Source organism: Zophobas morio, unplaced genomic scaffold (genome assembly GCF_036711695.1).
Source record: "Zophobas morio isolate AGI-343-1 ecotype UQ-CSIRO unplaced genomic scaffold, CSIRO_AGI_Zmor_V1 ptg000841l, whole genome shotgun sequence".
Lineage (NCBI taxonomy): Eukaryota > Metazoa > Arthropoda > Insecta > Coleoptera > Tenebrionidae > Zophobas > Zophobas morio.
The window spans coordinates 89,104-161,192 of NW_026972943.1; the positions used below are offsets into that span (position 1 = coordinate 89,104).

Sequence of the window (72,089 nt, forward strand, 5' to 3'; positions counted from 1 at the left end):
ATATAGTTCAAATTCAATAAAAATCGACAAAAATACAGTTTCTAGCTAAAATTTGATGGTTTCGTTGCACTTTCCGAGCCCGTAGGGTATCTGAGTGGCTTAAAAGTACAAGAAAACACTTCAAAAGTGACGTTTCTGAAGAATTTTAACAGTTTTCTTGTATCTACGAACGCCAGAATGCATAAAATTGACCTAAACGTCTCCTTTTCCTATTCTGAGTCGATTCTGCATGCTTTAAGTGTGTTTGGTGGCTCAGAACCATCAAAAAACGTTGAAATATAGTTCAAATTCAATAAAAATCGACAAAAATACAGTTTCTAGCTAAAATTTGATGGTTTCGTTGCACTTTCCGAGCCCGTCGGGTATCTGAGTGGCTTAAAAGTACAAGAAAACACTTCAAAAGTGACGTTTCTGAAGAATTTTAACAGTTTTCTTGTATCTACGAACGGCAGAATGCATAAAATTGACCTAAACGTCTCCTTTTCCTATTCTGAGTCGATTCTGCATGCTTTAAGTGTGTTTGGTGGCTCAGAACCATCAAAAAACGTTGAAATATAGTTCAAATTCAATAAAAATCGACAAAAATACAGTTTCTAGCTAAAATTTGATGGTTTCGTTGCACTTTCCGAGCCCGTAGGGTATCTGAGTGGCTTAAAAGTACAAGAAAACACTTCAAAAGTGACGTTTCTGAAGAATTTTAACAGTTTTCTTGTATCTACGAACGCCAGAATGCATAAAATTGACCTAAACGTCTCCTTTTCCTATTCTGAGTCGATTCTGCATGCTTTAAGTGTGTTTGGTGGCTCAGAACCATCAAAAAACGTTAAAATATAGTTCAAATTCAATAAAAATCGACAAAAATACAGTTTCTAGCTAAAATTTGATGGTTTCGTTGCACTTTCCGAGCCCGTAGGATATCTGAGTGGCTTAAAAGTACAAGAAAACACTTCAAAAGTGACGTTTCTGAAGAATTTTAACAGTTTTCTTGTATCTACGAACGCCAGAATGCATAAAATTGACCTAAACGTCTCCTTTTCCTATTCTGAGTCGATTCTGCATGCTTTAAGTGTGTTTGGTGGCTCAGAACCATCAAAAAACGTTGAAATATAGTTCAAATTCAATAAAAATCGACAAAAATACAGTTTCTAGGTAAAATTTGATGGTTTCGTTGCACTTTCCGAGCCCGTAGGTTATCTGAGTGGCTTAAAAGTACAAGAAAACACTTCAAAAGTGACGTTTCTGAAGAATTTTAACAGTTTTCTTGTATCTACGAACGCCAGAATGCATAAAATTGACCTAAACGTCTCCTTTTCCTATTCTGAGTCGATTCTGCATGCTTCAAGTGTGTTTGGTGGCTCAGAACCATCAAAACACGTTGAAATATAGTTCAAATTCAATAAAAATCGACAAAAATACAGTTTCTAGCTAAAATTTGATGGTTTCGTTGCACTTTCCGAGCCCGTAGGGTATCTGAGTGGCTTAAAAGTACAAGAAAACACTTCAAAAGTGACGTTTCTGAAGAGTTTTAACGGTTTTCTTGTATCTACGAACGCCAGAATGCATAAAATTGACCTAAACGTCTCCTTTTCCTATTCTGAGTCGATTCTGCATGCTTTAAGTGTGTTTGGTGGCTCAGAACCATCAAAAAACGTTGAAATATAGTTCAAATTCAATAAAAATCGACAAAAATACAGTTTCTAGCTAAAATTTGATGGTTTCGTTGCACTTTCCGAGCCCGTAGGGTATCTAACTGGCTTAAAAGTACAAGAAAACACTTCAAAAGTGACGTTTCTGAAGAATTTTAACAGTTTTCTTGTATCTACGAACGCCAGAATGCATAAAATTGACCTAAACGTCTCCTTTTCCTATTCTGAGTCGATTCTGCATGCTTTAAGTGTGTTTGGTGGCTCAGAACCATCAAAAAACGTTGAAATATAGTTCAAATTCAATAAAAATCGACAAAAATACAGTTTCTAGCTAAAATTTGATGGTTTCGTTGCACTTTCCGAGCCCGTCGGGTATCTGAGTGGCTTAAAAGTACAAGAAAACACTTCAAAAGTGACGTTTCTGAAGAATTTTAACAGTTTTCTTGTATCTACGAACGGCAGAATGCATAAAATTGACCTAAACGTCTCCTTTTCCTATTCTGAGTCGATTCTGCATGCTTTAAGTGTGTTTGGTGGCTCAGAACCATCAAAAAACGTTGAAATATAGTTCAAATTCAATAAAAATCGACAAAAATACAGTTTCTAGCTAAAATTTGATGGTTTCGTTGCACTTTCCGAGCCCGTAGGGTATCTGAGTGGCTTAAAAGTACAAGAAAACACTTCAAAAGTGACGTTTCTGAAGAATTTTAACAGTTTTCTTGTATCTACGAACGCCAGAATGCATAAAATTGACCTAAACGTCTCCTTTTCCTATTCTGAGTCGATTCTGCATGCTTTAAGTGTGTTTGGTGGCTCAGAACCATCAAAAAACGTTAAAATATAGTTCAAATTCAATAAAAATCGACAAAAATACAGTTTCTAGCTAAAATTTGATGGTTTCGTTGCACTTTCCGAGCCCGTAGGATATCTGAGTGGCTTAAAAGTACAAGAAAACACTTCAAAAGTGACGTTTCTGAAGAATTTTAACAGTTTTCTTGTGTCTACGAACGCCAGAATTCATAAAATTGACCTAAACGTCTCCTTTTCCTATTCTGAGTCGATTCTGCATGCTTTAAGTGTGTTTGGTGGCTCAGAACCATCAAAAAACGTTGAAATATAGTTCAAATTCAATAAAAATCGACAAAAATACAGTTTCTAGCTAAAATTTGATGGTTTCGTTGCACTTTCCGAGCCCGTCGGGTATCTGAGTGGCTTAAAAGTACAAGAAAACACTTCAAAAGTGACGTTTCTGAAGAATTTTAACAGTTTTCTTGTATCTACGAACGGCAGAATGCATAAAATTGACCTAAACGTCTCCTTTTCCTATTCTGAGTCGATTCTGCATGCTTTAAGTGTGTTTGGTGGCTCAGAACCATCAAAAAACGTTGAAATATAGTTCAAATTCAATAAAAATCGACAAAAATACAGTTTCTAGCTAAAATTTGATGGTTTCGTTGCACTTTCCGAGCCCGTAGGGTATCTGAGTGGCTTAAAAGTACAAGAAAACACTTCAAAAGTGACGTTTCTGAAGAATTTTAACAGTTTTCTTGTATCTACGAACGCCAGAATGCATAAAATTGACCTAAACGTCTCCTTTTCCTATTCTGAGTCGATTCTGCATGCTTTAAGTGTGTTTGGTGGCTCAGAACCATCAAAAAACGTTAAAATATAGTTCAAATTCAATAAAAATCGACAAAAATACAGTTTCTAGCTAAAATTTGATGGTTTCGTTGCACTTTCCGAGCCCGTAGGATATCTGAGTGGCTTAAAAGTACAAGAAAACACTTCAAAAGTGACGTTTCTGAAGAATTTTAACAGTTTTCTTGTGTCTACGAACGCCAGAATGCATAAAATTGACCTAAACGTCTCCTTTTCCTATTCTGAGTCGATTCTGCATGCTTTAAGTGTGTTTGGTGGCTCAGAACCATCAAAAAACGTTGAAATATAGTTCAAATTCAATAAAAATCGACAAAAATACAGTTTCTAGCTAAAATTTGATGGTTTCGTTGCACTTTCCGAGCCCGTAGGTTATCTGAGTGGCTTAAAAGTACAAGAAAACACTTCAAAAGTGACGTTTCTGAAGAATTTTAACAGTTTTCTTGTATCTACGAACGCCAGAATGCATAAAATTGACCTAAACGTCTCCTTTTCCTATTCTGAGTCGATTCTGCATGCTTCAAGTGTGTTTGGTGGCTCAGAACCATCAAAACACGTTGAAATATAGTTCAAATTCAATAAAAATCGACAAAAATACAGTTTCTAGCTAAAATTTGATGGTTTCGTTGCACTTTCCGAGCCCGTAGGGTATCTGAGTGGCTTAAAAGTACAAGAAAACACTTCAAAAGTGACGTTTCTGAAGAATTTTAACGGTTTTCTTGTATCTACGAACGCCAGAATGCATAAAATTGACCTAAACGTCTCCTTTTCCTATTCTGAGTCGATTCTGCATGCTTTAAGTGTGTTTGGTGGCTCAGAACCATCAAAAAACGTTGAAATATAGTTCAAATTCAATAAAAATCGACAAAAATACAGTTTCTAGCTAAAATTTGATGGTTTCGTTGCACTTTCCGAGCCCGTAGGGTATCTGACTGGCTTAAAAGTACAAGAAAACACTTCAAAAGTGACGTTTCTGAAGAATTTTAACAGTTTTCTTGTATCTACGAACGCCAGAATGCATAAAATTGACCTAAACGTCTCCTTTTCCTATTCTGAGTCGATTCTGCATGCTTTAAGTGTGTTTGGTGGCTCAGAACCATCAAAAAACGTTGAAATATAGTTCAAATTCAATAAAAATCGACAAAAATACAGTTTCTAGCTAAAATTTGATGGTTTCGTTGCACTTTCCGAGCCCGTAGGGTATCTGAGTGGCTTAAAAGTACAAGAAAACACTTCAAAAGTGACGTTTCTGAAGAATTTTAACAGTTTTCTTGTATCTACGAACGCCAGAATGCATAAAATTGACCTAAACGTCTGCTTTTCCTATTCTGAGTCGATTCTGCATGCTTTAAGTGTGTTTGGTGGCTCAGAACCATCAAAAAACGTTGAAATATAGTTCAAATTCAATAAAAATCGACAAAAATACAGTTTCTAGCTAAAATTTGATGGTTTCGTTGCACTTTCCGAGCCCGTAGGGTATCTGAGTGGCTTAAAAGTACAAGAAAACACTTCAAAAGTGACGTTTCTGAAGAATTTTAACAGTTTTCTTGTATCTACGAACGCCAGAATGCATAAAATTGACCTAAACGTCTCCTTTTCCTATTCTGAGTCGATTCTGCATGCTTTAAGTGTGTTTGGTGGCTCAGAACCATCAAAAAACGTTGAAATATAGTTCAAATTCAATAAAAATCGACAAAAATACAGTTTCTAGCTAAAATTTGATGGTTTCGTTGCACTTTCCGAGCCCGTAGGGTATCTGAGTGGCTTAAAAGTACAAGAAAACACTTCAAAAGTGACGTTTCTGAAGAATTTTAACAGTTTTCTTGTATCTACGAACGCCAGAATGCATAAAATTGACCTAAACGTCTGCTTTTCCTATTCTGAGTCGATTCTGCATGCTTTAAGTGTGTTTGGTGGCTCAGAACCATCATAAAACGTTGAAATATAGTTCAAATTCAATAAAAATCGACAAAAATACAGTTTCTAGCTAAAATTTGATGGTTTCGTTGCACTTTCCGAGCCCGTAGGGTATCTGAGTGGCTTAAAAGTACAAGAAAACACTTCAAAAGTGACGTTTCTGAAGAATTTTAACAGTTTTCTTGTATCTACGAACGCCAGAATGCATAAAATTGACCTAAACGTCTCCTTTTCCTATTCTGAGTCGATTCTGCATGCTTTAAGTGTGTTTGGTGGCTCAGAACCATCAAAAAACGTTGAAATATAGTTCAAATTCAATAAAAATCGACAAAAATACAGTTTCTAGCTAAAATTTGATGGTTTCGTTGCACTTTCCGAGCCCGTAGGGTATCTGAGTGGCTTAAAAGTACAAGAAAACACTTCAAAAGTGACGTTTCTGAAGAATTTTAACAGTTTTCTTGTATCTACGAACGCCAGAATGCATAAAATTGACCTAAACGTCTGCTTTTCCTATTCTGAGTCGATTCTGCATGCTTTAAGTGTGTTTGGTGGCTCAGAACCATCATAAAACGTTGAAATATAGTTCAAATTCAATAAAAATCGACAAAAATACAGTTTCTAGCTAAAATTTGATGGTTTCGTAGCACTTTCCGAGCCCGTAGGGTATCTGAGTGGCTTAAAAGTACAAGAAAACACTTCAAAAGTGACGTTTCTGAAGAATTTTAACAGTTTTCTTGTATCTACGAACGCCAGAATGCATAAAATTGACCTAAACGTCTCCTTTTCCTATTCTGAGTCGATTCTGCATGCTTTAAGTGTGTTTGGTGGCTCAGAACCATCAAAAAACGTTGAAATATAGTTCAAATTCAATAAAAATCGACAAAAATACAGTTTCTAGCTAAAATTTGATGGTTTCGTTGCACTTTCCGAGCCCGTAGGGTATCTGAGTGGCTTAAAAGTACAAGAAAACACTTCAAAAGTGACGTTTCTGAAGAATTTTAACAGTTTTCTTGTATCTACGAACGCCAGAATGCATAAAATTGACCTAAACGTCTCCTTTTCCTATTCTGAGTCGATTCTGCATGCTTTAAGTGTGTTTGGTGGCTCAGAACCATCAAAAAACGTTGAAATATAGTTCAAATTCAATAAAAATCGACAAAAATACAGTTTCTAGCTAAAATTTGATGGTTTCGTTGCACTTTCCGAGCCCGTAGGGTATCTGAGTGGCTTAAAAGTACAAGAAAACACTTCAAAAGTGACGTTTCTGAAGAATTTTAACAGTTTTCTTGTATCTACGAACGCCAGAATGCATAAAATTGACCTAAACGTCTCCTTTTCCTATTCTGAGTCGATTCTGCATGCTTTAAGTTTGTTTGGTGGCTCAGAACCATCAAAAAACGTTGAAATATAGTTCAAATTCAATAAAAATCGACAAAAATACAGTTTCTAGCTAAAATTTGATGGATTCGTTGCACTTTCCGAGCCCGTAGGGTATCTGAGTGGCTTAAAAGTACAAGAAAACACTTCAAAAGTGACGTTTCTGAAGAATTTTAACAGTTTTCTTGTATCTACGAACGCCAGAATGCATAAAATTGACCTAAACGTCTCCTTTTCCTATTCTGAGTCGATTCTGCATGCTTTAAGTGTGTTTGGTGGCTCAAAACCATCAAAAAACGTTGAAATATAGTTCAAATTCAATAAAAATCGACAAAAATACAGTTTCTAGCTAAAATTTGATGGTTTCGTTGCATTTTCCGAGCCCGTAGGGTATCTGAGTGGCTTAAAAGTACCAGAAAACACTTCAAAAGTGACGTTTCTGAAGAATTTTAACAGTTTTCTTGTATCAACGAACGCCAGAATGCATAAAATTGACCTAAACGTCTCCTTTTCCTATTCTGAGTCGATTCTGCATGCTTTAAGTGTGTTTGTTGGCTCAGAACCATCAAAAAACGTTGAAATATAGTTCAAATTCAATAAAAATCGACAAAAATACAGTTTCTAGCTAAAATTTGATGGTTTCGTTGCACTTTCCGAGCCCGTAGGGTATCTGAGTGGCTTAAAATTACAAGAAAACACTTCAAAAGTGACGTTTCTGAAGAATTTTAACAGTTTTCTTGTATCTACGAACGCCAGAATGCATAAAATTGACCTAAACGTCTCCTTTTCCTATTCTGAGTCGATTCTGCATGCTTTAAGTGTGTTTGGTGGCTCAGAACCATCAAAAAACGTTGAAATATAGTTCAAATTCAATAAAAATCGACAAAAATACAGTTTCTAGCTAAAATTTGATGGTTTCGTTGCACTTTCCGAGCCCGTAGGGTATCTGAGTGGCTTAAAAGTACAAGAAAACACTTCAAAAGTGACGTTTCTGAAGAATTTTAACAGTTTTCTTGTATCTACGAACGCCAGAATGCATAAAATTGACCTAAACGTCTCCTTTTCCTATTCTGAGTCGATTCTGCATGCTTTAAGTGTGTTTGGTGGCTCAGAACCATCAAAAAACGTTGAAATATAGTTCAAATTCAATAAAAATCGACAAAAATACAGTTTCTAGCTAAAATTTGATGGTTTCGTTGCACTTTCCGAGCCCGTAGGGTATCTGAGTGGCTCAAAAGTACAAGAAAACACTTCAAAAGTGACGTTTCTGAAGAATTTTAACAGTTTTCTTGTATCTACGAACGCCAGAATGCATAAAATTGACCTAAACGTCTCCTTTTCCTATTCTGAGTCGATTCTGCATGCTTTAAGTGTGTTTGGTGGCTCAGAACCATCAAAAAACGTTGAAATATAGTTCAAATTCAATAAAAATCGACAAAAATACAGATTCTAGCTAAAATTTGATGGTTTCGTTGCACTTTCCGAGCCCGTAGGGTATCTGAGTGGCTTAAAAGTACAAGAAAACACTTCAAAAGAGACGTTTCTGAAGAATTTTAACAGTTTTCTTGTATCTACGAACGCCAGAATACATAAAATTGACCTAAACGTCTCCTTTTCCTATTCTGAGTCGATTCTGCATGCTTTAAGTGTGTTTGGTGGCTCAGAACCATCAAAAAACGTTGAAATATAGTTCAAATTCAATAAAAATCGACAAAAATACAGTTTCTAGCTAAAATTTGATGGTTTCGTTGCACTTTCCGAGCCCGTAGGGTATCTGAGTGGCTTAAAAGTACAAGAAAACACTTCAAAATTGACGTTTCTGAAGAATTTTAACAGTTTTCTTGTATCTACGAACGCCAGAATGCATAAAATTGACCTAAACGTCTCCTTTTCCTATTCTGAGTCGATTCTGCATGCTTTAAGTGTGTTTGGTGGCTCAGAACCATCAAAAAACGTTGAAATATAGTTCAAATTCAATAAAAATCGACAAAAATACAGTTTCTAGCAAAAATTTGATGGTTTCGTTGCACTTTCCGAGCCCGTAGGGTATCTGAGTGGCTTAAAAGTACAAGAAAACACTTCAAAAGTGACGTTTCTGAAGAATTTTAACAGTTTTCTTGTATCTACGAACGCCAGAATGCATAAAATTGACCTAAACGTCTCCTTTTCCTATTCTGAGTCGATTCTGCATGCTTTAAGTGTGTTTGGTGGCTCAGAACCATCAAAAAACGTTGAAATATAGTTCAAATTCAATAAAAATCGACAAAAATACAGTTTCTAGCTAAAATTTGATGGTTTCGTTGCACTTTCCGAGCCCGTAGGGTATCTGAGTGGCTTAAAAGTACAAGAAAACACTTCAAAAGTGACGTTTCTGAAGAATTTTAACAGTTTTCTTGTATCTACGAACGCCAGAATGCATAAAATTGACCTAAACGTCTCCTTTTCCTATTCTGAGTCGATTCTGCATGCTTTAAGTTTGTTTGGTGGCTCAGAACCATCAAAAAACATTGAAATATAGTTCAAATTCAATAAAAATCGACAAAAATACAGTTTCTAGCTAAAATTTGATGGTTTCGTTGCACTTTCCGAGCCCGTAGGGTATCTGAGTGGCTTAAAAGTACAAGAAAACACTTTAAAAGTGACGTTTCTGAAGAATTTTAACAGTTTTCTTGTATCTACGAACGCCAGAATGCATAAAATTGACCTAAACGTCTCCTTTTCCTATTCTGAGTCGATTCTGCATGCTTTAAGTGTGTTTGGTGGCTCAAAACCATCAAAAAACGTTGAAATATAGTTCAAATTCAATAAAAATCGACAAAAATACAGTTTCTAGCTAAAATTTGATGGTTTCGTTGCACTTTCCGAGCCCGTAGGATATCTGAGTGGCTTAAAAGTACAAGAAAACACTTCAAAAGTGACGTTTCTGAAGAATTTTAACAGTTTTCTTGTATCTACGAACGCCAGAATGCATAAAATTGACCTAAACGTTTCCTTTTCCTATTCTGAGTCGATTCTGCATGCTTTAAGTGTGTTTGTTGGCTCAGAACCATCAAAAAACGTTGAAATATAGTTCAAATTCAATAAAAATCGACAAAAATACAGTTTCTAGCTAAAATTTGATGGTTTCGTTGCACTTTCCGAGCCCGTAGGGTATCTGAGTGGCTTAAAATTACAAGAAAACACTTCAAAAGTGACGTTTCTGAAGAATTTTAACAGTTTTCTTGTATCTACGAACGCCAGAATGCATAAAATTGATCTAAACGTCTCCTTTTCCTATTCTGAGTCGATTCTGCATGCTTTAAGTGTGTTTGGTGGCTCAGAACCATCAAAAAACGTTGAAATATAGTTCAAATTCAATAAAAATCGACAAAAATACAGTTTCTAGCTAAAATTTGATGGTTTCGTTGCACTTTCCGAGCCCGTAGGGTATCTGAGTGGCTTAAAAGTACAAGAAAACACTTCAAAAGTGACGTTTCTGAAGAATTTTAACAGTTTTCTTGTATCTACGAACGCCAGAATGCATAAAATTGACCTAAACGTCTCCTTTTCCTATTCTGAGTCGATTCTGCATGCTTTAAGTGTGTTTGGTGGCTCAGAACCATCTAAAAACGTTGAAATATAGTTCAAATTCAATAAAAATCGACAAAAATACAGTTTCTAGCTAAAATTTGATGGTTTCGTTGCACTTTCCGAGCCCGTAGGGTATCTGAGTGGCTTAAAAGTACAAGAAAACACTTCAAAAGTGACGTTTCTGAAGAATTTTAACAGTTTTCTTGTATCTACGAACGCCAGAATGCATAAAATTGACCTAAACGTCTCCTTTTCCTATTCTGAGTCGATTCTGCATGCTTTAAGTGTGTTTGGTGGCTCAGAACCATCAAAAAACGTTGAAATATAGTTCAAATTCAATATAAATCGACAAAAATACAGTTTCTAGCTAAAATTTGATGGTTTCGTTGCACTTTCCGAGCCCGTAGGGTATCTGAGTGGCTTAAAAGTACAAGAAAACACTTCAAAAGTGACGTTTCTGAAGAATTTTAACAGTTTTCTTGTATCTACGAACGCCAGAATGCATAAAATTGACCTAAACGTCTCCTTTTCCTATTCTGAGTCGATTCTGCATGCTTTGAGTGTGTTTGGTGGCTCAGAACCATCAAAAAACGTTGAAATATAGTTCAAATTCAATAAAAATCGACAAAAATACAGTTTCTAGCTAAAATTTGATGGTTTCGTTGCACTTTCCGAGCCCGTAGGGTATCTGAGTGGCTTAAAAGTACAATAAAACACTTCAAAAGTGACGTTTCTGAAGAATTTTAACAGTTTTCTTGTATCTACGAACGCCAGAATGCATAAAATTGACCTAAACGTCTCCTTTTCCTATTCTGAGTCGATTCTGCATGCTTTAAGTGTGTTTGGTGGCTCAGAACCATCAAAAAACGTTGAAATATAGTTCAAATTCAATAAAAATCGACAAAAATACAGTTTCTAGCTAAAATTTGATGGTTTCGTTGCACTTTCCGAGCCCGTAGGGTATCTGAGTGGCTTAAAAGTACAAGAAAACACTTCAAAAGTGACGTTTCTGAAGAATTTTAACAGTTTTCTTGTATCTACGAACGCCAGAATGCATAAAATTGACCTAAACGTCTCCTTTTCCTATTCTGAGTCGATTCTGCATGCTTTAAGTGTGTTTGGTGGCTCAGAACCATCAAAAAACGTTGAAATATAGTTCAAATTCAATAAAAATCGACAAAAATACAGTTTCTAGCTAAAATTTGATGGTTTCGTTGCACTTTCCGAGCCCGTAGGGTATCTGAGTGGCTTAAAAGTACAAGAAAACACTTCAAAAGCGACGTTTCTGAAGAATTTTAACAGTTTTCTTGTATCTACGAACGCCAGAATGCATAAAATTGACCTAAACGTCTCCTTTTCCTATTCTGAGTCGATTCTGCATGCTTTAAGTGTGTTTGGTGGCTCAGAACCATCAAAAAACGTTGAAATATAAATAAATAAATAAAATAAATAAATGGTTTATTGCATCCAACAGGGTTACCCCCAATTAATGAATACAAATTACTTAAATTACTTAAATAAGAATATTTAAGCGTAAACTTAGATATAAAAGAAGTACAATTAGATAACTCATATGTATAACTACGTATAACTAAAAATTAATAAAATAAGACAGAAAAAAGAAAGGAAAAAAAAATAAAATAAATAGGAATAATAATAATAATTCAGTCCTATTGACAAGCCTATTCAGGAACTAGCATAACTAACCGAAATTTAATTTTTTAATATCGGATAATTTACAACAAAAAACATCAATTTTAGGGTGCACAATATTTACCATTCGACAAATATTGTGGATAGGGGAATACTTCAAAATATTGGTTCTAGGTGTAGGTAGATAAAGGATATTATTAGACCTAATCCTGAATTTTGAACAATTAAAGTTGAACAGGCTCAGCAGATGGGAACAATTGATTTCATAATTGATAGTCTTGACAAAGAAGCACAAATATTGTATCCTTACACGGTGATCAATGCTGGGGATTGAGAATGTCTGGAGCAGATGTTCTTGAGTGGTGCCTCTTGGTGGGTACGTTCTGTTGATCTTGAAATGTAAATATTTTAAAAATCGGCGCTGAACATTTTCTATATCATGGATGTACTTAGTATAATGCGGATACCATACAATAGCAGCATATTCTAATTTGCTTCTGACTAATGAATAATAAAGTAGCTTTATTATACCTTCATTGTTAATACTACTACTGTTTCTTATAATGAAACCTAGAAGTTTAACAGCATCTGATGTTAGGGTATTAATATGCTCTGAGAAAGATAATTTTACGTCAAATACAACACCCAAATCCTTAACATGTGATGTGCGCAATAAAGAAACATTGTTGACATTATAATCATATTCTATAATTTGTTTTGCTAAGCTAAAAGACAAGATGTAACATTTTTTATTATTTAAAGAGAGACAGTTACTTTTACACCAATTGAAAATTTTATTAAGATCAGATTGAAGTTCTAAGCAATCTTGATGACAAGTGATCCGGCGATACAACTTCAGGTCATCAGCGTATAGAAGAGCCGAAGATTTGATGTCCTTTACTATGTCGTTAATAAAAATATTGAACAGAAAGGGTCCAACGACAGAACCCTGTGGTACGCCTGAGGTAATTTCAAAATTAGTCGAACAAAAATTACAAGATTCAACAAAAGATGATCTGCCACGTAAGTAGCTCCAAAAAAATGTACATAGTTCTACTGAAAAGCCAAACTCAGCGAGTTTTCGAATTAAAATGGTATGATCAAGTCGGTCGAATGCTTTAGAGAAATCAGCATATATAACATCAGTCTGGATACGATTGTCTAAGTTATTGGATAGATGTTGCGTAATAGTCAACAAGTTGGTAACTGTGGACCGTCCTTGAACAAAACCATGCTGATTTCCCACTATAAGATTTTTACATTGATGTCTTAAACCTTCAACTAAGGTCAACTCAAAAACTTTGGCAAAGTTATTCAGAATGGAGATTGGTCGATAGTTTTCGATAAGTGCGCGATTACCGCCTTTGAATAACGGAACAATTTTGGATATCTTCCATCGATCGGGGAACTTAGAAGAAACAAGGACTAAATTAAAAAGAAATGTTAAAGGTTTAGTAAATACGGCGGCACAGTCTTTTATAACAAATGCTGGAATAGAATCGGGTCCGTTTGTAAACTTGGGTTTTAAATTCTTTAATTTATCGAACACTAAATTCTCAGAGATAGTACTGACTTTAAAATTATGAAAAGAGTTAGGCAGTGTAATGTCGGGAAAGTCATTATTGCTTGACAATAAAAATACAGAACTAAAGTATTTAGCAAAAGAATTAACTATATCATCACCATTCGTAATCAATTCATCATGGAATGTCATGTTAGACGGAATACCCAAACTTTTCTTTTTTAAATTGACGAATTTCCAAAACTGTTTTGGATCAGACGTAATATTTGCCTCAGCGGAAGATACAAACTGCCTATAGGAAAATTCTATCTCCTGCTTCACGACTCTCCTTAGGCGTGCAAATTCATCACGAAAAAATTGATTACCTGATTTTTTCGCTTTCTTCCAAACAGTTCTCTTTCTTTTGATTAACCTAATAATTTTCGGAGAAAACCACACAGGGTACGATGAACGAGTAGAAGTGCTTTTGGGGACAAAGCTTGCGATGATAGAATATACACAATCATAGAAGGCTGTGCAGGCAGAATTAATATCGTTGTGCTGAAACAAAAATTCCCAGTTAATTTGTGAAAGTGCATTATATAGGCCAGAAAAATTTGCCTTGCGAAAATTAAAACGTTCTTCAACACCAGGAACTAACATCGCAGACGCTTTGACCCTCTCAAAACTAATTACCCAAGTGAGAGCAGGATGGTATGCGTCCTCGGGCACTAGAGCATCTGTTACACGAGAGATAGTGAGATGTGTATTACATATTACGAGGTCGAGCATTCTGTTTAAATTATTACGTACGTTGTTATACTGAGACAGAGATAAGAAATGAAGAAAGTCTAACAACGTTTTTACGGAAGGGCAACTACTGTCTGAAGTACCACATTCATAAGTCGGCAAATTAAAATCTCCAACAATTAAAGTGTTAGCGTTGTGTAAGTACTGAAGTTCACATAGACCATCCAATAAAATAGAAAGATTACTGGCATTCAAAGTATGTGGTATATAAATCAAAATTAAATAATAGACAATGTTATGATGAATTATTTTGACACCGACTATATCAACAGAAGGTAGAGACGAGAAACTAGCCTGGCTGAAATCAAGACGTTCAGAGTGAAATGACGAATTAATTCCAATCAACACCCCTCCCCCTCTAGATAAATTTAATACATCAAACTTTCTGTCTGATCTGAAAACTTTATAATATTCTGGCATAATTTCTAAATCAGAAATGCTCGAATCTAGCCATGTTTCAGTAATAAAGATTACATCATAAAAGTAATCAGAAATGTTTAGGTAAAACGAATCTAGCTTACCTCTAATACTGCGAACATTTTGGTAATAAAAATTTAAACAATTCGAATTGAAACTTGCATTGGAGGTGAAAGAGTCGTTTACTATATCTTGCTGGTGGAGGGCAGAGTTTAAAAAATTATGTAAATTAAAATCTGATAATTTTGATTCAATACGCTGAACATTTTGAGAACGAGTATATAGTATAGTTCAAATTCAATAAAAATCGACAAAAATACAGTTTCTAGCTAAAATTTGATGGTTTCGTTGCACTTTCCGAGCCCGTAGAGTATCTGAGTGGCTTAAAAGTACAAGAAAACACTTCAAAAGTGACGTTTCTGAAGAATTTTAACAGTTTTCTTGTATCTACGAACGCCAGAATGCATAAAATTGACCTAAACGTCTCCTTTTCCTATTCTGAGTCGATTCTGCATGCTTTGAGTGTGTTTGGTGGCTCAGAACCATCAAAAAACGTTGAAATATAGTTCAAATTCAATAAAAATCGACAAAAATACAGTTTCTAGCTAAAATTTGATGGTTTCGTTGCACTTTCCGAGCCCGTAGGGTATCTGAGTGGCTTAAAAGTACAAGAAAACACTTCAAAAGTGACGTTTCTGAAGAATTTTAACAGTTTTCTTGTATCTACGAACGCCAGAATGCATAAAATTGACCTAAACGTCTCCTTTTCCTAATCTGAGTCGATTCTGCATGCTTTAAGTGTGTTTGGTGGCTCAGAACCATCAAAAAACGTTGAAATATAGTTCAAATTCAATAAAAATCGACAAAAATACAGTTTCTAGCTAAAATTTGATGGTTTCGTTGCACTTTCCGAGCCCGTAGGGTATCTGAGTGGCTTAAAAGTACAAGAAAACACTTCAAAAGTGACGTTTCTGAAGAATTTTAACAGTTTTCTTGTATCTACGAACGCCAGAATGCATAAAATTGACCTAAACGTCTCCTTTTCCTATTCTGAGTCGATTCTGCATGCTTTAAGTGTGTTTGGTGGCTCAGAACCATCAAAAAACGTTGAAATATAGTTCAAATTCAATAAAAATCGACAAAAATACAGTTTCTAGCTAAAATTTGATGGTTTCGTTGCACTTTCCGAGCCCGTAGGGTATCTGAGTGGCTTAAAAGTACAAGAAAACACTTCAAAAGTGACGTTTCTGAAGAATTTTAACAGTTTTCTTGTATCTACGAACGCCAGAATGCATAAAATTGACCTAAACGTCTCCTTTTCCTATTCTGAGTCGATTCTGCATGCTTTAAGTGTGTTTGGTGGCTCAGAACCATCAAAAAACGTTGAAATATAGTTCAAATTCAATAAAAATCGACAAAAATACAGTTTCTAGCTAAAATTTTATGGTTTCGTTGCACTTTCCGAGCCCGTAGGGTATCTGAGTGGCTTAAAAGTACAAGAAAACACTTCAAAAGTGACGTTTCTGAAGAATTTTAACAGTTTTCTTGTATCTACGAACGCCAGAATGCATAAAATTGACCTAAACGTCTCCTTTTCCTATTCTGAGTCGATTCTGCATGCTTTAAGTGTGTTTGGTGGCTCAGAACCATCAAAAAACGTTAAAATATAGTTCAAATTCAATAAAAATCGACAAAAATACAGTTTCTAGCTAAAATTTGATGGTTTCGTTGCACTTTCCGAGCCCGTAGGATATCTGAGTGGCTTAAAAGTACAAGAAAACACTTCAAAAGTGACGTTTCTGAAGAATTTTAACAGTTTTCTTGTATCTACGAACGCCAGAATGCATAAAATTGACCTAAACGTCTCCTTTTCCTATTCTGAGTCGATTCTGCATGCTTTAAGTGTGTTTGGTGGCTCAGAACCATCAAAAAACGTTGAAATATAGTTCAAATTCAATAAAAATCGACAAAAATACAGTTTCTAGCTAAAATTTGATGGTTTCGTTGCACTTTCCGAGCCCGTAGGGTATCTGAGTGGCTTAAAAGAACAAGAAAACACTTCAAAAGTGACGTTTCTGAAGAATTTTAACAGTTTTCTTGTATCTACGAACGCCAGAATGCATAAAATTGACCTAAACGTCTCCTTTTCCTATTCTGAGTCGATTCTGCATGCTTCAAGTGTGTTTGGTGGCTCAGAACCATCAAAAAACGTTGAAATATAGTTCAAATTCAATAAAAATCGACAAAAATACAGTTTCTAGCTAAAATTTGATGGTTTCGTTGCACTTTCCGAGCCCGTAGGGTATCTGAGTGGCTTAAAAGTACAAGAAAACACTTCAAAAGTGACGTTTCTGAAGAATTTTAACAGTTTTCTTGTATCTACGAACGCCAGAATGCATAAAATTGACCTAAACGTCTCCTTTTCCTATTCTGAGTCGATTCTGCATGCTTTAAGTGTGTTTGGTGGCTCAGAACCATCAAAAAACGTTGAAATATAGTTCAAATTCAATAAAAATCGACAAAAATACAGTTTCTAGCTAAAATTTGATGGTTTCGTTGCACTTTCCGAGCCCATAGGGTATCTGAGTGGCTTAAAAGTACAAGAAAACACTTCAAAAGTGACGTTTCTGAAGAATTTTAACAGTTTTCTTGTATCTACGAACGCCAGAATGCATAAAATTGACCTAAACGTCTCCTTTTCCTATTCTGAGTCGATTCTGCATGCTTTAAGTGTGTTTGGTGGCTCAGAACCATCAAAAAACGTTGAAATATAGTTCAAATTCAATAAAAATCGACAAAAATACAGTTTCTAGCTAAAATTTGATGGTTTCGTTGCACTTTCCGAGCCCGTAGGGTATCTGAGTGGCTTAAAAGTACAAGAAAACACTTCAAAAGTGACGTTTCTGAAGAATTTTAACAGTTTTCTTGTATCTACGAACGCCAGAATGCATAAAATTGACCTAAACGTCTCCTTTTCCTATTCTGAGTCGATTCTGCATGCTTTAAGTTTGTTTGGTGGCTCAGAACCATCAAAAAACGTTGAAATATAGTTCAAATTCAATAAAAATCGACAAAAATACAGTTTCTAGCTAAAATTTGATGGTTTCGTTGCACTTTCCGAGCCCGTAGGGTATCTGAGTGGCTTAAAAGTACAAGAAAACACTTCAAAAGTGACGTTTCTGAAGAATTTTAACAGTTTTCTTGTATCTACGAACGCCAGAATGCATAAAATTGACCTAAACGTCTCCTTTTCCTATTCTGAGTCGATTCTGCATGCTTTAAGTGTGTTTGGTGGCTCAAAACCATCAAAAAACGTTGAAATATAGTTCAAATTCAATAAAAATCGACAAAAATACAGTTTCTAGCTAAAATTTGATGGTTTCGTTGCACTTTCCGAGCCCGTAGGGTATCTGAGTGGCTTAAAAGTACAAGAAAACACTTCAAAAGTGACGTTTCTGAAGAATTTTAACAGTTTTCTTGTATCTACGAACGCCAGAATGCATAAAATTGACCTAAACGTCTCCTTTTCCTATTCTGAGTCGATTCTGCATGCTTTAAGTGTGTTTGGTAGTAGTTATATAGTGGGGCTGCTGGCTCAGGTCAAATGAGGTCAACCCGAGCTAGGAGCCCCACAACTTTTGATCGAGCGGTCATTGATCTTTTTGGTCGACAATTGACTGTTTGTGTATGAACGTGACTGACCTCGGCGTTGACCTTGCTTTGTCATCGCCTTGTGCTCGATCTATCTGACTCTATGTCCGTAGTCAGGTTGGCCGAGCGGTTTAAGGCGTCAGATTTAAGCTCTGATTCTCGAAAGAGAGCGTGGGTTCGAATCCCACACCTGACAGTTTTTTTTTTATATGCAGTTCTACAGTTTTGTTTTGCGTTTAAATGAAACACAATTTAATATTACTTCATTTATTGAGGAAATATTTCATACAACCAATTGTATAGACACTTAGCATTATTTAAAGAACAGTAACATTTTTTATTGTTAGATATATGATTATCACATGATGGGATTTCTTTAGGCAATTTCACACAGTCTTCAATTGTTTCGAGGTTCACAACTTTGGGGCAGTCTTTTCCTAGCGTTTCCATGAGATAATTTTCTTTACATTTTCCTTTTACATATAAGACCTCCACTCCATGTTCCTTGATGTATTTGAGCAAAATTTCTTTAGCAAATATCTGATCCTTGGAGCCGTCATTAAATCTCAACATGTGATGGTAACGTTCTAGATATCTGGCTTGTTTCTTGGTTTTTTCATCGAGTTCGTTGAATTGTTTGGTGGATTTGAATGTTTCATGTATTGTGTTAATTCCATCGTATATCGTAAGTTCTTTTACAATGAATTCTTGCAGAGTAAAACCTTGTACGTCAACTACAACCAACTTCATCTTGTCAATTATTTCGACTGACTGAGAAGGAAGCGACTATGCAATTGTTTTTCTATCAATCCAACTATTGTGGGTGCTATTAAATCCTAACCACTTGACATACAGTTGGTTGCCTTTCTTTTTTAAAACTTTTTCAACGAGATACACACCTGGATGCTTAACTTTTAGTAGTTCCATTTCATAGAAGCCACCTAAAATGTTTTCACCCTTTTCATCTTTCAAAAAATATGTGATGGGATTAGTGAGATTAATTTTCCTTATTACGAAAATTTCATTTGACCAATTGGGTGTGTATCCCTTATCAAAGATTCCACGATATTTACTTATTCTTACGTTCTCACCAACTGTAAATTTTTGTTTATTGCTAACTATTTTAATGCGAGTATAAGCAGCTTTTAGAATAGCTTTCTCATTACTTTTGTTAACTTGTGAGGGTTTCATTTTTATAGTACGATGATAAGAATTATTATATTGATGTACTACATTTGGCAATAAATCTAACCATTTATAATTTCCTTGCAAACTAAATTCTTTCCACATTAAATTTTTCAATGTGCGATTTACTCTTTCAACGATTGAGGCCTTTTTTAAACTGTAAACACTGTAATGATTAATTTTGTATTTTTTCATAAGATTTTGAAACTTTATATTATAGAATTCTTTTCCTTGATCTGTTTGTAAATTTTTGGGTAACCATACGATCTTGGATAAAATTGTTTCCATTGCAGTGGTTATTTGTTGAGAATCTTTCGATTTTACTGGAACAGCCCACACATATTTTGAGAAACAGTCAATAACAATAAGTATATATTTGTATCCTCTATTTGTCTTAGCATACGGTATCATTTCCACTAAATCTGCTTGTAATGTTTCGTTAATACCCTTAATTATCACCTTACGTCGTGTAAAATTAATTCTTACAGGTTTGTGCAGTTCTGCAACAATATCTCTTTTAATGGGAGTTGGTTCATACACCTTCTTGCGCTTCATTTTTATTGCTCTTGTGTTTATAATATGCTTTCTCGGACGTAACTAATGATTCTTCAAAATTCACAGGGCATTTTATTATCATTTCAGCGAACAAATCTGGTACATTTTCTGTTTTATTGAAGGCATATTTGAACGAGATACGGTCACCGTTACGTAATGAAAGTCCTTCCATTTCTTCTCTATTAAATATTTTGTTATTTACACAAATATTTATTTCATTGCTAGTAATATTTAATTTTGCAATTGAACCAATTTCTAAAGGAAACGTGTAGTGAGTTTCTTTAGACTTTAATATGTACGTGTTTTCGATGGTTTTAGCTGATTCGAAGTGAAATATTAGATTATAGAACATATAGTTCGAAATAGTAATCATAGCATCGTCAACTGAATCTGAAAGTTTAGTATGTTTCAGCAAATGACGTCCGAATTTATCCAGAGTCATATTAAGCAATAATTTTAGCTTCGCGTAGTTCTTCTATTATAGAAACGATTTCGTTTTGGTGACCTGAGTGGCCTGCTGTCTGGGAAGCGACTAACAACTTCAGTCTTTCAACTAATTCATTTGGATCTTCCCAATACACATAATCAACTTTATTTGCGTTTACTTCTTTAAACAATACTTGACCACCTTTCTTCGGCTTTTTATACTTCGTGAGAGTTGAGAACAATGGTCCTATAATATTTTTGTATTTCATAGAACTTGTACCCAATATTCGATCATTTTCATCGAAATTTCTTCGATATGCATTAGTTTTTTCTAGAATTTTTTTGTATATTTCTTTGTCTTCCACAGTAAAATGAATAGGCTTCTTTTTAAAAATGAGTTCATAAATTCCAGGCGTCCCTATAAATATCTCATTATCTATTTTTATATCTGGACCTACAAATTGTACCTCCTTCGAACCAATGTAAAATTTCTCTGAGAACGTGTCATGTCTTACGCCTGTTCTGTGATCAAATTTACTTTCTGTATCGTGATGCATTTCGTCAATATATTTTCTCGGTAATTCATCAAAATCATTTAAATATTCGTTGTAAACATCTGTATCAACGATGTTTTTAATATAATTTTTACTTAATTGAACAGATTTTTCAAGAACTTCATCGAAGTTGTAATTATCATTGTCTTTTTCGGGAATGTATTCGAACACATTGTTCTGTGCATCTGTTTTATTTATTGATTCCTCGAAATCTCCCTGTGACAGAATATCATATTTTGAACTAATCGGACTCATTCCTTGTTCTTTTTCGTTTTTGATTGTATCGATTCTTTTCACAAGGTTAGTAACTTTTGTAGCAATTCTTTTTTGTCTTGGTGTGAAAATTTCTTCTTGCATTGGTGTATTATTGATAGTTTTTTTGGCACGAACAGGAGATAGAATTGTATTTTCCAACTTTCGCTTTGTTGGTGTACTGTGCTCAATGTTCGATGCATTTTTTGTTTTCACATCTTGATTACTTTTTATTGCAGATTCACTTCTTCTCTCAATTAATGTTTCCAAATGTTTGGTAAGGGGTTCATACTTTTTTTCTTCATTTCTTTGAGTTGCTTTAATTAGTTCTAATTTTCTTTGTAAATCTTTTCTTTTCTTAATCAATTTCTTTTTTAAATCAAGCACATCTGATATTTTCGAATCCATGTCTCCTAAGACTTTCGAAAATACAAATAAACTGAATTAATCTATTTGAATTAAAGGCTTATATACGTATGCAACATTTCACAAACATTCTATAAAAAAAGACTAGTTTTTTTTTTTTTTTTCATATTTCAATAGTATAGATGCACATGTTTTGTTTTGTAATGATCTCTTATATGATCTTTATAATAGCAATATATACAGGGTAAGTTAGGGGTATCTGTTTCACCTCCACATTTTGGACATTTATATTTTACAGGAACTGGCATGTTGACGGTTTAAGATACTTTTATAGACTGAAATTATGGAAATGGGTCAATGAAATTATCAAATCCTTTTCTAAACCTACCACTACGAATTTCGTTCTCTTTATCGACTACTAAAAATTCATAACTATTTTGCCAGCAAAATGAACAGATTTCTTTAAATTTATCAAATGTGATATCAGTACCGATATGATCATCATAAATATGACGCAAGTTTAAATTATCTTGCTTAAATAAAATAATAAAATTTGCGTTGTCTCTTATTAGATGTTTAGGAATACATGTGTATGTTTGACATAAATAAAAACAATCTATATTTCTGTGTCGTCCCATGCTAAAATATTCTTTCATTAAATTTTGCTTGTCACATGCCACGTCGTCAAAAATGAAGACAGAATTAGTTTTAGCTTTGTGCGCTGGTGGTATGTTGTTATTGTCGAAATTGTTAAAACTATAAAAATTTATACCTTTAATAGGTTTTAGAAGATTTTCCAAATATTGATATTTTGGTTGGAAAAGAGATTTAGAATACACGTAGACATTTTCAAATCTTAAACCATTTGGATGTTCGATTAAACCTATCATAACATTAGTTTTTCCGCAATTAGACGGTCCGACAATTATACATCTTACTGTCGATGGTAAAAGATCTCCGTGTCTTTTATTCTCACTGTTAATTTTGATATCGTTATTGCTTATCGGCAATTTAAGGTTTTGAGGGATCAAACGCATTTCGACATCTAATTAAGAAACCGACATGTGGAGGGGTATAAATACTAAATTTTTCTACGATTCCATTAGTATTTTAGCTGATACGAAAGTTTGAGTATAAATGAAGATTACGAAGCGAACAAGGAACAGTCGTCGTAGTGAGACCCACAGAAAAACATATTGTGGACGTGGGATCGTAAATTCGGTTATTAATAAATTACCGTTTGAACTTCATATTCCGGGTTATAACTTTTGTGGACCAGGAACTAAATTAGAAAAACGATTAGCAAGAGGAGATAAAGGTCGAAATCAATTAGACGAAGCTTGCAAATTTCACGATATAGCTTACAGTGAACATAAAGATTTGGAAAATCGACATAAAGCCGATAAAGTTCTATTAGATAAAGCAAAACTTAGACTACGTTCTTCGGACGCATCTTTCGGGGAAAAAGCTGCTGCTTTAGGTGTTGTGGCTGCTATGAAAGCTAAAATAAAACTTGGTATGGGTTGTCGAATCAAAAGAAAAACTATTAGACGTGGAAAGGCCTTGAATTTTAACGTTTTAAGAAAATCCGCCAGGCTTGCTTTAAAAAATAAGAAATTTAAGAATATGAACGATGCTGTAAAAGTGGCCATGAGAGCAGTAAAATCATCAAAAGGAAAAAAGAGAGTGAGACCTCTTCGTCACAGACGTATAATACCCATACCGAAAAGTGGTGGATTTTTACCGCTACTACCAATATTTGCCGCTTTAGGCGCTCTGGGATCTTTAGGTGGTGGTGCAGCAGCCGTTGCAAAAGCTGTTAACGATGCTAAATCAGCTAAAGAACAGTTGAAAGAAAACCAAAGACACAATCAGAAAATGGAGTCGATAGCTGTAGGAAAGTCAGGGAGTGGATTATATTTGAAACCATATAAAAGAGGATATGGTCTTTTTTTAGCCCCATCAAAATTTCAAAAGAACTCCCGATAAATCTTCCAAAACATGCTCTCACCAACATCGACATTTGCAAATATGTAAAGCGTTTGAAAATTCCTCGCTTCAGAGGAGTTTTTATGAAAGATTCGCTTCCAAATAAAGTGCACCTTAATGAGTGTGGTATATTAAATCTAGACAATAAGGAAGGTTCTGGAACACATTGGACAGCTTATAAAAAAACTCGAAATGAAGCTATATACTTCGATAGTTATGGAGATTTGAGGCCACCTCTTGAACTGATCAAATATTTACAGAGCAACGGTTCCTGTAATATAGTATATAATCATCAAGCTTTACAGACTTTTAAAACTATTAATTGTGGACATTTATGTCTACGATTTCTATATAACTGTTACAAATAAAATTGTTCGAAGTTAGAGCGTTTTAGTTCAATTGATAGTGTCGTTGAAGCAAGTACTACGATGTCGAACGTATTTTCATTGGATGGAAACAGTTCTGTACTTTCGAGCAGATACTATCCACCAATTATCTTGGAAGATTATAACTATGCTTTAGGATTAGAAAGTTTGGTTACTTGGAATTCTTTTCCAAATATCGATAACAATAATAACAAATTTTATTTTTTTACACCAGACAAAAAAGAGCATTATATAGAAATTCCCGAGGGTTCTTATGAAATAGAAGACATTGAGTCGTATTTAAATAAAGAAATCAAAAACTATATGGAACATTATTTTCAATACCAAACTGACGAATACGGAAATAGAATAAAGAAATTTAAAATGTCAACACCAAACTTAATAATCAGAGGAAATAATAATACATTAAAATCGGAAGTTAAATGTACCCTTGATATAAATTTTTCAAGAAAGGATTCCTTAGGAAGTTTATTAGGATTTAAGAACAACATTCTGAAAGCGCATAAAACTCATATATCAGATTTTCCAGCAAAAATTTTAAAAGTGAATGCTCTTTGCGTTTATTGTAATATAGTAACTGGTTCATATAAGAACGGAAATCCCGTTCACGTAATACATCAATTTTTTCCAACAGTACCTCCCGGTTACAAAATAGTGGAGCGACCATTAAATGTTATATATCTACCAATTAATACGAAACAAATAGATGAGATAATCGTTAAAATAACAGATCAAGAAGGAAATATTGTTAGTTTTAGAGGTGAAGAGGTGGGTGTACGTTTGCATCTTAAGAAGCTCACGTGATGGGTATTATTTTTAATGAAAATCTAAAAAACCGAAATTCGGTATATATAAATAGGACGATGAAAAGAAAATCAGTCAGTCCTTCTACAAGGATCAAACGTTTAACATTAGGGAATCGTAGATTTCTTGAATCTCTAGGATTAACGGTTTTGAAATAATATTTTTATCCAGTATAAAAAACAGCAATGAATTTTGAAATATTAAACGTAAACGAAAAAGCTGCATATGATCATTCAATTTATTATGGAGAAAGACATACACACTTGCCTTATTCTAACAGTTCATATAACTATGATGATGAAATAAGAATTCCAATTGAACATCAAGATTTATACACTTTTCCTCATTTGAGTACATTGCATATAGAGGGTAAGATTATTGTGAAAAATGAAATCGATGAAATTGTACAGAAACCAGAAATCAAATTTGTAAATAATGGCGTTCTTTTGTTGTTTAATCAAATAAGATATGAAATTGCTGGAGTCGTTGTGGATAGTATTAGAAACCCAGGGTTAGCGTCCACCATGAAAGGATATGTAACGTATAACAGTAATGAAAGCGTAGCTCTAGAGAATGCTGGATGGTTTCCTAAAAAAGATTCGAATATAATTAAAGAAAATGGAACTTTTGAAGTTTCGATTCCATTAAAAATAATTTTTGGCTTTTGCGAAGATTTCAAAAAGGCTATTTTGAATGTAAGACAAGAGCTTGTTTTAGTTCGTTCTAATACCGATGTAAATGCTTTAATTTCTTCAAATGATAAATACAAAATTAAAGTAGAACTTAGTAAAATATGCTGGAAAATGCATCACTTGTCCGTGTCCGATGCCGAAAGGATCGCCTTGATCGATATTGTAAGAAGCAACAGGGAATTGGATATTATGTTTAGAAGTAAAGAATTACATGAATTTGCGCCACCAGTTCAATCGATAACTAATACTTGGACTATTAAAACTTCCTTAGAAAAACCTCAGTACATACTTTTTGCATTGCAACAGGGAAGAAAAAATCAATTGAAGAAAAACTACAGTCAATTTGATCATTGTAATCTGAGAGATGTCAAATTGTATCTTAACGATACCATGTATCCCTACGACAACTTGAATGTTGATTTCACAAATAATCGTTATGCAATTCTCTATGATATGTTTAAAGAGTTCCAGACATCGTTCTTATCCAAAACTAGCGAGCCATTATTCGATAAGGATGAATTTAAAGAAAAGACACCCATAGTAGTAATCGACTGTTCTAAACAAACGGAAGCTTTGAAGAGAGGCCCCGTTACAATTACGTTGTGGTTTGAAACGACCGCAGGTATTCCAGCAGACACCACAGCCTACTGTCTTATTCTTCACGACCGAATGGTAAAATACATTCCTGCACAAGATGTCGTCAGAGTGTTGTGAATAATTTAAAATGTTACTGTATTTAAAATTAATGTATTATGTTTGAGGGGTAAATAAAACTACATATACAACCATTTTTGTGTATTTTATTTATGACAACCAAAAATTACATCTAAAGTTTTCTTATAATCATCTAATTTAATTGAGGGCCATCTTGCTGCATCTGGTCCTTCGGTCCATCCTAATGGTAATTCAGGATTAGCTTCACCTTTGACAATGTTCTTTTTGAGCCAGGTGAAAATTCTTTTGTGCTCCTGATTTTCAGAGGGTTTAAATGTGAAGGAATCGTAATTGATTATCGTTAGAGCCTCAAAGAATGTAGTGAGTGCTTTGTGATTTGCCAAATATGCAGCTCGACACATAAATTCGTCAACACATTGCTCGATCCGTCGGTAATTTTTCTGGATATTTTCAACAGGATAGAAGATATCCCCCAGATTCTGCCAGCGATGATCACTTAATAATTTATAAATAAAAGATTTATAAACTAGTGAATTATCAAGGTAGTTGGTGGTCATTAAAAACTCCAAAGAAGCATAATTTAAATTTTCAATGTTGTCTCTTTCACATATATTTAGAAATGCATCAATATAACTGTCAAGAGATTGTTTCTTTTGTAGGAGTACACATATGTCAAGAGTAAAAAAACCAACTTCATTTTCAGCAATCCATTTAAATACTTCATCCGGTACAATAAATTCGGCTTTTTCAATAATGTAAAGGAACAAATTTAATTTTGTCCTATCATTCGCAGCGGCGCGAAGATAAATTTTATACACATTTTCGGATGCACAAAATGCTTGCAAATCAACAAACTGTCTCAAGTCAGACATTGTAGTAATGTGAAATCACCAACATCGAATAAATCATCAGCTAACTTAAACTGCTTTTATATTATAATTCCCCACTCTTCACATTTCTGGTGGCGAAATATGATATCCCCAAGGTCGCGTATCCGTTGCAAATCTTGTAACAATTCTCTTATCATCATTATGGCTGAGAACTATTTTCTCCTGTTTTATTGTGTAAACAATATGATGTTTTGATTTGATGAGATTTTGGGACTTTTCGTAATTTCGGCTATTAAATAAGCATTCCTTATAATTTTCGAATGTTATTGTTTTAAGTGAAGCTTTCGTACTACCTTTGGATTTCTTAACTACCTTTTTATTAAAATCATCCTTTGCAACTCTATATGCATACATTTTCGATCTGAGACCCACAAATTCTAACATAATCTTACCGTTATTTTCATCTTTCATCAAACCTGGCACTTTTTTATTTTTTTGTTCTATACCATAAACATTATACAAATCATAGTCTGAAGTATCAAACCGATGAGAATCTTTCTTAATATATTCGTATATATCACCTACATGAAATTCGTAAATTAGACTGTCAGTGTCGGTGTAAAGCAACTTTGCATTATTGTTAAATGTTTCCTTAATATAACCATAGTGGAATTCATAGAGAAAAGTTTTAGAAATATCTAAAATACAAAAACCCACATAAATTGGTTTATTTAAAAACACCTCTAATTTACTCATTTCGATGATAGCTGAATCATCATCAAATACAACGGAACTGTGAAAATTTGGTTTAGAAATAAGAGAACGAACTCCCCATCGTCCCTCCCATTTACTGACCAATCGAATATCCCTATGTTTTCGAACATTTTCCATGCATTTACCATAAATAGCGTTAATCATTAATTTAAAAAAATCTTTTTCAAAATCGTTCTTCGCTTGCTGTCTAAGCCTTGTATTTAAATCTATATATTTCTTTAACCACGCAGACTGTTCGAATTTAAGAACACGATGTACACATTTTATTTTCATACCAAATTTTATATACATTTTTAAATTCCTATAATGTATAACATAATTTTTCTTAGGATATAAAGTCAATAACAACTTTTTAAGTTTAGATCTTGAAATGGGAGGTATCATGTGCTCTGGAGCTAAAGGTAAATCGCTATGTATTTCATGCAAATCTACTGGATAATCCAAATCGCATTCAATAATATAACCAGTTGTGGAATTATCAGAAGTATCTAAGATATCTGAAATATTGAAATTTTCTACAAATTCAAATTTCCCATACGGTAAACATTGAGACATTGCCGCTCCGTAAAGGTTATTAACATCAAAATACATTAAATAGGTACTATCTTGTGAAGGATCATATTCGTCTTTATTCATGTACTTATTATTGGCTTTACCGTATCTATTAGAACATTGGGAAACTCCACCTCTAATACCTCTCTCCACAAAAAGGACTTTATCTATGTCCGTTAAGAGTTCTAGTTTAATTTTTGTCGTTTTTAACATGGCATCAAATGTTAAGCCTGGTGCAGTATAATAATGTAAGGGATCAAGTTGATAAGTATTTAAACACGTAGTTCGAAATGCTTCGAATACGTCGGCTAGAAGAAGCACATCTGTTTTTAAATATAAATCGGAATATTCTCCTAATGTACGAATATTGAAAGTATTCCAAACTTTGATAGCGTGAGAATAATCTTCATCTTTAACATCTTGTTCGTATAAGCGGCTATAAAATTCCTTTTTTTCGGGTAGTTTTGTTTCAAGGAGTTTCTCCCAGGAATTTATATAATCATAAGGAAACACTCCTTTTCTGTTTAACAAATAAAATTCTTCCATATTATTACAATTTGTCTGAGTAATAATTTTTTGTGAATTATCTAAATTGGAAGAAAGCTTGTCTAAACTGTAGGGCATAAATCTGAAAGAATCAATAAATCGTAAACTAACTTTTGTATCATCGACAAATTTAGTAAATGAAATATATCTTTCTTTATTGATGGGAAGCAATTTAATGTCACCTTTTATTGAATTTGAAAGTTCTTTAATAAAAAAATGTGCGTCATATCCACTCATATTATGAAACACCACAGGTATAACACAAATATCTTTATAATTTAAATTACAATTCTGATGTGCAGCGCCCCTATACATTCCAGTTAAGTGATTATGATCGCGCACTTTAACGTTATTTTCTGAAAATGTTTTTTTACATATATGACATATTTGTGAGGATTCAAACTGCTCACGTTCTTGTGTAGTTAATTTTTCCATAGATATAATGTTTTGAAATTTGTTGTTACAAAAATGAGACAATTGATTTAACTCTTGAACAAACCATTGGATGCAATCTTTACCTCGATACAAACGAAATCTGGAAAGAGAATTATCATATGAACAGTGAAAATAGTATGCAACACTGTATGCAACATGTTTTTGATAAGGATTGGTTTTACAAGTAGTGGACATGTGGTCTTTTGAATAATCAAGAAGAATACTCTCGAGATCTGCGTATATAGTAAAAGGTACTTTCTCTTGATATCTATAATTTTGAAAATACAAATAATTTTCGTTTTCTGATGGCAATCTTATGGAATATTTATTAATACTCTGACATGTAGTTTTATGTTTTTGGAGTAACTCCTCTGTAGTGAAATGATTTAAACATCTTTCGCATATATAAAATTTACATTTATGGAGGGAAAGTTGCTTAGCTAAAAGAGCTGACAAATTTTTGATCCATACGAAATGATAGAGCAATTGACGATCTTCAAAGTGATCATTGTCGTTTTTTGTATTTTGTATTTGTGTTTCAGCAGGTAGCATAAGCAAATTAATTACTTTATTAGAATTTAAAAACCTTGTGCTTAAACGACAAGGTAAAACTTTTTTCTCCTCGATGCAGTACAAATTAATTGCAAGATTGTTGAGTTCTTCAAATTTTTTAATGTCTTTAATTGTGATTGGAAAGTCTAAATTATCATATTTCAACACATTTTTGAAGTGTGGATACGACGATTTTCGATGTGAATTTTTATCGGTAGGGAATAAAGCTGAAACTATTGCCCATAGAAAACAATATTCATCATCATTTTGAACATTAATTATTGCATGTTTTTTTTTAATGCAAGCTGGTGTGGACACGAAAGTTGAGTAACCAAATTTGATTGGATCATATTTATTTATGTTAATTTTCAATCCTAAAATCTCATACAACGCCCAACCGGAGTCCTTTTCCGCAAATTCTTCTAATTTCTTCATTATCTTATCAACAACGTTCTCTTCGTACCATTGCTTTAAATCTGTATATGCATCAATGTGCTGATTTTTTGTGGAGAATGTTTTAACGTCTGTTTCACCAGAGTGCGGTTTAATAAAATTTGCCGAAAAAATTACATTTACTTTTAGCATCGTGTTTTTTAGCTCTTTTCTAATTCTAAACATAAAACATTTAAAAGATTGTCGAAAAAACTGAAGAGGATCTTTAATGTGATGATTAATTATAAATCCTGTACGAATTCTTTGTTCAAAACAAGATTCTATGTCTTGCCAGGTTACGTTTGCCGTAGGTTTAAATTTGTCTCTTTTAAAATAACCTTCTCCAATTTTTAGAGACAATTGTTTTTTTTTATTTAAAAGCTTGAAGCGGTAAAATTTTAAATAAGCTAGACTTGTTTCTAAGGAATTAGCATTTTCTAAAATATTTTCTCGATGTATTTTACATCTAAGTGCTTTTCTAATTATTCTAATGCTGGTATTTATATATACTAAAAAATTTTTAATTTCTTCGATTGTTTTGATTTTACTAATATATTCATGAATTAGCTTAAGCGAGCCTTTACATATAGCCGTCACTGTTTCCTGCGGATGCATTTCTTTTTTTTTTTTTTGCTGTCGAACTTGTTTATCACAGTAGAAAGAAGAGCACTATTATTTTTCTTTATTTTTCTGTGGAATACCTTCTTATTTATATGTGAACGAAATTTCCGATTGTAACTCACAACTCAACAAATTTAAAAAAAATCAGCGAAAAATGAGACGCGTATTTTTGCAAGCTCAGAAAAACAACTAAATTATCAACTTCAGCGTAATTAAGAAAATGTAATCTGTAGTAAAAGTGGAGGAAAATAGCAAGAGTGGGGATTGATAATGTGTATAAATGGGAGATCACCCGCAAGAGTTATAACAGTCCTCAACAAATTGAAGATCACAGTCAGTCCTCAACACTTAAGAAAAATATATATAAACAACAAAATGGGTAAGCTTGTCTTTATTACTATTAAATAAAAATCCTAATTGTTTTTTCTTTTTCTTTTATTTAGAGCAATTTGTCATATGCCCGTTTGACAGAAGCCATAGGCTTCTTGAGAGCCGATTGAAGCGCCATATTTTTAATTGTCATCGTGAGGCCTGGGAGCGGGAGAGATGTCTTCGTGAGGCTGCTTCCAGAGCATCCCATACGCCACCATCACCACCACCACGAGCACCACCACCACCGCCAATAATAGAATGCCCAGACAACTGGGATAATGAAATTAGTCAAACGTACGTCCCCTCCATGAGTAGGGAGCTGCTTCTGGACAGAACGGCAATCAATAATTATAAGTCAGTTTTTAGAAGAAAATAATAAAATAATTATAGTAATTTGTTTCGGTCCGTTTATCGCTACCACCCTACCATGACTTACCACCTCTACAAGCTTGCTATTCGAGTGTGTGTATACAAGAACATAACTAGTCTAAAATGTTTCTGCCTATCAACGTGATGGTACTATTAAGTGCGCTTGTTGAAAACAACTTATATATCTATACCACGCCAAACATAACTCTTCTGTATATTCAGACGTATGAAAAGGAATGTTGGGAAAAAATGACTCCGATCAATATAATCGAAACCAGTTATCATCTCTTCTATGTGAAAAATATCACAACGCAAAATTATTTGGCTTACAAGATAAAAACAGAACAAGGGAATCGACAATTTTCTCAATGGTTAATAATCGAAAATATTAACAGTAGTAACAATTCAAAGGAAATCTTTGATTTTTGTTTAAGAAACGATCATGTGTGGTCTGCTTCACTTTTTCTCATATTCTCGATAATGACCGTAATAGTAGCATGCTGGGATTTGGCGAGCCGTTAGTGCTAATTGTGGTGGTGGTGGTGGTGGTGCTGTTGAATACATATATAGGTTACTTCGCAACAACAAAGTACTTATTCTATCCAAACAATGTTAGGCTTAAACTGCACACTTATTTTATCGACCATTTTAATACAGAAAGATTTGTATTTATTCACTGATAGCAATGTTACAGATGTACATTTACAAACTCTGGTTAGAAATAAAGAATGTACTTGTAGAAAAATGATAGAAATTAAAGATGGACATGATCAGTTAGTTATGTTTTATTCAAAAAATGTATCCGTTTCCAGCCAACTGCAGTATCAACTAGAATTTGTCTTCAAAAACAGAAGCCGATGCAAGTCACCAAATATCACCACTATTAACGATTATAGTGGATACAAAAGTTCTAGCGGTGAAAATGCTACACAATATTGTTTGGCAAAACCCTGGATCTGGATATTTACTTCTGCAGGAGCAATTATTTTTGTAATTATATTTTGTGTGTTACTTTATTTAGTGTTAATATGTTTCACTCATTGTAGCAAACCCAATAATCCAACAAATGTTTGAAAATGTATGAATGTACGGATTCAATAAAACAATTATTTACATTTATTAGTTTTATTTCACATATATTCTATAATTTTTTTTTTTCTAACAGCATCAGCACTACGATTTAACACAACAATAAATTATTTAATATTTTTCAAATTATTAGCAGCAACACAGGAATCATCGTGATCTACCACTACAGTATATGCTGACATAGCTAAATTGTTTGGTTCAAATCGTACTTCCTTTTTCGCAATTCTTTTCTTATATTTGGTGATGCGATCTTTTTTTTCAACATTGTCGAAATTCACATCTGTTAATTTCCATTCAACAAGTACTGGATTTACTCCACTTGAAAAATACATTGCCACTTTGCATATCGTTAAATCGAAAGATTTGAGAATTCTTAGTATTCTGGCTTCCAAGGAAATTTGAGGACGAGGTTCAATAAAAATAAGGTTAAATAGAAAACCTTCAAAATTCAAATAACAGCAAGGCCATTTGGATTGATAAACGTAAATAGAGATTCGGTTAGCTTGGCAGTTATCCTTAGCCCATTCTTCTATATTTTCATTTTTTTCTATATAAATATCAATGTCCGTATATGAAGAGGTTCGGTTCAATAGAAATGCGGCACATCCACCAGCCATGAATTTTCTGCACAATGGAAATTTTTGTCGTAACAAACTTTCGATTGCTTGAATGATACAACGTTTCTCTTCATTCAATGAATCTATATCAAGATCGCGAGAAACCAAAAGACTCTCTTTCAGTGGAAACATATCTGATGTGTGAACTGAACTGATAAATTTATAGAACACCAATACGTCTTATATACATGTGCTTCATCACAGTGAGGCTTGGATTGCTGAATTGCAGTTCTCACGGAAATAGTTTTTTCATGACCTTGAACTCTTAAGTTCCGTGAAGAGCACGTGTTTATGGAATTGCCGAATTGAATTTCTCACAGAAATAGGTTTTTTCATAACCTTGAACTCTTAATTTCCGAGAAAAGCACGTCTTCAAAAATTGCTGAATTGCATTTCTCTGATTTGGATCAATCTTTAAAATGTCCATATATGGACATGAAAAACTGCTGATTCGGCATTTAACCCCTCTACATTGTTTATTTTTTTGTATATTCTGCATTATTTTTCCTATATATTTAGAGTAGTTACTTATAATTGTCATTAGTTATTTTTATTCTCTCTCTCTGTGTGTGTGTGTACAGTGTCCCTGCAATAAAAATGAAATTTTCCCTGAGTTTAAAAAAACCAAAAATTAATATTCTGGAAAATATCGTCATTCAGGTAGGTTTTTTTTTTATTTTTATCTATTATATATTTGCATTATTATTGCTATTGCTTTTTCTCTTTTTAATAATAACTAAGTAATGTTTATATATTTTGTAGCCACCCAATAATAATAATTGCCGTCCATCATCACCACCACCCCCTATGAGACTTATCTCTGAGCTCTCGGAGGAGGAGATGAGTCGATTAAGATCTCCAGAGCCCAGTTCTCCACAGCCCTCATGTTCCTACCAGCAGCCGTCTCCTCTCGATATCGACTTGACGCCATCTATGTTCGATGGCGAAGAGGAAAATGGTGGAAAGAACATGAAGTTATTGAGGGCGTTGTGTGAGAACATGCAGGCAACCCCTGAGGAGCAACAGCAACAGCAACAACAAGAGACGAATGCAACTTTTCCTGTTCCTGATGCTGATGTACGCTCCTCATCAGTGCACCAGCAGCAGCAACAGCAGGAAGAGGAGGAACAGCAACCGATCCGCCGGACACCACCCCCGACACCTCGAACTGTGGATAGCGAGGATGAGTTCCAGTCGCCATCCACGGCACCGGAACTTCTGGCGTCTTTCCGTTCGAAGTGTCGGGAGGCCGAACGAACCCATAAAAAGAAAAGGTTCGACCTCCTTAAAAAAAAGACGAGGTGTGAAAAAAACGTCAAACAATATGAGAAAAAAGTGTGTGATTATCAAAGACTTCTTGCGGAAGCCAAAAAAGAACTGTATGATCTCAACAAAAACTTGAAAAATTGTGAAAGCAGTGCTGAAGAAGTAAAAAACTTATTAAATAGGATTAATTTTGTACAGTGAATAGTGTATATAGTGTATAGTGTATAGTGTATAGGGTATAGTATATATAGTGGTGTTTAGTGTTGTAGTGGTAGCAAATTGTTGTAGTGATAGAAGTAGTGGAAGCAGCAAATATATACATATATCTCTTTTTTTAATAGTGCTTTTTGATGGTTTTTGATGTTTTTTTGTTGGTTTTTGAAACTTGAAATTTTTTCTTTAATGTCTTAGTGTACTTAGTTGTGATGGTAGTAGTCATGTGACAATAAATATAAAGACAATAACCTATTTCGCTTTTTTTTTTTTTTTTTTTTTTTTTAAGTGTTGCATGTTGGGCTTATTCGAATCCTTTTTCGATGGTCTTTTTTTCGACCTGAAAAAATTTTTACGTAGCGACCTTGAAAAAACTAAAAATGGCTCCTGTATCAAGGTTGACGTGGACAGAATCGATTTTTTTGAGCAAACTTATCCGTTCGTTCCATAAGAAGGTTTTGATGTATACAACCGATACCGTATCTCTTACCGTTTGGGCACTAGAAACTTTTGCCCTTTTCTCCCTCAATTTCAACTTTTTTCGAAATTTTTTTTGCTCAACGTGTGTCTTAATTTTTTTAGCTTTTTTCCGTTCCCTTGTACCGACATGCTACCTCTTACCCCTTAGGAGCTATAAGGTTTTTTCGTTATTACTACTAAACGGTAGATGAAAATACTTTTTTTGCTACGTAGACCTATAGACCGTTCATTCGGAAATATTTTGGTACAAAAATCTATTTTTTAAGTTTTACCGTTTGGGCGCCACAAACTTTTGCCCTTTTCACAGTCATATCAAAAGTTAGCGAAAAACCGTTGACGGCTGTCGATATTATTTGTTTTTGTCAATCTTTTCTGCCCTATACACGAACCTCCTATCTCTTACCATTTTCGAGTAACAAAAATTTTTTCTATTTAAACGGTAGATACACCTATGAGTCATGATCATTTTTACACACGATTAGATAGTACTTCATGAATATGCATTTGTTTTTGTGAAAAAACAAACTTTTCTAAATTTGGATTTTTTTTTTGAGATTTTTTTTGTTTTAATTTTTCTTTGGATTCTTTGAATTTTTTAAATTTTTTTTTTCACCAAAACTTCTAATTTACTTTCCTACTGCTCAAGGAAAACTTTTTTTCGAATTTTGACAACCTTTTTTGACAAAAATTGTTGCGCCCCAAACTCAAATTTTCACATATTTAATTATATGGACCTATCGATTATTCATCCGAAAATAATTTGACACAAAAAACAAATTTTTAACTAATTCCGTTTGGTCACCACAAACTTTTGCCCTTTTCTCCGAAATGCTAAACTCAAACTAAAAACCGTCAAGACAGGTGCATGTGTTTCGTATTTTAGAAACTTTTTTGTTCTTTGCACGAACCTCCTATCTCTTACCGTTTTCGAGTTAAACATTTTTTTTATATTTAAACAATTATTACACCCCTTACCCTCATTTATTTTTACACAAATTGTGTCATTAGTTTATAGAGATGCGTTTTTCTTTTTTTGTGAACAAACTTTCTGCTGTATGGCACCCTGAAGCGATAATTCCTTATTTTTAAATATTTCCGAATACGTCCCTGTCTAATGAGAAAATAACGTGTGGTTCCGAAGGAATCTGCTGATGCGAAAGAATATTGTTATAATGACGGACGACGACGCGTTTCGGTTTACAAATCTTAAGGTGAAAATATTCGTAATTATATCGGAAAATAAGTGGTTTTCTTGCTTTGTTGTGGACACTAAATGGTGGTTTTTGTGATATGTGTGTGTATGCATGTTTTCGAGAAAGAACGGATAATTTTACTGTCTGTTTTCGACGATGTAAGTGACATTTTTTAATTTTAAACAACACACTCTCGCCTTCCGACATTTGATATTTTATTCTAATAATTACGGACGTGTTTCGCATCATTATTTTTACGTTAGATTTATCCGTAATTATTTGTAATGTACAAGATTCCGAGTGCAAATAAGCTTAAATCAACAGAAACTTGCTTCGGACAGCTGAAATTTTATTTTAAATTATTACGGGCGTGGTTCGGTTTATTATTTGTCGTTTGGGTAAAAGTTTATGTAGTCTGGGCCTATTTTCACCCAAAACAAATAATTTTTTTGTCTGTTATGAATAACCTAAGTGACCATTTATTTGTTACGAAAATAAACGGAATTTTGTCGGAAGAAACACGGCTTTTATTCGTGACGGTTAATCGCAATTAAATAATTTTATATGGGACTGGTGAAAATAACACACCAAACGAAATAAACAATATTTATTACAATATAATAATATAATTTGAATTATTCCAATTTTCGAAGAAGTTATTTAACTGATTTTCTTTGTTGAATAATTTTCAATTGTGAATCTAACTTTTCGATTGTTTCTCTAAATTTTCGCTTCTTCTCCATCATTTTTTCGATTAAAGGTTTTATTTGTATTTCGAAACGTTCCACATTCATTTGAAATCTTCTAACATCATATAACCAAGTATTAATTCGGTTTTCTTTATCATTTATTAAGAAAATAACAGGTATATTATCGAAGCACACACGTCTTTTATTCATGACGATTCACCATAAAATAATATTTTGTACGAGGATGGTGAAATAAAACACAGTAAGTGATTAATTATAATTTATTAAAATCATTAATTCTACAGCTTAAGATTATTAAGTCCTTTTCTTATTTCATACAACTTAATTGCTTCTTTTATGGAACGAATACGTTCCAAATGTAAATCTAATCTCCGATGCAAAGTTTTAACGATATTTAGATTATATTTCTTATTTTTCATTATCTTCATCCTTCAATGAATTCTATATTGACTGTTTGACCGATCGGTCCTTTGTTGACGAAATGCAACTTCCAGCCGTTGGCAATTTTTCTGTTCAGATCGTCGATTACTGAATCGTCGAATTTTTCAGTAAAGCGCTCGGGTAGTATTGTCCTGCAATCTTCCAGTTGCACAAATATTTTGTCCCCGTATTTTGTAGGATTTTTACTAAAACTTTTAATTAAAAACTTTTTGTTTTCTTCTAAAGTTTTTGCACTCACAAAAGCTTGTAATTGTGATTCTTTATTCAAACCAGAAATAAAAGACGACATTTTAAATTTACAATCTGTTCAACAATTGAAGGCACAATACTAAATAAATCACTGACAAGTAAATCGACGTTTATATAACCGCAAAAGAGATGGTGGGGTATTACTCGAGCCTGCTCGAGATAGGAAGGGGATCGCTGCGTCAGCTTAACCGAGCAAAAGCAAGGTCAACGCACATGTCAGCCACCTGCAGCCACAAAGAGTCAATGAACGCCCAGGTCAGTTGTCGACCAAAAAGATCAATGACCGCTCGATCAAAAGTTGTGGGGCTCCTAGCTCGGGTTGACCTCATTTGACCTGAGCCAGCAGCCCCACTATATAACTACTTTTGGTGGCTCAGAACCATCAAAAAACGTTGAAATATAGTTCAAATTCAATATAAATCGACAAAAATACAGTTTCTAGCTAAAATTTGATGGTTTCGTTGCACTTTCCGAGCCCGTAGGGTATCTGAGTGGCTTAAAAGTACAAGAAAACACTTCAAAAGTGACGTTTCTGAAGAATTTTAACAGTTTTCTTGTATCTACGAACGCCAGAATGCATAAAATTGACCTAAACGTCTCCTTTTCCTATTCTGAGTCGATTCTGCATGCTTTAAGTGTGTTTGGTGGCTCAGAACCATCAAAAAACGTTGAAATATAGTTCAAATTCAATAAAAATCGACAAAAATACAGTTTCTAGCTAAAATTTGATGGTTTCGTTGCACTTTCCGAGCCCGTAGGGTATCTGAGTGGCTTAAAAGTACAAGAAAACACTTCAAAAGTGACGTTTCTGAAGAATTTTAACAGTTTTCTTGTATCTACGAACGCCAGAATGCATAAAATTGAACTAAACGTCTCCTTTTCCTATTCTGAGTCGATTCTGCATGCTTTAAGTGTGTTTGGTGGCTCAGAACCATCAAAAAACGTTGAAATATAGTTCAAATTCAATAAAAATCGACAAAAATACAGTTTCTAGCTAAAATTTGATGGTTTCGTTGCACTTTCCGAGCCCGTAGGGTATCTGAGTGGCTTAAAAGTACAAGAAAACACTTGAAAAGTGACGTTTCTGAAGAATTTTAACAGTTTTCTTGTATCTAGGAACGCCAGAACGCATAAAATTGACCTAAACGTCTCCTTTTCCTATTCTGAGTCGATTCTGCATGCTTTAAGTGTGTTTGGTGGCTCAGAACCATCAAAAAACGTTGAAATATAGTTCAAATTCAATAAAAATCGACAAAAATACAGTTTCTAGCTAAAATTTGATGGTTTCGTTGCACTTTCCGAGCCCGTAGGGTATCTGAGTGGCTTAAAAGTACAAGAAAACACTTCAAAAGTGACGTTTCTGAAGAATTTTAACAGTTTTCTTGTATCTACGAACGCCAGAATGCATAAAATTGACCTAAACGTCTCCTTTTCCTATTCTGAGTCGATTCTGCATGCTTTAAGTGTGTTTGGTGGCTCAGAACCATCAAAAAACGTTGAAATATAGTTCAAATTCAATAAAAATCGACAAAAATACAGTTTCTATCTAAAATTTGATGGTTTCGTTGCACTTTCCGAGCCCGTAGGGTATCTGAGTGGCTTAAAAGTACAAGAAAACACTTCAAAAGTGACGTTTCTGAAGAATTTTAACAGTTTTCTTGTATCTACGAACGCCAGAATGCATAAAATTTACCTAAACGTCTCCTTTTCCTATTCTGAGTCGATTCTGCATGCTTTAAGTGTGTTTGGTGGCTCAGAACCATCAAAAAACGTTGAAATCATAGTTCAAATTCACTAAAAATCGACAAAAATACAGTTTCTAGCTAAAATTTGATGGTTTCGTTGCACTTTCCGAGCCCGTTGGGTATCTGAGTGGCTTAAAAGTACAAGAAAACACTTCAAAAGTGACGTTTCTGAAGAATTTTAACAGTTTTCTTGTATCTACGAACGCCAGAATGCATAAAATTGACCTAAACGTCTCCTTTTCCTATTCTGAGTCGATTCTGCATGCTTTGAGTGTGTTTGGTGGCTCAGAACCATCAAAAAACGTTGAAATATAGTTCAAATTCAATAAAAATCGACAAAAATACAGTTTCTAGCTAAAATTTGATGGTTTCGTTGCACTTTCCGACCCCGTAGGGTATCTGAGTGGCTTAAAAGTACAAGAAAACACTTCAAAAGTGGCGTTTCTGAAGAATTTTAACAGTTTTCTTGTATCTACGAACGCCAGAATGCATAAAATTGACCTAAACGTCTCCTTTTCCTATTCTGAGTCGATTCTGCATGCTTTAAGTGTGTTTGGTGGCTCAGAACCATCAAAAAACGTTGAAATATAGTTCAAATTCAATAAAAATCGACAAAAATACAGTTTCTAGCTAAAATTTGATGGTTTCGTTGCACTTTCCGAGCCCGTAGGGTATCTGAGTGGCTTAGAAGTACAAGAAAACACTTCAAAAGTGACGTTTCTGAAGAATTTTAACAGTTTTCTTGTATCTACGAACGCCAGAATGCATAAAATTGACCTAAACGTCTCCTTTTCCTATTCTGAGTCGATTCTGCATGCTTTAAGTGTGTTTGGTGGCTCAGAACCATCAAAAAACGTTGAAATATAGTTCAAATTCAATAAAAATCGACAAAAATACAGTTTCTAGCTAAAATTTGATGGTTTCGTTGCACTTTCCGAGCCCGTAGGGTATCTGAGTGGCTTAAAAGTACAAGAAAACACTTCAAAAGTGACGTTTCTGAAGAATTTTAACAGTTTTCTTGTATCTACGAACGCCAGAATGCATAAAATTGACCTAAACGTCTCCTTTTCCTATTCTGAGTCGATTCTGCATGCTTTAAGTGTGTTTGGTGGCTCAGAACCATCGAAAAACGTTGAAATATAGTTCAAATTCAATAAAAATCGACAAAAATACAGTTTCTAGCTAAAATTTGACGGTTTCGTTGCACTTTCCGAGCCCGCAGGGTATCTGAGTGGCTTAAAAGTACAAGAAAACACTTCAAAAGTGACGTTTCTGAAGAATTTTAACAGTTTTCTTGTATCTACGAACGCCAGAATGCATAAAATTGACCTAAACGTCTCCTTTTCCTATTCTGAGTCGATTCTGCATGCTTTAAGTGTGTTTGGTGGCTCAGAACCATCAAAAAACGTTGAAATATAGTTCAAATTCAATAAAAATCGACAAAAATACAGTTTCTAGCTAAAATTTGATGGTTTCGTTGCACTTTCCGAGCCCGTAGGGTATCTGAGTGGCTTAAAAGTACAAGAAAACACTTCAAAAGTGACGTTTCTGAAGAATTTTAACAGTTTTCTTGTATCTACGAACGCCAGAATGCATAAAATTGACCTAAACGTCTCCTTTTCCTATTCTGAGTCGATTCTGCATGCTTTAAGTGTGTTTGGTGGCTCAGAACCATCAAAAAACGTTGAAATATAGTTCAAATTCAATAAAAATCGACAAAAATACAGTTTCTAGCTAAAATTTGATGGTTTCGTTGCACTTTCCGAGCCCACAGGGTATCTGAGTGGCTTAAAAGTACAAGAAAACACTTCAAAAGTGACGTTTCTGAAGAATTTTAACAGTTTTCTTGTATCTACGAACGCCAGAATGCATAAAATTGACCTAAACGTCTCCTTTTCCTATTCTGAGTCGATTCTGCATGCTTTAAGTGTGTTTGGTGGCTCAGAACCATTAAAAAACGTTGAAATATAGTTCAAATTCAATAAAAATCGACAAAAATACAGTTTCTAGCTAAAATTTGATGGTTTCGTTGCACTTTCCGAGCCCGTAGGGTATCTGAGTGGCTTAAAAGTACAAGAAAACACTTCAAAAGTGACGTTTCTGAAGAATTTTAACAGTTTTCTTGTATCTACGAACGCCAGAATGCATAAAATTGACCTAAACGTCTCCTTTTCCTATTCTGAGTCGATTCTGCATGCTTTAAGTGTGTTTGGTGGCTCAGAACCATCAAAAAACGTTGAAATATAGTTCAAATTCAATAAAAATCGACAAAAATACAGTTTCTAGCTAAAATTTGATGGTTTCGTTGCACTTTCCGAGCCCATAGGGTATCTGAGTGGCTTAAAAGTACAAGAAAACACTTCAAAAGTGACGTTTCTGAAGAATTTTAACAGTTTTCTTGTATCTACGAACGCCAGAATGCATAAAATTGACCTAAACGTCTCCTTTTCCTATTCTGAGTCGATTCTGCATGCTTTAAGTGTGTTTGGTGGCTCAGAACCATCAAAAAACGTTGAAATATAGTTCAAATTCAATAAAAATCGACAAAAATACAGTTTCTAGCTAAAATTTGATGGTTTCGTTGCACTTTCCGAGCCCGTAGGGTATCTGAGTGGCTTAAAAGTACAAGAAAACACTTCAAAAGTGACGTTTCTGAAGAATTTTAACAGTTTTCTTGTATCTACGAACGCCAGAATGCATAAAATTGACCTAAACGTCTCCTTTTCCTATTCTGAGTCGATTCTGCATGCTTTAAGTGTGTTTGGTGGCTCAGAACCATCAAAAAACGTTGAAATATAGTTCAAATTCAATAAAAATCGACAAAAATACAGTTTCTAGCTAAAATTTGATGGTTTCGTTGCACTTTCCGAGCCCGTAGGGTATCTGAGTGGCTTAAAAGTACAAGAAAACACTTCAAAAGTGACGTTTCTGAAGAATTTTAACAGTTTTCTTGTATCTACGAACGCCAGAATGCATAAAATTGACCTAAACGTCTCCTTTTCCTATTCTGAGTCGATTCTGCATGCTTTAAGTGTGTTTGGTGGCTCAGAACCATCAAAAAACGTTGAAATATAGTTCAAATTCAATAAAAATCGACAAAAATACAGTTTCTAGCTAAAATTTGGTTGTTTCGTTGCACTTTCCGAGCCCGTTGGGTATCTGAGTGGCTTAAAAGTACAAGAAAACACTTCAAAAGTGACGTTTCTGAAGAATTTTAACAGTTTTCTTGTATCTACGAACGCCAGAATGCATAAAATTGACCTAAACGTCTCCTTTTCCTATTCTGAGTCGATTCTGCATGCTTTAAGTGTGTTTGGTGGCTCAGAACCATCAAAAAACGTTGAAATATAGTTCAAATTCAATAAAAATCGACAAAAATACAGTTTCTAGCTAAAATTTGATGGTTTCGTTGCACTTTCCGAGCCCGTAGGGTATCTGAGTGGCTTAAAAGTACAAGAAAACACTTCAAAAGTGACGTTTCTGAAGAATTTTAACAGTTTTCTTGTATCTACGAACGCCAGAATGCATAAAATTGACCTAAACGTCTCCTTTTCCTATTCTGAGTCGATTCTGCATGCTTTAAGTGTGTTTGGTGGCTCAGAACCATCGAAAAACGTTGAAATATAGTTCAAATTCAATAAAAATCGACAAAAATACAGTTTCTAGCTAAAATTTGACGGTTTCGTTGCACTTTCCGAGCCCGCAGGGTATCTGAGTGGCTTAAAAGTACAAGAAAACACTTCAAAAGTGACGTTTCTGAAGAATTTTAACAGTTTTCTTGTATCTACGAACGCCAGAATGCATAAAATTGACCTAAACGTCTCCTTTTCCTATTCTGAGTCGATTCTGCATGCTTTAAGTGTGTTTGGTGGCTCAGAACCATCAAAAAACGTTGAAATATAGTTCAAATTCAATAAAAATCGACAAAAATACAGTTTCTAGCTAAAATTTGATGGTTTCGTTGCACTTTCCGAGCCCGTAGGGTATCTGAGTGGCTTAAAAGTACAAGAAAACACTTCAAAAGTGACGTTTCTGAAGAATTTTAACAGTTTTCTTGTATCTACGAACGCCAGAATGCATAAAATTGACCTAAACGTCTCCTTTTCCTATTCTGAGTCGATTCTGCATGCTTTAAGTGTGTTTGGTGGCTCAGAACCATCAAAAAACGTTGAAATATAGTTCAAATTCAATAAAAATCGACAAAAATACAGTTTCTAGCTAAAATTTGATGGTTTCGTTGCACTTTCCGAGCCCATAGGGTATCTGAGTGGCTTAAAAGTACAAGAAAACACTTCAAAAGTGACGTTTCTGAAGAATTTTAACAGTTTTCTTGTATCTACGAACGCCAGAATGCATAAAATTGACCTAAACGTCTCCTTTTCCTATTCTGAGTCGATTCTGCATGCTTTAAGTGTGTTTGGTGGCTCAGAACCATCAAAAAACGTTGAAATATAGTTCAAATTCAATAAAAATCGACAAAAATACAGTTTCTAGCTAAAATTTGATGGTTTCGTTGCACTTTCCGAGCCCGTAGGGTATCTGAGTGGCTTAAAAGTACAAGAAAACACTTCAAAAGTGACGTTTCTGAAGAATTTTAACAGTTTTCTTGTATCTACGAACGCCAGAATGCATAAAATTGACCTAAACGTCTCCTTTTCCTATTCTGAGTCGATTCTGCATGCTTTAAGTGTGTTTGGTGGCTCAGAACCATCAAAAAACGTTGAAATATAGTTCAAATTCAATAAAAATCGACAAAAATACAGTTTCTAGCTAAAATTTGATGGTTTCGTTGCACTTTCCGAGCCCATAGGGTATCTGAGTGGCTTAAAAGTACAAGAAAACACTTCAAAAGTGACGTTTCTGAAGAATTTTAACAGTTTTCTTGTATCTACGAACGCCAGAATGCATAAAATTGACCTAAACGTCTCCTTTTCCTATTCTGAGTCGATTCTGCATGCTTTAAGTGTGTTTGGTGGCTCAGAACCATCAAAAAACGTTGAAATATAGTTCAAATTCAATAAAAATCGACAAAAATACAGTTTCTAGCTAAAATTTGATGGTTTCGTTGCACTTTCCGAGCCCGTAGGGTATCTGAGTGGCTTAAAAGTACAAGAAAACACTTCAAAAGTGACGTTTCTGAAGAATTTTAACAGTTTTCTTGTATCTACGAACGCCAGAATGCATAAAATTGACCTAAACGTCTCCTTTTCCTATTCTGAGTCGATTCTGCATGCTTTAAGTGTGTTTGGTGGCTCAGAACCATCAAAAAACGTTGAAATATAGTTCAAATTCAATAAAAATCGACAAAAATACAGTTTCTAGCTAAAATTTGATGGTTTCGTTGCACTTTCCGAGCCCGTAGGGTATCTGAGTGGCTTAAAAGTACAAGAAAACACTTCAAAAGTGACGTTTCTGAAGAATTTTAACAGTTTTCTTGTATCTACGAACGCCAGAATGCATAAAATTGACCTAAACGTCTCCTTTTCCTATTCTGAGTCGATTCTGCATGCTTTAAGTGTGTTTGGTGGCTCAGAACCATCAAAAAACGTTGAAATATAGTTCAAATTCAATAAAAATCGACAAAAATACAGTTTCTAGCTAAAATTTGATGGTTTCGTTGCAGTTTCCGAGCCCGTAGGGTATCTGAGTGGCTTAAAAGTACAAGAAAACACTTCAAAAGTGACGTTTCTGAAGAATTTTAACAGTTTTCTTGTATCTACGAACGCCAGAATGCATAAAATTGACCTAAACGTCTCCTTTTCCTATTCTGAGTCGATTCTGCATGCTTTAAGTGTGTTTGGTGGCTCAGAACCATCAAAAAACGTTGAAATATAGTTCAAATTCAATAAAAATCGACAAAAATACAGTTTCTAGCTAAAATTTTATGGTTTCGTTGCACTTTCCGAGCCCGTAGGGTATCTGAGTGGCTTAAAAGTACAAGAAAACACTTCAAAAGTGACGTTTCTGAAGAATTTTAACAGTTTTCTTGTATCTACGAACGCCAGAATGCATAAATTTGACCTAAACGTCTCCTTTTCCTATTCTGAGTCGATTCTGCATGCTTTAAGTGTGTTTGGTGGCTCAGAACCACCAAAAAACGTTGAAATATAGTTCAAATTCAATAAAAATCGACAAAAATACAGTTTCTAGCTAAAATTTGATGGTTTCGTTGCACTTTCCGAGCCCATAGGGTATCTGAGTGGCTTAAAAGTACAAGAAAACACTTCAAAAGTGACGTTTCTGAAGAATTTTAACAGTTTTCTTGTATCTACGAACGCCAGAATGCATAAAATTGACCTAAACGCCTCCTTTTCCTATTCTGAGTCGATTCTGCATGCTTTAAGTGTGTTTGGTGGCTCAGAACCATCGAAAAACGTTGAAATATAGTTCAAATTCAATAAAAATCGACAAAAATACAGTTTCTAGCTAAAATTTGATGGTTTCGTTGCACTTTCCGAGCCCGTAGGGTATCTGAGTGGCTTAAAAGTACAAGAAAACACTTCAAAAGTGACGTTTCTGAAGAATTTTAACAGTTTTCTTGTATCTACGAACGCCAGAATGCATAAAATTGACCTAAACGTCTCCTTTTCCTATTCTGAGTCGATTCTGCATGCTTTAAGTGTGTTTGGTGGCTCAGAACCATCAAAAAACGTTGAAATATAGTTCAAATTCAATAAAAATCGACAAAAATACAGTTTCTAGCTAAAATTTGATGGTTTCGTTGCACTTTCCGAGCCCGTAGGGTATCTGAGTGGCTTAAAAGTACAAGAAAACACTTCAAAAGTGACGTTTCTGAAGAATTTTAACAGTTTTCTTGTATCTACGAACGCCAGAATGCATAAAATTGACCTAAACGTCTCCTTTTCCTATTCTGAGTCGATTCTGCATGCTTTAAGTGTGTTTGGTGGCTCAGAACCATCAAAAAACGTTGAAATATAGTTCAAATTCAATAAAAATCGACAAAAATACAGTTTCTAGCTAAAATTTGATGGTTTCGTTGCACTTTCCGAGCCCGTAGGGTATCTGAGTGGCTTAAAAGTACAAGAAAACACTTCAAAAGTGACGTTTCTGAAGAATTTTAACAGTTTTCTTGTATCTACGAACGCCAGAATGCATAAAATTGACCTAAACGTCTCCTTTTCCTATTCTGAGTCGATTCTGCATGCTTTAAGTGTGTTTGGTGGCTCAGAACCATCAAAAAACGTTGAAATATAGTTCAAATTCAATAAAAATCGACAAAAATACAGTTTCTAGCTAAAATTTGATGGTTTCGTTGCACTTTCCGAGCCCGTAGGGTTTCTCAGTGGCTTAAAAGTACAAGAAAACACTTCAAAAGTGACGTTTCTGAAGAATTTTAACAGTTTTCTTGTATCTACGAACGCCAGAATGCATAAAATTGACCTAAACGTCTCCTTTTCCTATTCTGAGTCGATTCTGCATGCTTTAAGTGTGTTTGGTGGCTCAGAACCATCAAAAAACGTTGAAATATAGTTCAAATTCAATAAAAATCGACAAAAATACAGTTTCTAGCTAAAATTTGATGGTTTCGTTGCACTTTCCGAGCCCGTAGGGTTTCTCAGTGGCTTAAAAGTACAAGAAAACACTTCAAAAGTGACGTTTCTGAAGAATTTTAACAGTTTTCTTGTATCTACGAACGCCAGAATGCATAAAATTGACCTAAACGTCTCCTTTTCCTATTCTGAGTCGATTCTGCATGCTTTAAGTGTGTTTGGTGGCTCAGAACCATCAAAAAACGTTGAAATATAGTTCAAATTCAATAAAAATCGACAAAAATACAGTTTCTAGCAAAAATTTGATGGTTTCGTTGCACTTTCCGAGCCCGTAGGGTATCTGAGTGGCTTAAAAGTACAAGAAAACACTTCAAAAGTGACGTTTCTGAAGAATTTTAACAGTTTTCTTGTATCTACGAACGCCAGAATGCATAAAATTGACCTAAACGTCTCCTTTTCCTATTCTGAGTCTATTCTGCATGCTTTAAGTGTGTTTGGTGGCTCAGAACCATCAAAAAACGTTGAAATATAGTTCAAATTCAATAAAAATCGACAAAAATACAGTTTCTAGCTAAAATTTGATGGTTTCGTTGCACTTTCCGAGCCCGCAGGGTATCTGAGTGGCTTAAAAGTACAAGAAAACACTTCAAAAGTGACGTTTCTGAAGAATTTTAACAGTTTTCTTGTATCTACGAACGCCAGAATGCATAAAATTGACCTAAACGTCTCCTTTTCCTATTCTGAGTCGATTCTGCATGCTTTAAGTGTGTTTGGTGGCTCAGAACCATCAAAAAACGTTGAAATATAGTTCAAATTCAATAAAAATCGACAAAAATACAGTTTCTAGCTAAAATTTGATGGTTTCGTTGCACTTTCCGAGCCCGTAGGGTATCTGAGTGGCTTAAAAGTACAAGAAAACACTTCAAAAGTGACGTTTCTGAAGAATTTTAACAGTTTTCTTGTATCTACGAACGCCAGAATGCATAAATTTGACCTAAACGTCTCCTTTTCCTATTCTGAGTCGATTCTGCATGCTTTAAGTGTGTTTGGTGGCTCAGAACCATCAAAAAACGTTGAAATATAGTTCAAATTCAATAAAAATCGACAAAAATACAGTTTCTAGCTAAAATTCGATGGTTTCGTTGCACTTTCCGAGCCCGTAGGGTATCTGAGTGGCTTAAAACTACAAGAAAACACTTCAAAAGTGACGTTTCTGAAGAATTTTAACAGTTTTCTTGTATCTACGAACGCCAGAATGCATAAAATACAGTTTCTAGCTAAAATTTTATGGTTTCGTTGCACTTTCCGAGCCCGTAGGGTATCTGAGTGGCTTAAAAGTACAAGAAAACACTTCAAAAGTGACGTTTCTGAAGAATTTTAACAGTTTTCTTGTATCTACGAACGCCAGAATGCATAAATTTGACCTAAACGTCTCCTTTTCCTATTCTGAGTCGATTCTGCATGCTTTAAGTGTGTTTGGTGGCTCAGAACCATCAAAAAACGTTGAAATATAGTTCAAATTCAATAAAAATCGACAAAAATACAGTTTCTAGCTAAAATTTGATGGTTTCGTTGCACTTTCCGAGCCCGTAGGGTATCTGAGTGGCTTAAAAGTACAAGAAAACACTTCAAAAGTGACGTTTCTGAAGAATTTTAACAGTTTTCTTGTATCTACGAACGCCAGAATGCATAAAATTGACCTAAACGCCTCCTTTTCCTATTCTGAGTCGATTCTGCATGCTTTAAGTGTGTTTGGTGGCTCAGAACCATCAAAAAACGTTGAAATATAGTTCAAATTCAATAAAAATCGACAAAAATACAGTTTCTAGCTAAAATTTGATGGTTTCGTTGCACTTTCCGAGCCCGTAGGGTATCTGAGTGGCTTAAAAGTACAAGAAAACACTTCAAAAGTGACGTTTCTGAAGAATTTTAACAGTTTTCTTGTATCTACGAACGCCAGAATGCATAAAATTGACCTAAACGTCTTCTTTTCCTATTCTGAGTCGATTCTGCATGCTTTAAGTGTGTTTGGTGGCTCAGAACCATCAAAAAACGTTGAAATATAGTTCAAATTCAATAAAAATCAACAAAAATACAGTTTCTAGCTAAAATTTGATGGTTTCGTTGCACTTTCCGAGCCCGTAGGGTATCTGAGTGGCTTAAAAGTTCAAGAAAACACTTCAAAAGTGACGTTTCTGAAGAATTTTAACAGTTTTCTTGTATCTACGAACGCCAGAATGCATAAAATTGACCTAAACGTCTCCTTTTCCTATTCTGAGTCGATTCTGCATGCTTTAAGTGTGTTTGGTGGCTCAGAACAATCAAAAAACGTTGAAATATAGTTCAAATTCAATAAAAATCGAAAAAATACAGTTTCTAGCTAAAATTTGATGGTTTCGTTGCACTTTCCGAGCCCGTCGGGTATCTGAGTGGCTTAAAAGTACAAGAAAACACTTCAAAAGTGACGTTTCTGAAGAATTTTAACAGTTTTCTTGTATCTACGAACGCCAGAATGCATAAAATTGACCTAAACGTCTCCTTTTCCTATTCTGAGTCGATTCTGCATGCTTTAAGTGTGTTTGGTGGCTCAGAACCATCAAAAAACGTTGAAATATAGTTCAAATTCAATAAAAATCGACAAAAATACAGTTTCTAGCTAAAATTTGATGGTTTCATTGCACTTTCCGAGCCCGTAGGGTATCTGAGTGGCTTAAAAGTACAAGAAAACATTTCAAAAGTGACGTTTCTGAAGAATTTTAACAGTTTTCTTGTATCTACGAACGCCAGAATGCATAAAATTGACCTAAACGTCTCCTTTTCCTATTCTGAGTCGATTCTGCATGCTTTAAGTGTGTTTGGTGGCTCAGAACCATCAAAAAACGTTGAAATATAGTTCAAATTCAATAAAAATCGACAAAAATACAGTTTCTAGCTAAAATTTGATGGTTTCGTTGCACTTTCCGAGCCCGTAGGGTATCTGAGTGGCTTAAAAGTACAAGAAAACACTTCAAAAGTGACGTTTCTGAAGAATTTTAACAGTTTTCTTGTATCTACGAACGCCAGAATGCATAAAATTGACCTAAACGTCTCCTTTTCCTATTCTGAGTCGATTCTGCATGCTTTAAGTGTGTTTGGTGGCTCAGAACCATCAAAAAACGTTGAAATATAGTTCAAATTCAATAAAAATCGACAAAAATACAGTTTCTAGCTAAAATTTGATGGTTTCGTTGCACTTTCCGAGCCCGTAGGGTATCTGAGTGGCTTAAAATTACAAGAAAACAGTTCAAAAGTGACGTTTCTGAAGAATTTTAACAGTTTTCTTGTATCTACGAACGCCAGAATGCATAAAATTGACCTAAACGTCTCCTTTTCCTATTCTGAGTCGATTCTGCATGCTTTAAGTGTGTTTGGTGGCTCAGAACCATCAAAAAACGTTGAAATATAGTTCAAATTCAATAAAAATCGACAAAAATACAGTTTCTAGCTAAAATTTTATGGTTTCGTTGCACTTTCCGAGCCCGTAGGGTATCTGAGTGGCTTAAAAGTACAAGAAAACACTTCAAAAGTGACGTTTCTGAAGAATTTTAACAGTTTTCTTGTATCTACGAACGCCAGAATGCATAAATTTGACCTAAACGTCTCCTTTTCCTATTCTGAGTCGATTCTGCATGCTTTAAGTGTGTTTGGTGGCTCAGAACCATCAAAAAACGTTGAAATATAGTTCAAATTCAATAAAAATCGACAAAAATACAGTTTCTAGCTAAAATTTGATGGTTTCGTTGCACTTTCCGAGCCCGTAGGGTATCTGAGTGGCTTAAAAGTACAAGAAAACACTTCAAAAGTGACGTTTCTGAAGAATTTTAACAGTTTTCTTGTATCTACGAACGCCAGAATGCATAAAATTGACCTAAACGCCTCCTTTTCCTATTCTGAGTCGATTCTGCATGCTTTAAGTGTGTTTGGTGGCTCAGAACCATCAAAAAACGTTGAAATATAGTTCAAATTCAATAAAAATCGACAAAAATACAGTTTCTAGCTAAAATTTGATGGTTTCGTTGCACTTTCCGAGCCTGTAGGGTATCTGAGTGGCTTAAAAGTACAAGAAAACACTTCAAAAGTGACGTTTCTGAAGAATTTTAACAGTTTTCTTGTATCTACGAACGCCAGAATGCATAAAATTGACCTAAACTTCTTCTTTTCCTATTCTGAGTCGATTCTGCATGCTTTAAGTGTGTTTGGTGGCTCAGAACCATCAAAAAACGTTGAAATATAGTTCAAATTCAATAAAAATCGACAAAAATACAGTTTCTAGCTAAAATTTGATGGTTTCGTTGCACTTTCCGAGCCCGTAGGGTATCTGAGTGGCTTAAAATTACAAGAAAACACTTCAAAAGTGACGTTTCTGAAGAATTTTAACAGTTTTCTTGTATCTACGAACGCCAGAATGCATAAAATTGACCTAAACGTCTCCTTTTCCTATTCTGAGTCGATTCTGCATGCTTTAAGTGTGTTTGGTGGCTCAGAACCATCAAAAAACGTTGAAATATAGTTCAAATTCAATAAAAATCGACAAAAATACAGTTTCTAGCTAAAATTTTATGGTTTCGTTGCACTTTCCGAGCCCGTAGGGTATCTGTGTGGCTTAAAAGTACAAGAAAACACTTCAAAAGTGACGTTTCTGAAGAATTTTAACAGTTTTCTTGTATCTACGAACGCCAGAATGCATAAAATTGACCTAAACGTCTCCTTTTCCTATTCTGAGTCGATTCTGCATGCTTTAAGTGTGTTTGGTGGCTCAGAACCATCAAAAAACGTTGAAATATAGTTCAAATTCAATAAAAATCGACAAAAATACAGTTTCTAGCTAAAATTTGATGGTTTCGTTGCACTTTCCGAGCCCGTAGGGTATCTGAGGGGCTTAAAAGTACAAGAAAACACTTCAAAAGTGACGTTTCTGAAGAATTTTAACAGTTTTCTTGTATCTACGAACGCCAGAATGCATAAAATTGACCTAAACGTCTCCTTTTCCTATTCTGAGTCGATTCTGCATGCTTTAAGTGTGTTTGGTGGCTCAGAACCATCGAAAAACGTTGAAATATAGTTCAAATTCAATAAAAATCGACAAAAATACAGTTTCTAGCTAAAATTTGATGGTTTCGTTGCACTTTCCGAGCCCGTTGGGTATCTGAGTGGCTTAAAAGTACAAGAAAACACTTCAAAAGTGACGTTTCTGAAGAATTTTAACAGTTTTCTTGTATCTACGAACGCCAGAATGCATAAAATTGACCTAAACGTCTCCTTTTCCTATTCTGAGTCGATTCTGCATGCTTTAAGTGTGTTTGGTGGCTCAGAACCATCAAAAAACGTTGAAATATAGTTCAAATTCAATAAAAATCGACAAAAATACAGTTTCTAGCTAAAATTTGATGGTTTCGTTGCACTTTCCGAGCCCGTAGGGTATCTGAGTGGCTTAAAAGTACAAGAAAACACTTCAAAAGTGACGTTTCTGAAGAATTTTAACAGTTTTCTTGTATCTACGAACGCCAGAATGCATAAAATTGACCTAAACGTCTCCTTTTCCTATTCTGAGTCGATTCTGGATGCTTTAAGTGTGTTTGGTGGCTCAGAACCATCAAAAAACGTTGAAATATAGTTCAAATTCAATAAAAATCGACAAAAATACAGTTTCTAGCTAAAATTTGATGGTTTCGTTGCACTTTCCGAGACCGTAGGGTATCTGAGTGGCTTAAAAGTACAAGAAAACACTTCAAAAGTGACGTTTCTGAAGAATTTTAACAGTTTTCTTGTATCTACGAACGCCAGAATGCATAAAATTGACCTAAACGTCTCCTTTTCCTATTCTGAGTCGATTCTGCATGCTTTAAGTGTGTTTGGTGGCTCAGAACCATCAAAAAACGTTGAAATATAGTTCAAATTCAATAAAAATCGACAAAAATACAGTTTCTAGCTAAAATTTGATGGTTTCGTTGCACTTTCCGAGCCCGTCGGGTATCTGAGTGGCTTAAAAGTACAAGAAAACACTTCAAAAGTGACGTTTCTGAAGAATTTTAACAGTTTTCTTGTATCTACGAACGCCAGAATGCATAAAATTGACCTAACTTAAAAGTACAAGAAAACACTTCAAAAGTGACGTTTCTGAAGAATTTTAACAGTTTTCTTGTATCTACGAACGCCAGAATGCATAAAATTGACCTAAACGTCTCCTTTTCCTATTCTGAGTCGATTCTGCATGCTTTAAGTGTGTTTGGTGGCTCAGAACCATCAAAAAACGTTGAAATATAGTTCAAATTCAATAAAAATCGAAAAAAATACAGTTTCTAGCTAAAATTTGATGGTTTCGTTGCACTTTCCGAGCCCGTAGGGTATCTGAGTGGCTTAAAAGTACAAGAAAACACTTCAAAAGTGACGTTTCTGAAGAATTTTAACAGTTTTCTTGTATCTACGAACGCCAGAATGCATAAAATTGACCTAAACGTCTCCTTTTCCTATTCTGAGTCGATTCTGCATGCTTTAAGTGTGTTTGGTGGCTCAGAACCATCAAAAAACGTTGAAATATAGTTCAAATTCAATAAAAATCGACAAAAATACAGTTTCTAGCTAAAATTTGATGGTTTCGTTGCACTTTCCGAGCCCGTAGGGTATCTGAGTGGCTTAAAAGTACAAGAAAACACTTCAAAAGTGACGTTTCTGAAGAATTTTAACAGTTTTCTTGTATCTACGAACGCCAGAATGCATAAAATTGACCTAAACGCCTCCTTTTCCTATTCTGAGTCGATTATGCATGCTTTAAGTGTGTTTGGTGGCTCAGAACCATCAAAAAACGTTGAAATATAGTTCAAATTCAATAAAAATCGACAAAAATACAGTTTCTAGCTAAAATTTGATGGTTTCGTTGCACTTTCCGAGCCCGTAGGGTATCTGAGTGGCTTAAAAGTACAAGAAAACACTTCAAAAGTGACGTTTCTGAAGAATTTTAACAGTTTTCTTGTATCTACGAACGCCAGAATGCATAAAATTGACCTAAACGTCTCCTTTTCCTATTCTGAGTCTATTCTGCATGCTTTAAGTGTGTTTGGTGGCTCAGAACCATCAAAAAACGTTGAAATATAGTTCAAATTCAATAAAAATCGACAAAAATATAGTTTCTAGCTAAAATTTGATGGTTTCGTTGCACTTTCCGAGCCCGTTGGGTATCTGAGTGGCTTAAAAGTACAAGAAAACACTTCAAAAGTGACGTTTCTGAAGAATTTTAACAGTTTTCTTGTATCTACGAACGCCAGAATGCATAAAATTGACCTAAACGTCTCCTTTTCCTATTCTGAGTCGATTCTGCATGCTCTAAGTGTGTTTGGTGGCTCAGAACCATCAAAAAACGTTGAAATATAGTTCAAATTCAATAAAAATCGACAAAAATACAGTTTCTAGCTAAAATTTGATGGTTTCGTTGCACTTTCCGAGCCCGTAGGGTATCTGAGTGGCTTAAAAGTACAAGAAAACACTTCAAAAGTGACGTTTCTGAAGAATTTTAACAGTTTTCTTGTATCTACGAACGCCAGAATGCATAAAATTGACCTAAACGTCTCCTTTTCCTATTCTGAGTCGATTCTGCATGCTTTAAGTGTGTTTGGTGGCTCAGAACCATCAAAAAACGTTGAAATATAGTTCAAATTCAATAAAAATCGACAAAAATACAGTTTCTAGCTAAAATTTGATGGTTTCGTTGCACTTTCCGAGCCCGTTGGGTATCTGAGTGGCTTAAAAGTACAAGAAAACACTTCAAAAGTGACGTTTCTGAAGAATTTTAACAGTTTTCTTGTATCTACGAACGCCAGAATGCATAAAATTGACCTAAACGTCTCCTTTTCCTATTCTGAGTCGATTCTGCATGCTTTAAGTGTGTTTGGTGGCTCAGAACCATCAAAAAACGTTGAAATATAGTTCAAATTCAATAAAAATCGACAAAAATACAGTTTCTAGCTAAAATTTGATGGTTTCGTTGCACTTTCCGAGCCCGTTGGGTATCTGAGTGGCTTAAAAGTACAAGAAAACACTTCAAAAGTGACGTTTCTGAAGAATTTTAACAGTTTTCTTGTATCTACGAACGCCAGATTGCATAAAATTGACCTAAACGTCTCCTTTTCCTATTCTGAGTCGATTCTGCATGCTTTAAGTGTGTTTGGTGGCTCAGAACCATCAAAAAACGTTGAAATATAGTTCAAATTCAATAAAAATCGACAAAAATACAGTTTCTAGCTAAAATTTGATGGTTTCGTTGCATTTTCCGAGCCCGTAGGGTCTCTGAGTGGCTTAAAAGTACAAGAAAACACTTCAAAAGTGACGTTTCTGAAGAATTTTAACAGTTTTCTTGTATCTACGAACGCCACAATGCATAAAATTGACCTAAACGTCTCCTTTTCCTATTCTGAGTCGATTCTGCATGCTTTAAGTGTGTTTGGTGGCTCAGAACCATCAAAAAACGTTGAAATATAGTTCAAATTCAATAAAAATCGACAAAAATACAGTTTCTAGCTAAAATTTGATGGTTTCGTTGCACTTTCCGAGCCCGTAGGGTATCTGAGTGGCTTAAAAGTACAAGAAAACACTTCAAAAGTGACGTTTCTGAAGAATTTTAACTGTTTTCTTGTATCTACGAACGCCAGAATGCATAAAATTGACCTAAACGTCTCCTTTTCCTATTCTGAGTCGATTCTGCATGCTTTAAGTGTGTTTGGTGGCTCAGAACCATCAAAAAACGTTGAAATATAGTTCAAATTCAATAAAAATCGACAAAAATACAGTTTCTAGCTAAAATTTGATGGTTTCGTTGCACTTTCCGAGCCCGTTGGGTATCTGAGTGGCTTAAAAGTACAAGAAAACACTTCAAAAGTGACGTTTCTGAAGAATTTTAACAGTTTTCTTGTATCTACGAACGCCAGAATGCATAAAATTGACCTAAACGTCTCCTTTTCCTATTCTGAGTCGATTCTGCATGCTTTAAGTGTGTTTGGTGGCTCAGAACCATCAAAAAACGTTGAAATATAGTTCAAATTCAATAAAAATCGACAAAAATACAGTTTCTAGCTAAAATTTGATGGTTTCGTTGCACTTTCCGAGCCCGTAGGGTATCTGAGTGGCTTAAAAGTACAAGAAAACACTTCAAAAGTGACGTTTCTGAAGAATTTTAACAGTTTTCTTGTATCTACGAACGCCAGAATGCATAAAATTGACCTAAACGTCTCCTTTTCCTATTCTGAGTCGATTCTGCATGCTTTAAGTGTGTTTGGTGGCTCAGAACCATCAAAAAACGTTGAAATATAGTTCAAATTCAATAAAAATCGACAAAAATACAGTTTCTAGCTAAAATTTGATGGTTTCGTTGCACTTTCCGAGCCCGTAGGGTATCTGAGTGGCTTAAAAGTACAAGAAAACACTTCAAAAGTGACGTTTCTGAAGAATTTTAACAGTTTTCTTGTATCTACGAACGCCAGAATGCATAAAATTGACCTAAATTGGCATTTCAGATCAATTTACATTTACTCTCTCCAATTTTAGTGAGTTTAATAATTTTGTTCAATATAATAACGTTTGGAATTCGCATCAACATATTCTTGATTTAGTTTTTTCAAATGTGAATTGTCATGTTAATCTGGCTCATTTTGGTCTTGTAAATTTAGATTCACATCACCCACCTCTGGATATATACGTGGATAACAAAAATTCATCACAGTGTAGATTCCCTATAAATATTAATGCAAGCCAGTATAATTTTAAAAAGGCGAACTTTCAACTGCTTTATGAAATGTTGTCGTCCTGTAATTGGGAATATAATGATGATGTTATAGACGTCGACCAGGCATGCTTGTTATTTTACAGTAGGTTATATGAAATACTTGATTTAACCGTTCCCAAAACTAAGCTGAGGAGTGTGTATCGCTTTAAGTTTCCACCGTGGTTTAATGAGGAAATAATGCATCATATTAGACAAAAGGATAAGTTTCATAAGTTGTATAAAAAGTATAAATCGGATTACTATTACCACTTATTTAAGCAACAGAGATCTCTTTGTAAACAACTTGCAGATGCTGCTTATAAAAACTATATTTCTAATATTCAGAGCTGTATCTCTAATGATCCTAAAGCTTTTTGGTCATTCATTCAAAATAAAAAGGGTGGTACGAGAATTCCTTGCTTCATGAGATATAAAGATTCAGATCTGTCCTCGCCCACTGATATAGTTGATGCTTTTGGGGAATTTTTTGATAGCGTGTATATTAATTCTGATCCTTTATATGCTGATAGCTTAATAAGTGATATTGCTCCGCAACTAAATGTTTCTGTTGACTCTGTTACTGAGGAGGATATTCTATTTGCATTGAAAAAGTCAAAAGACACCATGACTGCAGGACCTGATGGTATACCCAGTTTTTTATTGCGTGACTGTGCATGTCTTTTTGTTTCACCTCTTCTAAAATTATTTAATCTTATATTGCAAAAGAGTACTATGCCCGCTCTTTGGAAGCAAACATGCATTTGTCCTGTGTATAAATCAGGTGATGTCACTGAGATTAAAAATTATCGTCCCATAAGCCTGTTGTGCAACTTTGCGAAGATTTTCGAGACAATTTTGTATAAACATATTTATTCTAGAGTTAGTCCTTTCATTAATTCCTGTCAGCATGGTTTCGTTCAAAAAAGATCAACTGTCACTAATTTAGGTTGTTTTGCACAATATGTTTCAGAAATAATTGACAATAGAGGTCAAGTGGATTCAATTTATATGGACATAAGCAAAGCTTTTGATCAGATTGATCACTTTATATTACTGAGTAAATTAAAAGCGTATGGGTTTTCTGATCAACTGATTTCATTTTTTCGTGAATATCTTACCAAAAGGGAACAAAGAGTACGATATCGAAATTTTTACTCGAGTCCAATTTATCCAACATCCGGAGTACCCCAAGGATCCAACTTGGGACCACTCTTGTTTCTTATTTTTATCAATGATATCACAGTTGAGGTATCTTGTAAAGCACTACTTTTCGCTGACGACTTGAAATTATTTTTAGAAATTAAAAGTGAAGAAGACTGCATGACACTTCAGAATAATATAAAGCACATTGCAGAATATTGTAAAAAAAACTGTTTAACTCTTAATAAAGATAAATGTTATATAGTCACTTACACCAAAAGACACGAACCTATAAGTTTTTCTTATGAAGTTACCGGCAAGAGTTTGGTCAGGAAGGAGAGTATAAGAGATCTAGGTGTCATATTTGACTCAAGGTTTATGTTTGTGGAACATATGTATGACATAATAGCAAAAGCATTTAAATTCTACGGTTTTGTGTATAGAAATTGTAATGAATTCACCAGCTTAAGAGCTCTTAACAATTTATATTTTACAATGATAAGATCGCGACTTGAATATGCGTGTATAATATGGTATCCATTATGTAATACTCATGTCACTCATCTGGAAACCGTACAGCGTAAATACCTAAAATTCTTGTGTTACCGTTTGGATGGGTTCTATCCTGAAAGAGGCATTGATCATCTAAATTTATTGAATCGATTTGGGTTTACATCATTAGAAGTAAGAAGAATTGTTGCTGTAGTAAAGTTTTCATATAATTTAATGCACAATAAGATAGATTGTCCTGAGTTATTAAGTAAACTTTTATTTATAGTTCCTCGTAGCAACTCCCGTAACAGAATTATTATTTATGGTCAGAATTACAGAACAAATGTACTACGTAAATCTCCTGTAACCCTTATGACTGATGCTTGTAACAAAATATCGAAGGATTGTGACTTGTGGGCAGATTCACTAATTAGTATAATCAAAGTAGTTCTAAGATATTTTAAATATAATTAGGGCTTAAATTTTACTTTGTATTGTGGATATAATGCTTTATTTTTTTTAATGGTGCTCTATTACAGTAATGATGTGTTATTATTAATTTTTGCATATTGTAGGAATTTATGTTTTTTTTTTTTTTTTTTTCTATATTACAGTTAAACAATGTTTTAGATAATGTTATATTAAGTTAATTTCCATGTAATTGGGTGTAACCTGTTTGGAAATAAATCATATCTATATCATATCTATATCTAAACGTCTCCTTTTCCTATTCTGAGTCGATTCTGCATGCTTTAAGTGTGTTTGGTGGCTCAGAACCATCAAAAAACGTTGAAATATAGTTCAAATTCAATAAAAATCGACAAAAATACAGTTTCTAGCTAAAATTTGATGGTTTCGTTGCACTTTCCGAGCCCGTAGGGTATCTGAGTGGCTTAAAAGTACAAGAAAACACTTCAAAAGTGACGTTTCTGAAGAATTTTAACAGTTTTCTTGTATCTACGAACGCCAGAATGCATAAAATTGACCTAAACGTCTCCTTTTCCTATTCTGAGTCGATTCTGCATGCTTTAAGTGTGTTTGGTGGCTCAGAACCATCAAAAAACGTTGAAATATAGTTCAAATTCAATAAAAATCGACAAAAATACAGTTTCTAGCTAAAATTTGATGGTTTCGTTGCACTTTCCGAGCCCGTTGGGTATCTGAGTGGCTTAAAAGTACAAGAAAACACTTCAAAAGTGACGTTTCTGAAGAATTTTAACAGTTTTCTTGTATCTACGAACGCCAGATTGCATAAAATTGACCTAAACGTCTCCTTTTCCTATTCTGAGTCGATTCTGCATGCTTTAAGTGTGTTTGGTGGCTCAGAACCATCAAAAAACGTTGAAATATAGTTCAAATTCAATAAAAATCGACAAAAATACAGTTTCTAGCTAAAATTTGATGGTTTCGTTGCATTTTCCGAGCCCGTAGGGTCTCTGAGTGGCTTAAAAGTACAAGAAAACACTTCAAAAGTGACGTTTCTGAAGAATTTTAACAGTTTTCTTGTATCTACGAACGCCACAATGCATAAAATTGACCTAAACGTCTCCTTTTCCTATTCTGAGTCGATTCTGCATGCTTTAAGTGTGTTTGGTGGCTCAGAACCATCAAAAAACGTTGAAATATAGTTCAAATTCAATAAAAATCGACAAAAATACAGTTTCTAGCTAAAATTTGATGGTTTCGTTGCACTTTCCGAGCCCGTAGGGTATCTGAGTGGCTTAAAAGTACAAGAAAACACTTCAAAAGTGACGTTTCTGAAGAATTTTAACAGTTTTCTTGTATCTACGAACGCCAGAATGCATAAAATTGACCTAAACGTCTCCTTTTCCTATCCTGAGTCAATTCTGCATGCTTTAAGTGTGTTTGGTGGCTCAGAACCATCAAAAAACGTTGAAATATAGTTCAAATTCAATAAAAATCGACAAAAATACAGTTTCTAGCTAAAATTTGATGGTTTCGTTGCATTTTCCGAGCCCGTAGGGTCTCTGAGTGGCTTAAAAGTACAAGAAAACACTTCAAAAGTGACGTTTCTGAAGAATTTTAACAGTTTTCTTGTATCTACGAACGCCACAATGCATAAAATTGACCTAAACGTCTCCTTTTCCTATTCTGAGTCGATTCTGCATGCTTTAAGTGTGTTTGGTGGCTCAGAACCATCAAAAAACGTTGAAATATAGTTCAAATTCAATAAAAATCGACAAAAATACAGTTTCTAGCTAAAATTTGATGGTTTCGTTGCACTTTCCGAGCCCGTAGGGTATCTGAGTGGCTTAAAAGTACAAGAAAACACTTCAAAAGTGACGTTTCTGAAGAATTTTAACAGTTTTCTTGTATCTACGAACGCCAGAATGCATAAAATTGACCTAAACGTCTCCTTTTCCTATCCTGAGTCAATTCTGCATGCTTTAAGTGTGTTTGGTGGCTCAGAACCATCAAAAAACGTTGAAATATAGTTCAAATTCAATAAAAATCGACAAAAATACAGTTTCTAGCTAAAATTTGATGGTTTCGTTGCACTTTCCGAGCCCGTTGGGTATCTGAGTGGCTTAAAAGTACAAGAAAACACTTCAAAAGTGACGTTTCTGAAGAATTTTAACAGTTTTCTTGTATCTACGAACGCCAGAATGCATAAAATTGACCTAAACGTCTCCTTTTCCTATTCTGAGTCGATTCTGCATGCTCTAAGTGTGTTTGGTGGCTCAGAACCATCAAAAAACGTTGAAATATAGTTCAAATTCAATAAAAATCGACAAAAATACAGTTTCTAGCTAAAATTTGATGGTTTCGTTGCACTTTCCGAGCCCGTAGGGTATCTGAGTGGCTTAAAAGTACAAGAAAACACTTCAAAAGTGACGTTTCTGAAGAATTTTAACAGTTTTCTTGTATCTACGAACGCCAGAATGCATAAAATTGACCTAAACGTCTCCTTTTCCTATTCTGAGTCGATTCTGCATGCTTTAAGTGTGTTTGGTGGCTCAGACCCATCAAAAAACGTTGAAACATAGTTCAAATTCAATAAAAATCGACAAAAATACAGTTTCTAGCTAAAATTTGATGGTTTCGTTGCACTTTCCGAGCCCGTAGGGTATCTGAGTGGCTTAAAAGTACAAGAAAACACTTCAAAAGTGACGTTTCTGAAGAATTTTAACAGTTTTCTTGTATCTACGAACGCCAGAATGCATAAAATTGACCTAAACGTCTCCTTTTCCTATTCTGAGTCGATTCTGCATGCTTTAAGTGTGTTTGGTGGCTCAGAACCATCAAAAAACGTTGAAATATAGTTCAAATTCAATAAAAATCGACAAAAATACAGTTTCTAGCTAATATTTGATGGTTTCGTTGCAGTTTCCGAGCCCGTTGGGTATCTGAGTGGCTTAAAAGTACAAGAAAACACTTCAAAAGTGACGTTTCTGAAGAATTTTAACAGTTTTCTTGTATCTACGAACGCCAGAATGCATAAAATTGACCTAAACGTCTCCTTTTCCTATTCTGAGTCGATTCTGCATGCTTTAAGTGTGTTTGGTGGCTCAGAACCATCAAAAAACGTTGAAATATAGTTCAAATTCAATAAAAATCGACAAAAATACAGTTTCTAGCTAAAATTTGATGGTTTCGTTGCACTTTCCAAGCCCGTTGGGTATCTGAGTGGCTTAAAAGTACAAGAAAACACTTCAAAAGTGACGTTTCTGAAGAATTTTAACAGTTTTCTTGTATCTACGAACGCCAGAATGCATAAAATTGACCTAAACGTCTCCTTTTCCTATTCTGAGTCGATTCTGCATGCTTTAAGTGTGTTTGGTGGCTCAGAACCATCAAAAAACGTTGAAATATAGTTCAAATTCAATAAAAATCGACAAAAATACAGTTTCTAGCTAAAATTTGATGGTTTCGTTGCACTTTCCGAGCCCGTTGGGTATCTGAGTGGCTTAAAAGTACAAGAAAACACTTCAAAAGTGACGTTTCTGAAGAATTTTAACAGTTTTCTTGTATCTACGAACGCCAGAATGCATAAAATTGACCTAAACGTCTCCTTTTCCTATTCTGAGTCGATTCTGCATGCTTTAAGTGTGTTTGGTGGCTCAGAACCATCAAAAAACGTTGAAATATAGTTCAAATTCAATAAAAATCGACAAAAATACAGTTTCTAGCTAAAATTTGATGGTTTCGTTGCACTTTCCGAGCCCGTAGGGTATCTGAGTGGCTTAAAAGTACAAGAAAACACTTCAAAAGTGACGTTTCTGAAGAATTTTAACAGTTTTCTTGTATCTACGAACGCCAGAATGCATAAAATTGACCTAAACGTCTCCTTTTCCTATTCTGAGTCGATTCTGCATGCTTTAAGTGTGTTTGGTGGCTCAGAACCATCAAAAAACGTTGAAATATAGTTCAAATTCAATAAAAATCGACAAAAATACAGTTTCTAGCTAAAATTTGATGGTTTCGTTGCACTTTCCGAGCCCGTAGGGTATCTGAGTGGCTTAAAAGTACAAGAAAACACTTCAAAAGTGACGTTTCTGAAGAATTTTAACAGTTTTCTTGTATCTACGAACGCCAGAATGCATAAAATTGACCTAAACGTCTCCTTTTCCTATTCTGAGTCGATTCTGCATGCTTTAAGTGTGTTTGGTGGCTCAGAACCATCAAAAAACGTTGAAACATAGTTCAAATTCAATAAAAATCGACAAAAATACAGTTTCTAGCTAAAATTTGATGGTTTCGTTGCACTTTCCGAGCCCGTAGGGTATCTGAGTGGCTTAAAAGTACAAGAAAACACTTCAAAAGTGACGTTTCTGAAGAATTTTAACAGTTTTCTTGTATCTACGAACGCCAGAATGCATAAAATTGACCTAAACGTCTCCTTTTCCTATTCTGAGTCGATTCTGCATGCTTTAAGTGTGTTTGGTGGCTCAGAACCATCAAAAAACGTTGAAATATAGTTCAAATTCAATAAAAATCGACAAAAATACAGTTTCTAGCTAAAATTTGATGGTTTCGTTGCAGTTTCCGAGCCCGTAGGGTATCTGAGTGGCTTAAAATACAAGAAAACACTTCAAAAGTGACGTTTCTGAAGAATTTTAACAGTTTTCTTGTATCTACGAACGCCAGAATGCACAAAATTGACCTAAACGTCTCCTTTTCCTATTCTGAGTCGATTCTGCATGCTTTAAGTGTGTTTGGTGGCTCAGAACCATCAAAAAACGTTGAAATATAGTTCAAATTCAATAAAAATCGACAAAAATACAGTTTCTAGCTAAAATTTGATGGTTTCGTTGCACTTTCCAAGCCCGTTGGGTATCTGAGTGGCTTAAAAGTACAAGAAAACACTTCAAAAGTGACGTTTCTGAAGAATTTTAACAGTTTTCTTGTATCTACGAACGCCAGAATGCATAAAATTGACCTAAACGTCTCCTTTTCCTATTCTGAGTCGATTCTGCATGCTTTAAGTGTGTTTGGTGGCTCAGAACCATCAAAAAACGTTGAAATATAGTTCAAATTCAATAAAAATCGACAAAAATACAGTTTCTAGCTAAAATTTGATGGTTTCGTTGCACTTTCCGAGCCCGTTGGGTAGCTGAGTGGCTTAAAAGTACAAGAAAACACTTCAAAAGTGACGTTTCTGAAGAATTTTAACAGTTTTCTTGTATCTACGAACGCCAGAATGCATAAAATTGACCTAAACGTCTCCTTTTCCTATTCTGAGTCGATTCTGCATGCTTTAAGTGTGTTTGGTGGCTCAGAACCATCAAAAAACGTTGAAATATAGTTCAAATTCAATAAAAATCGACAAAAATACAGTTTCTAGCTAAAATTTGATGGTTTCGTTGCACTTTCCGAGCCCGTAGGGTATCTGAGTGGCTTAAAAGTACAAGAAAACACTTCAAAAGTGACGTTTCTGAAGAATTTTAACAGTTTTCTTGTATCTACGAACGCCAGAATGCATAAAATTGACCTAAACGTCTCCTTTTCCTATTCTGAGTCGATTCTGCATGCTTTAAGTGTGTTTGGTGGCTCAGAACCATCAAAAAACGTTGAAACATAGTTCAAATTCAATAAAAATCGACAAAAATACAGTTTCTAGCTAAAATTTGATGGTTTCGTTGCACTTTCCGAGCCCGTAGGGTATCTGAGTGGCTTAAAAGTACAAGAAAACACTTCAAAAGTGACGTTTCTGAAGAATTTTAACAGTTTTCTTGTATCTACGAACGCCAGAATGCATAAAATTGACCTAAACGTCTCCTTTTCCTATTCTGAGTCGATTCTGCATGCTTTAAGTGTGTTTGGTGGCTCAGAACCATCAAAAAACGTTGAAATATAGTTCAAATTCAATAAAAATCGACAAAAATACAGTTTCTAGCTAAAATTTGATGGTTTCGTTGCACTTTCCGAGCCCGTAGGGTATCTGAGTGGCTTAATAGTACAAGAAAACACTTCAAAAGTGACGTTTCTGAAGAATTTTAACAGTTTTCTTGTATCTACGAACGCCAGAATGCATAAAATTGACCTAAACGTCTCCTTTTCCTATTCTGAGTCGATTCTACATGCTTTAAGTGTGTTTGGTGGCTCAGAACCATCAAAAAACGTTGAAATATAGTTCAAATTCAATAAAAATCGACAAAAATACAGTTTCTAGCTAAAATTTGATGGTTCCGTTGCACTTTCCGAGCCCGTAGGGTATCTGAGTGGCTTAAAAGTACAAGAAAACACTTCAAAAGTGACGTTTCTGAAGAATTTTAACAGTTTTCTTGTATCTACGAACGCCAGAATGCATAAAATTGACCTAAACGTCTCCTTTTCCTATTCTGAGTCGATTCTGCATGCTTTAAGTGTGTTTGGTGGCTCAGAACCATCAAAAAACGTTGAAATATAGTTCAAATTCAATAAAAATCGACAAAAATACAGTTTCTAGCTAAAATTTGATGGTTTCGTTGCACTTTCCGAGCCCGTTGGGTATCTGAGTGGCTTAAAAGTACAAGAAAACACTTTAAAAGTGACGTTTCTGAAGAATTTTAACAGTTTTCTTGTATCTACGAACGCCAGAATGCATAAAATTGACCTAAACGTCTCCTTTTCCTATTCTGAGTCGATTCTGCATGCTTTAAGTGTGTTTGGTGGCTCAGAACCATCAAAAAACGTTGAAATATAGTTCAAATTCAATAAAAATCGACAAAAATACAGTTTCTAGCTCAAATTTGATGGTTTCGTTGCACTTTCCGAGCCCGTAGGGTATCTGAGTGGCTTAAAAGTACAAGAAAACACTTCAAAAGTGACGTTTCTGAAGAATTTTAACAGTTTTCTTGTATCTACGAACGCCAGAATGCATAAAATTGACCTAAACGTCTCCTTTTCCTATTCTGAGTCGATTCTGCATGCTTTAAGTGTGTTTGGTGGCTCAGAACCAACAAAAAACGTTGAAATATAGTTCAAATTCAATAAAAATCGACAAAAATACAGTTTCTAGCTAAAATTTGATGGTTTCGTTGCACTTTCCGAGCCCGTAGGGTATCTGAGTAGCTTAAAAGTACAAGAAAACACTTCAAAAGTGACGTTTCTGAAGAATTTTAACAGTTTTCTTGTATCTACGAACGCCAGAATGCATAAAATTGACCTAAACGTCTCCTTTTCCTATTCTGAGTCGATTCTGCATGCTTTAAGTGTGTTTGGTGGCCCAGAACCATCAAAAAACGTTGAAATATAGTTCAAATTCAATAAAAATCGACAAAAATACAGTTTCTAGCTAAAATTTGATGGTTTCGTTGCACTTTCCGAGCCCGTAGGGTATCTGAGTGGCTTAAAAGTACAAGAAAACACTTCAAAAGTGACGTTTCTGAAGAATTTTAACAGTTTTCTTGTATCTACGAACGCCAGAATGCATAAAATTGACCTAAACGTCTCCTTTTCCTATTCTGAGTCGATTCTGCATGCTTTAAGTGTGTTTGGTGGCTCAGAACCATCAAAAAACGTTGAAATATAGTTCAAATTCAATAAAAATCGACAAAAATACAGTTTCTAGCTAAAATTTGATGGTTTCGTTGCACTTTCCGAGCCCGTAGGGTATCTGAGTGGCTTAAAAGTACAAGAAAACACTTCAAAAGTGACGTTTCTGAAGAATTTTAACAGTTTTCTTGTATCTACGAACGCCAGAATGCATAAAATTGACCTAAACGTCTCCTTTTCCTATTCTGAGTCGATTCTGCATGCTTTAAGTGTGTTTGGTGGCTCAGAACCATCAAAAAACGTTGAAATATAGTTCAAATTCAATAAAAATCGACAAAAATACAGTTTCTAGCTAAAATTTGATGGTTTCGTTGCACTTTCCGAGCCCGTAGGGTATCTGAGTGGCTTAAAAGTACAAGAAAACACTTCAAAAGTGACGTTTCTGAAGAATTTTAACAGTTTTCTTGTATCTACGAACGCCAGAATGCATAAAATTGACCTAAACGTCTCCTTTTCCTATTCTGAGTCGATTCTGCATGCTTTAAGTGTGTTTGGTGGCTCAGAACCATCAAAAAACGTTGAAATATAGTTCAAATTCAATAAAAATCGACAAAAATACAGTTTCTAGCTAAAATTTGATGGTTTCGTTGCACTTTCCGAGCCCGTAGGGTATCTGAGTGGCTTAAAAGTACAAGAAAACACTTCAAAAGTGACGTTTCTGAAGAATTTTAACAGTTTTCTTGTATCTACGAACGCCAGAATGCATAAAATTGACCTAAACGTCTCCTTTTCCTATTCTGAGTCGATTCTGCATGCTTTAAGTGTGTTTGGTGGCTCAGAACCATCAAAAAACGTTGAAATATAGTTCAAATTCAATAAAAATCGACAAAAATACAGTTTCTAGCTAAAATTTGATGGTTTCGTTGCACTTTTCGAACCCGTAGGGTATCTGAGTGGCCTAAAAGTACAAGAAAACACTTCAAAAGTGACGTTTCTGAAGAATTTTAACAGTTTTCTTGTATCTACGAACGCCAGAATGCATAAAATTGACCTAAACGTCTCCTTTTCCTATTCTGAGTCGATTCTGCATACTTTAAGTGTGTTTGGTGGCTCAGAACCATCAAAAAATGTTGAAATATAGTTCAAATTCAATAAAAATCGACAAAAATACAGTTTCTAGCTAAAATTTGATGGTTTCGTTGCACTTTCCGAGCCCGTAGGGTATCTGAGTGGCTTAAAAGTACAAGAAAACACTTCAAAAGTGACGTTTCTGAAGAATTTTAACAGTTTTCTTGTATCTACGAACGCCAGAATGCATAAAATTGACCTAAACGTCTCCTTTTCCTATTCTGAGTCGATTCTGCATGCTTTAAGTGTGTTTGGTGGCTCAGAACCATCAAAAAACGTTGAAATATAGTTCAAATTCAATAAAAATCGACAAAAATACAGTTTCTAGCTAAAATTTGATGGTTTCGTTGCACTTTCCGAGCCCGTAGGGTATCTGAGTGGCTTAAAAGTACAAGAAAACACTTCAAAAGTGACGTTTCTGAAGAATTTTAACAGTTTTCTTGTATCTACGAACGCCAGAATGCATAAAATTGACCTAAACGTCTCCTTTTCCTATTCTGAGTCGATTCTGCATGCTTTAAGTGTGTTTGGTGGCTCAGAACCATCAAAAAACGTTGAAATATAGTTCAAATTCAATAAAAATCGACAAAAATACAGTTTCTAGCTAAAATTTGATGGTTTCGTTGCACTTTCCGAGCCCGTAGGGTATCTGAGTGGCTTAAAAGTACAAGAAAACACTTCAAAAGTGACGTTTCTGAAGAATTTTAACAGTTTTCTTGTATCTACGAACGCCAGAATGCATAAATTTGACCTAAACGTCTCCTTTTCCTATTCTGAGTCGATTCTGCATGCTTTAAGTGTGTTTGGTGGCTCAGAACCATCAAAAAACGTTGAAATATAGTTCAAATTCAATAAAAATCGACAAAAATACAGTTTCTAGCTAAAATTTGATGGTTTCGTTGCACTTTCCGAGCCCGTAGGGTATCTGAGTGGCTTAAAAGTACAAGAAAACACTTCAAAAGTGACGTTTCTGAAGAATTTTAACAGTTTTCTTGTATCTACGAACGCCAGAATGCATAAAATTGACCTAAACGTCTCCTTTTCCTATTCTGAGTCGATTCTGCATGCTTTAAGTGTGTTTGGTGGCTCAGAACCATCAAAAAACGTTGAAATATAGTTCAAATTCAATAAAAATCGACAAAAATACAGTTTCTAGCTAAAATTTGATGGTTTCGTTGCACTTTCCGAGCCCGTAGGGTATCTGAGTGGCTTAAAAGTACAAGAAAACACTTCAAAAGTGACGTTTCTGAAGAATTTTAACAGTTTTCTTGTATCTACGAACGCCAGAATGCATAAAATTGACCTAAACGTCTCCTTTTCCTATTCTGAGTCGATTCTGCATGCTTTAAGTGTGTTTGGTGGCTCAGAACCATCAAAAAACGTTGAAATATAGTTCAAATTCAATAAAAATCGACAAAAATACAGTTTCTAGCTAAAATTTGATGGTTTCGTTGCACTTTCCGAGCCCGTAGGGTATCTGAGTGGCTTAAAAGTACAAGAAAACACTTCAAAAGTGACGTTTCTGAAGAATTTTAACAGTTTTCTTGCATCTACGAACGCCAGAATGCATAAAATTGACCTAAACGTCTCCTTTTCCTATTCTGAGTCGATTCTGCATGCTTTAAGTGTGTTTGGTGGCTCAACCATCAAAAAACGTTGAAATATAGTTCAAATTCAATAAAAATCGACAAAAATACAGTTTCTGGCTAAAATTTGATGGTTTCGTTGCACTTTCCGGGCCCGTAGGGTATCTGAGTGGCTTAAAAGTACAAGAAAACACTTCAAAAGTGACGTTTCTGAAGAATTTTAACAGTTTTCTTGTATCTACGAACGCCAGAATGCATAAAATTGACCTAAACGTCTCCTTTTCCTATTCTGAGTCGATTCTGCATGCTTTAAGTGTGTTTGGTGGCTCAGAACCATCAAAAAACGTTGAAATATAGTTCAAATTCAATAAAAATCGACAAAAATACAGTTTCTAGCTAAAATTTGATGGTTTCGTTGCACTTTCCGAGCCCGTAGGGTATCTGAGTGGCTTAAAAGTACAAGAAAACACTTCAAAAGTGACGTTTCTGAAGAATTTTAACAGTTTTCTTGTATCTACGAACGCCAGAATGCATAAAATTGACCTAAACGTCTCCTTTTCCTATTCTGAGTCGATTCTGCATGCTTTAAGTGTGTTTGGTGGCTCAGAACCATCAAAAAACGTTGAAATATAGTTCAAATTCAATAAAAATCGACAAAAATACAGTTTCTAGCTAAAATTTGATGGTTTCGTTGCACTTTCCGAGCCCGTAGGGTATCTGAGTAGCTTAAAAGTACAAGAAAACACTTCAAAAGTGACGTTTCTGAAGAATTTTAACAGTTTTCTTGTATCTACGAACGCCAGAATGCATAAAATTGACCTAAACGTCTCCTTTTCCTATTCTGAGTCGATTCTGCATGCTTTAAGTGTGTTTGGTGGCTCAGAACCATCAAAAAACGTTGAAATATAGTTCAAATTCAATAAAAATCGACAAAAATACAGTTTCTAGCTAAAATTTGATGGTTTCGTTGCACTTTCCGAGACCGAAGGGTATCTGAGTGGCTTAAAAGTACAAGAAAACACTTCAAAAGTAACGTTTCTGAAGAATTTTAACAGTTTTCTTGTATCTACGAACGCCAGAATGCATAAAATTGACCTAAACGTCTCCTTTTCCTATTCTGAGTCGATTCTGCATGCTTTAAGTGTGTTTGGTGGCTCAGAACCATCAAAAAACGTTGAAATATCGTTCAAATTCAATAAAAATCGACAAAAATACAGTTTCTAGCTAAAATTTGATGGTTTCGTTGCACTTTCCGAGCCCGAAGGGTATCTGAGTGGCTTAGAAGTACAAGAAAACACTTCAAAAGTGACGTTTCTGAAGAATTTTAACAGTTTTCTTGTATCTACGAACGCCAGAATGCATAAAATTGACCTAAACGTCTCCTTTTCCTATTCTGAGTCGATTCTGCATGCTTTAAGTGTGTTTGGTGGCTCAGAACCATCAAAAAACGTTGAAATATAGTTCAAATTCAATAAAAATCGACAAAAATACAGTTTCTAGCTAAAATTTGATGGTTTCGTTGCACTTTCCGAGCCCGTAGGGTATCTGAGTGGCTTAAAAGTACAAGAAAACACTTCAAAAGTGACGTTTCTGAAGAATTTTAACAGTTTTCTTGTATCTACGAACGCCAGAATGCATAAAATTGACCTAAACGTCTCCTTTTCCTCTTCTGAGTCGATTCTGCATGCTTTAAGTGTGTTTGGTGGCTCAGAACCATCAAAAAACGTTGAAATATAGTTCAAATTCAATAAAAATCGACAAAAATACAGTTTCTAGCTAAAATTTGATGGTTTCGTTGCACTTTCCGAGCCCGAAGGGTATCTGAGTGGCTTAGAAGTACAAGAAAACACTTCAAAAGTGACGTTTCTGAAGAATTTTAACAGTTTTCTTGTATCTACGAACGCCAGAATGCATAAAATTGACGTAAACGTCTCCTTTTCCTATTCTGAGTCGATTCTGCATGCTTTAAGTGTGTTTGGTGGCTCAGAACCATCAAAAAACGTTGAAATATAGTTCAAATTCAATAAAAATCGACAAAAATACAGTTTCTAGCTAAAATTTGATGGTTTCGTTGCACTTTCCGAGCCCGTAGGGTATCTGAGTGGCTTAAAAGTACAAGAAAACACTTCAAAAGTGACGTTTCTGAAGAATTTTAACAGTTTTCTTGTATCTACGAACGCCAGAATGCATAAAATTGACCTAAACGTCTCCCTTTCCTCTTCTGAGTCGATTCTGCATGCTTTAAGTGTGTTTGGTGGCTCAGAACCATCAAAAAACGTTGAAATATAGTTCAAATTCAATAAAAATCGACAAAAATACAGTTTATAGCTAAAATTTGATGGTTTCGTTGCACTTTCCGAGCCCGTAGGGTATCTGAGTGGCTTAAAAGTACAAGAAAACACTTCAAAAGTGACGTTTCTGAAGAATTTTAACAGTTTTCTTGTATCTACGAACGCCAGAATGCATAAAATTGACCTAAACGTCTCCTTTTCCTATTCTGAGTCGATTCTGCATGCTTTAAGTGTGTTTGGTGGCTCAGAACCATCAAAAAACGTTGAAATATAGTTCAAATTCAATAAAAATCGACAAAAATACAGTTTCTAGCTAAAATTTGATGGTTTCGTTGCACTTTCCGAGCCCGTAGGGTATCTGAGTGGCTTAAAAGTACAAGAAAACACTTCAAAAGTGACGTTTCTGAAGAATTTTAACAGTTTTCTTGTATCTACGAACGCCAGAATGCATAAAATTGACCTAAACGTCTCCTTTTCCTATTCTGAGTCGATTCTGCATGCTTTAAGTGTGTTTGGTGGCTCAGAACCATCAAAAAACGTTGAAATATAGTTCAAATTCAATAAAAATCGACAAAAATACAGTTTCTAGCTAAAATTTGATGGTTTCGTTGCACTTTCCGAGCCCATAGTGTATCTGAGTGGCTT

At 34.6% G+C, this 72,089-nt stretch overlaps 2 protein-coding genes and 1 non-coding gene across 3 annotated transcripts; 2 read left to right on the top strand and 1 right to left on the bottom strand.

The window, feature by feature from the left end:
- Positions 1 to 18,310: 18,310 nt before the first annotated feature.
- Positions 18,311 to 18,394, top strand: Trnal-uaa (transfer RNA leucine (anticodon UAA)). The gene has a single exon. It is a non-coding gene; the product is annotated as a tRNA-Leu (tRNA).
- Positions 18,395 to 27,032: 8,638 nt separating this feature from the next.
- Positions 27,033 to 28,784, bottom strand: LOC135122042 (uncharacterized). Its single transcript, XM_064046298.1, has one exon. The coding sequence runs from the start codon at positions 28,782 to 28,784 to the stop codon at positions 27,033 to 27,035; it is 1,752 nt and encodes a 583-aa protein (XP_063902368.1).
- Positions 28,785 to 30,987: 2,203 nt separating this feature from the next.
- LOC135122044 (uncharacterized) lies at positions 30,988 to 31,589 on the top strand. The gene is made up of 2 exons (XM_064046299.1): positions 30,988 to 31,203; positions 31,268 to 31,589. Exons 1-2 carry the CDS (start codon positions 31,095 to 31,097, stop codon positions 31,570 to 31,572), a joined length of 414 nt encoding a protein of 137 aa, XP_063902369.1. The 5' UTR covers positions 30,988 to 31,094; the 3' UTR covers positions 31,573 to 31,589.
- Positions 31,590 to 72,089: the final 40,500 nt, after the last annotated feature.

What these genes read in the sequence shown, in the direction of transcription:
- LOC135122042 (XM_064046298.1), bottom strand. Translation starts at nt 28,784, where the DNA reads ATGGAAGAATTTTATTTGTTAAACAGAAAAGGAGTGTTTCCTTATGAT.
- LOC135122044 (XM_064046299.1), top strand. Translation starts at nt 31,095, where the DNA reads ATGTGTATAAATGGGAGATCACCCGCAAGAGTTATAACAGTCCTCAAC. An exon ending in ATATATAAACAACAAAATGG is followed by an intron (nt 31,204 to 31,267) that starts GTAAGCTTGTCT and finishes TCTTTTATTTAG; the next exon opens with AGCAATTTGTCATATGCCCG.